This window comes from Pristiophorus japonicus, chromosome 15, assembly GCF_044704955.1.
Source record: "Pristiophorus japonicus isolate sPriJap1 chromosome 15, sPriJap1.hap1, whole genome shotgun sequence".
Classification (NCBI taxonomy): Eukaryota; Metazoa; Chordata; class Chondrichthyes; family Pristiophoridae; genus Pristiophorus; species Pristiophorus japonicus.
Genome location: NC_091991.1, coordinates 40,931,900 through 41,003,988, shown reverse-complemented (window position 1 = coordinate 41,003,988; position 72,089 = coordinate 40,931,900). Strand labels below are relative to the sequence as shown.

Genomic DNA, 72,089 nt, shown 5'->3' with positions numbered 1-72,089 from the left:
TTAATCACATAGGGGTAATTATGATATTTCAACATTTACAGTGTGTTTCTGCTCCATGCCTCGTGGAATGTTGTTGATGCAGAGAGAGAGAGAGAGAGATCTTGAGGTGCACACCAGCTTGTTTATGGAATGGTCGGCGCCTCGAGATCTCATGCTTTGTGAAAGAACAGCTGGGGCCTTACAGATTAGGAGTTGGCCATAAGCCACATGCACCCATGTTTGTTCAACAGTATGTTTGTTCAATAGTATAAAGGAACAGAACTGTCCAGTAGCTCTTTGAACTTCACCTTGGACCGTGATTCGCGAGCGGTGCCGGGACCCCCAATGCTCCTGACCAGCCGTCGTTGCGGATCTCCCAACGGGCTGAAGGCCGTGAGCTTTGTTGCATCTTATCATATTTCTCTTTTCTTCGTAAACTGTATTATATTTCTTTTCTCTCAGTAAACGGTGTTTTATCTTTATTTCATTTGTCTTGACTCTTATTTAACATTCATCCAGATCCCGAACCTGGATCTATTATTATCGATCCAAAATATTTTGGCGTCACGAAGAGGATCTGGTAAAATGTTTAAGAGAAAAGACAAGAAGCAGTCTCCTCTTGCGGGAGAGAAGTATAGAATACCAGGGTGGAGCACGAGGGATGAGGGTTTTGGCTCTCTTGCCAATGTGCTAGCCCGGTTTGGACCCCCGCAACATTGGGATACGCAGTTATTGGAACAGAACAAAGATAGAACCGTACCCCACGTGGTACTGTCTCTCCTGGAGGAAGCAGGCTTCCCACAGGAGAATAATAGTTGCCCACAAATTGGATGGGTTTTGTTGACAGCATTAAGGGTGATGTGTAAACAACTTAAGGAAAGTGAGGCAGAAAACCGACAGTTAAAAACAGCTATTAAGGATTAAGGTTTTGGAAAGTCAAAATTCGACTCTGACTGAAGCAGTCCGCACTGCACAAGAACGGATGGACAAAGTCAATGAACAATCAGAAACTTAAATATGCCGTCTGGCGACAGTACAAAATAAAAAGAAAGCCAGACGACGGAAATTACAGATAGATCTATGCATTGGTAGCTGGACCCACTTGGGATCCGGCTCGTTGGGACGGGAGACATCTGGTACTCCTCTGATTCAGAATATGAGTGGACAGATGGAGGGGGGGAGGGAACGGGAGGAAACTAAAGACCCTCCCCCACACGCTCGGGGCATGGAAGCTAGACCCCTTATGACAAATAAGACGAAACAGCAAGATGGGGAACAGCCGGGTGCGTGACTTCACCACTAGTGAATTACAAGAAATAGGGTCTCAATTTCACCAAAAACCCGGGGAATCATTGTCAGAATGGCTAACCTGGATTTGGGACCAGAGAGCATCAGGCGTAATACTTAACCCCGAAGAATTAACAAAAATGGGGACTATGATTATGGACCACCATATCACAGCAGTGCTATGGAATGTCCAGGGCACAGGTTCGCTATGGGACATGGTTACTATTGGGGTCCGGCAAAAATATTATCCCTCTGCCGTTGATTGGGAAGGGGAAGTAAAACCTTGGAATACTATGGCGAAGGGTGCGATACAGTTGCGCAACATGGCAACACAGGGAGACTAAGTCGGATAGCGATAAGTCTGCGGATGTGGAGAAACCACCTCCCGCTAGCCTATACCCCAACGTAGAAGAGCTGTGGAATGCTAGTAATCCCCTCGACTAGGGGTGTGGCCGGGATCCGGGAGCAATCCCTGTTACATAAGAACATAAGAACATAAGAATTAGGAACAGGAGTAGGCCATCTAGCCCCTCGAGCCTGCTCCGCCATTCAATAAGATCATGGCTGATCTGGTCGTGGACTCAGCTCCACTTACCCGCCCTCTCCCCGTAACCCTTAATTCCCTTATTGGTTAAAAATCTATCTATCTTTGATTTGAAAACATTCAATGAGCCAGCCTCAACTGCTTCCTTGGGCAGAGAATTCCACAGATTCACAACCCTCTGGGAGAAGAAATTCTTTCTCAACTCGGTTTTAAATTGGCTCCTCCGTATTTTGAGGCTGTGCCCCCTAGTTCTAGTCTCCCCCACCAATGGAAACAACCTCTCTGCCTCTATCTTGTCTATCCCTTTCATGATTTTAAATGTTTCTATAAGATCACCCCTCATCCTTCTGAACTCCAACGGGTAAAGACCCAGTCTACTCAATCTATCATCATAAGGTAACCCCTCATTTCTCGAATCAACCTAGTGAATCGTCTCTGTACCCCTTCCAAAGCTAGTATATCCTTCCTTAAGTAAGGTGACTAAAACTGCACGCAGTACTCCAGGTGCGGCCTTACCAATACCTTATACAGTTGCAGCAACACCTCCCTGCTTTTGTACTCCATCCCTCTCGCAGTGAAGGCCAACATTCCATTCGCCTTCCTGATTACCTGCTGCACCTGCAAACTAACCTTTTGGGATCCATCTAAAAGAGTTTCATGCACAAGGACCCCCAGGTCCCTCTGCACCACAGCATGTTGTAATTTCTCCCCATTCAAATAATATTCCCTTTTACTGTTTTTTTTCCCAAGGTGGATGACCTCACACTTTCCGACATTGTATTCCATCTGCCAAACCTTAGCCCATTCGCTGAACCTATCCAAATCTCCTTGCAGCCTCTCTGAGTCCTCTACACAACCCGCTTTCCCACTAATCTTAGTGTCATCTGCAAATTTTGTTGCACTACACTCTGTCCCCTCTTCTAGGTCATTTATGTATATTGTAAACAGTTGTGGTCCCAGCACTGATCCCTATGGCACACCACTAACCACTGATTTCCAACCGGAAAAGGACCCATTTATCCCGACTCTCTGCTTTCTGTTCGCCAGCCAATTCTCTATCGATGCTAATACATTTCCTCTGACTCCGCGTACCTCTATCTTCTGCAGTAACCTTTTGTGTGGCAACTTATCGAATGCCTTTTGGAAATCTAAATACACCACATCCATCGGTACACCTCTATCCACCATGCTCGTTATATCCTCAAAGAATTCCAGTAAGTTAGTTAAACATGATTTCCCCTTCATGAATCCATGCTGCGTCTGCTTGATTGCACTATTTCTATCTAGATGTCCCGCTATTTCTTCCTTAATGATAGCTTCAAGCATTTTCCCCACTACAGATGTTAAACTAACCGGCCTATAGTTACCTGCCTTTTGCCTGCCCCCTTTTTTAAACAGAGGCGTTACATTAGCTGCTTTCCAATCCGCTGGTACCTCCCCAGAGTCCAGAGAATTTTGGTAGATTATAATGAATGCATCTGCTATAACTTCCGCCATCTCTTTTAATACCCTGGGATGCATTTCATCAGGACCAGGGGACTTGTCTACCTTCAGTCCCATTAACCTGTCCAGCACTACCCCCCTAGTGATAGTGATTGTCTCAAGGTCCTCCCTTCCCACATTCCTGTGGCCTGCAAATTTTGGCATGGTTTTTGTGTCTTCCACTGTGAAGAGGGAAGCAAAATAATTGTTTAAGGTCTCAGCCATTTCCACATTTCCCATTATTAAATCCCCCTTTTCATCTTCTAAGGGACCAACATTTACTTTAGTCACTCTTTTCCGTGTTATATATCTGTAAAAGTTTTTACTATCTGCTTTTATGTTTTGCGCAAGTTTACCTTCGTAATCTATCTTCCCTTTCTTTATTGCTTTTTTAGTCATTTTTTTGCTGTTGCTTAAAATTTTCCCAATCTTCTAGTTTCCCACTAACCTTGGCCACCTTATACATATTGGTCTTTGATTTGATACTTTCCTTTATTTCCTTGGTTATCCAGGGCTGGTTATCCTTTCTCTTACCGCCCTTCTTTTTCACTGGAATATATTTTTGTTGCGCACTATGAAAGAGCTCCTTAAAAGTCCTCCACTGTTCCTCAATTGTGCCACCGTTTAGTCCTTGTTTCCAGTCTACTTTAGCCAACTCTGCCCTCATCCCACTGTAGACCCCTTTGTTTAAGCATCGTACGCTCGTTTCTGACACAACTTCCTCATACTCAATCTGTATTACAAATTCAACCATATTGTGATCACTCATTCCGAGAGGATCTTTCACTAGGAGATCGTTTATTTTTCCTGTCTCATTACACAGGACCAGATCTAAGATGGCTTGCTCCCTTGTAGGTTCTGTTACATACTGTTTTAAGAAACAATCCCGTATGCATTCTATGAATTCCTCCTCCAGGCTACCCCGTGCGATTTGATTTGACCAATCGATATGTAGGTTAAAATCCCCCATGACTACTGCCGTTTCTTTTTCACATGCCTCCATTATTCCCTTGATTATTGCCCGCCCCACCATGAAGTTATTATTTGGGGGCCTATAAACTACGCCAACCAGTGACTTTTTCCCCTTACTATCTCTAATCTCCACCCACAATGATTCAACATTTTGTTCATTGGAGCCAATATCATCCCTCACAACTGCCCTGATATCATCTTTTATTAACAGAGCTACTCCACCTCCTTTCCCTTCTTGCCTATCTTTCTGAATCGTCAGATACCCCTGTTTGTTTAATTCCCAGTCTTGGCCACCCTGCAACCATGTTTCTGTAATGGCCACCAAATCATACCCATTTGTAATGATTTGTGCCGTCAACTCATTTACTTTATTTCGAATGCTGCGTGCATTTAGGTAGAGTGTTTCCATCCTAGTTTTTAAACCATGATTTTTAGTTTTGACCCCTCCTGCAGCCCTTTTATATTCAGTGGCCCTTTTTGTTTCTTGCCTTTGGTTTCTCTGCCCTCCACTTTTACTCATCTCTTTTCTGTCTTTTGTTTTTGTCTCCTTTTTGTTTCCCTCTGTCTCCCTGTATTGGTTCCCATCCCCCTGCCATATTAGTTTAACTCCTCCCCAACAGCACTAGCAAACACTCCCCCTAGGACATTGGTTCCGGTCCTGCCCAAGTGCAGACCGTCCAGTTTGTACTGGTCCCACCTCCCCCAGAACCTGTTCCAATGCCCCACAAATTTGAATCCCTCCCTGCTGCACCACTGCTCAAGCCACGTATTCATCTGTGCTATCCTGCGATTCCTACTCTGACTAGCACGTGGCACTGGTAGCAATCCCGAGATTACTACTTTTGAGGTCCTACTTTTTAATTTAGCTCCTAGCTCCTTAAATTCATCTCGTAGGACCTCATCCCTTTTTTTACCTATGTCGTTGGTACCAATGTGCACCACAACAACTGGCTGTTCTCCCTCCCTTTTTAGAATGTCCTGCACTCGCTCGGAGACATCCTTGACCCTTGCACCAGGGAGGCAACATACCATCCTGGAGTCTCGGTTGCGGCCGCAGAAACACCTAACTATTCCCCTTATGATTGAATCCCCTATCACTATCGCTCTCCCACTCTTTTTCCTGCCCTCCTGTGCAACAGAGCCAGCCACGGTGCCATGAACTTGGCTGCTGCTGCTCTCCCCTGATGAGTCATCTCCCTCAACAGCACTCAAAGCAGTGTATCTGTTTTGCAGGGGGATGACCAGATGGGACCCTTGCACTACCTTCTTTGTACTACTCTTCCTGCTGGTCTTCCATTCCCTAGCTGGCTGTGGATCCTTCTCATGCGGTAAGACCAACTCACTACACGTGCCACTTATGTCATTCTCAGCATCGTGGATGCTCCAGAGTGAATCCACCCTCAGCTCCAATTCCGCTACACGGTCCGTCAGGAGATGGAGGCGGATACACTTCTTACACATGTAGTCGTCAGGGATACCGGAAGTGTCCCTGAGTTCCCACATGGTACAGGAGGAGCATAACACGTGACCAAGCTCTCCTGCCATGCCTTAACCCTTAGATACCCTTAAATTGGTAACAACAATGTTACAGTTTACTTACTGATATAAAAAAGAAAAAGAAAAGCCACTCACCAATCACCAGGCAATCACTTACCCCCTTGGCTGTGACGTCACCTTTTGATTCCTTTCTACTTCTTTTTTGCCTTCTCTCCCCGCTGTAGCTGCACAAGTCACGCCTTTATAGGCCGCTCCGACACTGCTCCCACCTCACGCCAACTGCCGCTGCCTGTGGAACACCTGCTGGGCCTTTTATAGGCCGCTCCGACGCTGCTCCCGCCTCTCGCCAACTGCCGCTTCCTGTGGAACACCTGCTGGGCCTTTTATAGGCTGCTCCGACGCTGCTCCCGCCTCTCACCAACTGCCGCTGCCTGTGGAACACCCGCTGGACCTTTTATGGGCCGCTCCGACGTTGCTCCCGCCTCTCGCCAACTGCCGCTGCCTGTGGAACACCCGCTGGGCCTTTTATAGGCCGCTCCAACGCTGCTCCCGCCTCTCGCCAACTGCGGGAACCACATCAACCCAAGCTCCCGGGGACCTGAGGCCACACATTCCGATTACGATACGTTGGTGGGGGTGCGGGGAGGGGGGGGGGAACATACAAAGAGATGTTGCTTTACTAGACACAGGGGCAGAAGTTACTATTGTCCATGGAAATCCTCGGAAACACACAGGGACCAGTATGATGGTTAATGGGTTCGGAGGGGCAGAAACGCCTGCTGTCCGAACAACTATCAGAATGGCGTTGGGAAATAGGCCTCTGCGCTGGGTAATGGTCTTAATATCGGCAGTAAAGGAACATATTATTGGGATGGACCTTTTAAAGGGAACCACACACAACACCTCATTCAGGCGATTCTCATTCGGGATACGGGCGATCACTGTGATTGCAGGGGAAGCAAAGTGGGAACCAGTGGTAATACCACGGCCATCGAGTATAGTGACTATGAAACTGTACCGAATACCTGGGGGACACAAAGAAATAGGGGAAACCATACAAGGGCTCTTGGAGGTAGGTGGGTATCATTAGGCATGTGGTGTCCCCCTACAATAGCCCTGTTTGGCCTGTGCAGAAGCCCGACAAAAGTTGGAGGATGAATGTGGACTACCGACAACTGAACAAATTTTCCCCTCCCCTGGCAACCGCTGTCCCAGGTGTAGTAACTATAACAGAGCGGCTGTCTGAAGAAGGTGCGGAGTGGTATGCGGTAATCGACCTGGCCAATGCCTTTTTCTCCATTTCAATAGCGGAAGAATCCCAGGACCAGTTTGCGTTCTGGGAAGGGAGGCAATACACGTTTAAATGCTTACCTCAAGGTTACCTACATAGCCCTACCTTATGCCACGGATTGGTGGCCCGGGACCTGACATGTGCACGTTGGCTTCTATTGTCTCACTGGCACACTACATCGATGATGTACTAATAAGGGGTCCCACCGAGGCAGTGGTGTCAGAAGCCCTAGCTACTTTAGTCCAACACATGCGAGACAGGGGCTGGAAGATAAATCCAAAGAAGGTGCAGGGCCCTAGCCAGATTGTCCAGTTTCTGGGGATCCAATGGTCTCAGGGGGAGCGCATCATACCCGAGCCTGTGAAGAATAAAATTCAAGAAATGGCTACCCCCACGAATAAAACTGAGACACCACAGTTTGTGGGGCTACTGGGTTACTGGAGGAGACACATACCTCACCTCACGATGTTATTAAAACCGCTGTATGCCGTAACACATAAAAAGGCACACTTCGAGTGGGGAAAGGAACAACAGGTGGCTTTTGATGCAGCCAAAGAAGCCGTAGCTCAAGCTTTACCCCTAGCCCCGCGAGTGCTTGGGCATACTTTTGAGCTACAGGTATCCGTTACCAATGATACTGCAGTATGGAGTTTGTGGCAGGTTCAACATGGCACTCATATACCGTTAGGGTTCTGATCTAGAAAATTGACAGATGCTGCTACTCGTTACACTCCATTTGAGAAACAATTATTAGCATGTTATTGGGCCCTAACAGAAACAGAAGGACAGAGAGGGGACGACAAAGTCAGTTTAAGACCAGACCTACCCATATTATCCTAGGTTCTCTCAGAAAATGAGACACACAAGGTCGGGCGAGCGCAGCAAAGCTCCATAGTGCACTGGAAATGGTATATCGCAGACAGAGCAAGTAAAGGAAAAGAAGGAATCACCCGACTGCATGAGCATGTGGCTGAATACCCAGAAACAGTTGAGAGTGAACTTACGCAGTCGTCTGTCAGTTTAACCAAAGAGTCACCGATCTCCTGGGGTGTGTCTTTTGAACAGTTAACACCTGAAGAACGTAGCCATGCCTGGTTCACAGATGGCTCAGCGGTCTGGCGAAATGGCTTTCGGCGATGGCGAGCCACTGCCTTCAATCCAAAAACCCAGACAATTGTGCATGATGAGGGTGTGGGAGGCTCCAGCCAGCTAGCAGAACTAGCAGCTGTAGTCCTTGCATTAGAAGAGGAACAGCAACAAGTACACATATATACTGACTCATGGGCAGTAGCCAATGGCATGGCGAGTTGAATGCGAAACTGGCATGAATATAACTGGCAAATAACTGGGAAAGACTTGTGGGGAAAGCACCTATGGGAACAAATATGGTCCAAAGCCCAGAAGATGAAAATAACTGTATATCACGTGGACGCTCACATGAAAAACACTTCAAAGACCTCTGAACATAATAACGCCGTTGATAATATAGCCCGGGTACGGGCTGTCAAAGAGGCAGAAGGGGAAGAATATGGCATAGGCAAGTAGGCCCACCACAAATCTGGGCATATGGGCATTCAGGGTACGATACAATGGGCACGAAATAGGGGGTAACATTTGACTACGGACGGTGTTAAACAGATCATAAACACCTGTGAAATTTGTCAAAAGGTGAAGCATTTTCCCCTACAACGACAACCCGGTGCCCATATTAAGAGAGGGACTCAACCAGCATAAATATGGCAAGTTGATTATGTAGGACCTTTACCTTTGCAACAATGGTTCCAATATTTGCTCACTGCTGTTGATACCTATTCTGGACTTTTGATAGCTTATCCAGTGACTAAAGCGAATCAACAAAGTACGATTAAAGGACTGGAGAATTTAATCACATACTACAGTGAGCCAGCAGAAGTACAATCCGATAATGGGTCGCACTTCACAGGTCAAACAGTGCAACAGTGGGCGGTAGACAACGGGATCGATTGGATATTTCACATACCTTACTATCCGCAAGCTGCAGGGTTAATAGAACGCATGAATGGACTACTTAAGCAACAGATTAAAATATTAACTCCCACTAACACATTGCAAGGGTGGTTAAAGGTCTTACCACAAGCAGTGCGCAATCTGAATCACCGACCATTGCGGGGGGGAACTCCCATAAGCCACATGTTAGGCACAGTTAGTGTCCCTACTATTGAAAAAGGAAATCAGACTCAGGACACAGTTTGTGAAGGAGGAAAAGTGTGGGTGCAGTACCCCCAGAAACCCTTACAAGCAGGGGAAATCTTAGCGAAAGGAGAAGGAAACACTTATTGGGTGCTCCTGACTGGTCAAGATATTCCTTTCTGTGTTGACAAGGGTAAATTGACTAAATGGGGCTGAATTAATATACTTATGCTTCCCCCCACAGGGATTCTGCCCAAAATGGCAACTTACCAACTCGTGCTGGCAAGTCTCTGTGTCTCGTTATCTGTGACTGTGCTACTTCCATCCTCAAACACGGCATGGGATGGCCGTATAAGGTGGCGGTTAGCTAACACTGATCGTACGCAAGACAATTTTACCTGTCCTTCCGGGCAAGCCTGCACTATAGGACACTGGAGCGTCACTTGTGACGCATGCGGGTACTGGGGAGGCCCAGGACAGGTGCTATTAACAGTAAGCACGGGGGCCAACATCACGTTATCAATCAAATGGCAAAAAGATATGACAATGATATGCAATGTGCACTCCAATGTGTCGTTATTGCACAACGTCACATGGTTAAGGAGTTGGGCCCGCAACATTACGTCAAGCAATGACGCTATGTCAGACGAAATTAAGTTAAATACGTCTCTATGGTATGGATGTACAAATGCCTTCGTAATCATTGGTAGGGGGACTATGGGCCACTTTTGGTCAATGCGTGTAGTTAAGCATTCTAAGAGCCCCATGGATCATTTGCAATGACTACACTCTACATGTACACCTGTGCTTACATCCCCACCCATATTAAATCTCACACTACAAGTCCGGTATGCAGACAAGCCACCTGACACTTGTAATATAACAACAATTAAAGCAAATTTGAAAACGTCAGTGAGACAAAGGCATGATATATTAGCCACAATATTAGGAGGTGTAGGAACAGCAATAGGAGCATTAAACTCTATGGATATCGAGGCCTTACAAAACAAAATACAAAAGGTGGGAAGACTCACTGGAGATGCAATTCGATTGCAAAATGCATGGGACAGAAGTCTCACAGAACAGATGTTTTCTAGTTGGCTGTCGGACGTAATGCGATGGGAACACATAAATAAAACTACTCAAGAGATAGGGTGTGTCATCACACACAATGCATGTTTGAAGAAGTAACCCGGCAACTATTAAGGGCCGAGTTAGAATGTATTGCCATGTCAGGGCATGCAGATAGTTGGAGCAAAATATTCCACTTCGGCAGCAGAAATCTAGGGGTAAAACCTGATATGCAACATACACATTGTGATGACCAGGGGTGTAACTTTACCATGAGAATAGTCAATATCACAAAAACCAACATTTGGTGCCAGTTTATAGTGCTTCCCCACCTGGCCAAAAGCTGTGGGCACCCGAGTTCAAGGGTGGATGGATTGATGCTAGCAATAGAACTCACCAAGCTCAAGATTGTCAAATATGGCCTTTCGGTATGGTGTGTCCTTTGCACATACCTGTGTTTGAACCATGCTCCCTACAGCATACAGCGGGAACATGCATTTGGACACTTGTATCATACAATGATACAATTTTACATGAAATCGGACAGAATCATGTTTGTATTACTAGTGTCTATCCCATTTATCTTGACGGCGCCCGTAAATATCCTCCTCTAAATGGTTGCTTTAAATATGTGTATACCATATATGACCTTCATTCTAAAAGGACATATCGATTGGGACGATGGAAAAATGTTGTGTGCCATCACACCGTCCTAGGCATTACTAACCTTCCTCCCACTGTCGACCTAACTCATTTAGCTCAATTTCTAAAATATAACCAAAAGGTCACTGACGAATTGAGCAAACGAGGGAGTACTCTTCATGCTCTGCAAGTTGCTATGAGTTACAGTGAAGGCGCCTTGGTCAGAGTTGCGACAACGGTCACTGACCTTATGGTACACCATTGATGGGACATCTTTTATGGGTGGTCCCCAAAAACATCCGCCGCTTTGAAGCTGTTAATACATCCTATCGTTGTTTTACTCGTTGCGTTATTATGGATATTACTGCTTGTATGTATTCTTTGGTGTAGATTGCGGGCGTTCCTTGCGCATACACAACGTGTAACTGATGCATTACACCTTCAACTCATTATATTACTTAGAATGTCTAAATATCAAGGGTGGATTGTATTGTATGGAGTTAATCACATAGGGGTAATTATGATATTTCAACATTTACAGTGTGTTTCTGCTCCATGCCTCGTGGAATGTTGTTGATGCAGAGAGAGAGAGAGAGAGAGAGAGATCTTGAGGTGCACACCAGCTTGTTTATGGGACAGTCGGCGCCTTGAGATCTCATGCTTTGTGGAAGAACAGCTGGGGCCTTACAGATTAGGAGTTGGCCATAAGCCACATGCACCCATGTTTGTTCAACAGTATGTTTGTTCAGTAGTATACAGGAACGGAACTGTCCAGTAGCTTTTTGAACTTCACCTTAAACCGTGGTTCGCGAGTGGTGCCGGGACCCCCTAGGCTCCTGACCAACCGTCGTTGTGGAGTTCCCTACGGGCTGAAGGCCGTGAGCTTTGTTGTATCTTATCATACTTCTCTTTTCTTCGTAAACTGTATAATGTTTCTTTTCTCTCAGTCAACGGTGTTTTATCTTTACTTCATTTGTCTTGTCTCTTATTTAAGATTCATCTAGATTGCAAACCTGGATCTATTATTATCGATCCAAAACAGGTATTTAACAGTGATATTACTGAGGATCAGCCCAAGTTTTAGTCAGTTTTACTGCTTTCTCTGATTAGGCTGATTGCCGGCTATGTGGGGTGGGGAGTGGGGGGGGTCGTCAGCATTGGAGCAGAGAATGACTGACCGCAACGTCAGGATTTTCCATGTTTATCTGCGCATCCGCTAAACCCTGAAGTTGCAGTCAGTTTCAGAGGGGCAATGACGGCGAACGCTGACAGTTCACTGTCATTACTCCTGTTCTCGTTCTTGCTCAATCCAACATCCCCAGCATCAAAGCACTACCCACACTTGGTCAGCTGCATTGGGCGGGCCACATCATCCGCATACCTGACACGAGACTCCCTAAGCAAGTGCTCTACTCAGAACTCCTACATGGCAAGCGTGGTGGGCAGAGGAAACGCTTCAAGGACATCCTCAAAGCCTCCTTGATAAAGTGTAACATCTCCACCGGCACCAGGGAATCCCCGGCCCAAGACCGCCCAAAGTGGAGGAAGAGCATCCAGGAAGGTGCTGGGCACCTCGAGTCTTATCGGCGAGAGCATGCAGAAAACAAGCGCAGGCAGCGGAAGGAACGTGTGGCAAACCAGGCTCCCCACCCGCCCTTTCCTTCAACCACTTTCTGCCCCACCTGTTACAGAGACTGTAATTCCCACATTGGACTGTACAGCCACCTGAGAACTCACTTTTAGAGTAGAAGCAAGTCTTCCTTGGTTTCGAGGGACTGCCTATGATGATGGTTACCCACAGCAAATTCCGGGCCAACACGTCATCAGGACTTGTACATGTGTGGAAAGGTTTGCAAATTGATACACATGCACAATAGTTCGAAACAATTTCTTTTTCGTTGACAGCAACCATTGCTGTTTCTCATACAGATGTGCAAGAAATCTACAAAGGCACAAGAGGGCACTGACGAAAAATAATTAAAATGATTAAACATTCCCTAAATATTCAGTAGTACCTGCATTGGACTGTACAGCCACCTGAGAACTCACTTTTAGAGTGAAGCAAGTCTTTCTTGATTTTGAGGGACTGCCTATGATGCAAAAGATAGAAAGAGGAAAAGTAAAAGTGGAGGGCAGAGAAACCCAAGGTAAAAAGCAAAAAGGGCCACATTACAGAAAAATTCTAAAGGGGCAAAGGGTGCTAAAAAGACAAGCCTGAAGGCTCTGTGACTCAATGCGAGGAGTATTCGCAATAAGGTGGACGAATTAACTGCGCATCATAGTTAACGGATATGATGTAATTGGCATCACGGAGACATGGCTCCAGGGTAACCAAGGCTGGGAACTCAACATCCAGGGGTATTCAACATTTAGGAAGGATAGACAGAAAAGAAAAGGAGGTGAGGTGGCATTGCTGATTAAAGAGGAAATTAATGCAATAGTAAGGAAGGACATTAGCTTGGATGATGTGGAATCGGTATGGGTGGAGCTACAGAATACCAAAGGGCAGAAAATGCTAGTGGAAGATGTGCACAGACCACAAAACAGTAGTAGTGAGGTTGGGGACAGCATCAAAGAAGAAATTAGGGATGCGTGCAATAAAGGTACAGCAGTTATCATGGGCGACTTTAATCGACATATAGATTGGGCTAACCAAACTGGTAACAATGCAATGGAGGAGGATTTCCTGGAGTGTATTAGGGATGGTTTTCTAGACCAATATGTCGAGGAGCCAACTAGAGGGCTGGCCATCCTAGACTGGGTGATGTGTAATGAGAAAGGGCTAATTAGCAATCTTGTTGGGCGAGGCCTCTTGGGGAAGAGTGACCATAATATGGTAGAATTCTTTATTAATATGGAGAGTGACACAGTTAATTCAGAGACTAGGGTCCTGAACTTAAGGAAAGGTAACTTCGATGGTATGAGACGTGAATTGGATGGAATAGACTGGCGAGTGATAGGTAAAGGGTTGACGGTGGATAGGCAATGGCAAACATTTAAAGGTCACATAGATGAACTTCAACAATTGTACATCCCTGTCTGGAGTAAAAATAAAACGGGGAAGGTGGCTCAACTGTGGCTAACAAGGGAAATTAAGGATAATGTTAAATCCAAGGAAGAGGCATATAAATTGGCCAGAAAAAGCAGCAAACCTGAGGACTGGGAGAAATTTAGAATTCAGCAGAGGAGGACAAAGGGTTTAATTAGGAGGGGGAAAATAGAGTATGAGAGAAAGCTTGCTGGGAACATAAAAACTGACTGCAAAAGCTTCTATAGATATGTGAAGAGAAAAAGATTAGTGAAGACAAATGTAGGTCCCTTGCAGTCAGATTCAGGTGAATTTATAATGGGAACAAAGAAAGGGTGGACCAGTTAAACAAATACTTTGGTTCTGTCTTCACGAAGGAAGACACAAATAATCTTCCGGAAATAGTAAGGGACCAAGGGTCTAGTGAGAAGGACGAACTGAAGGAAATCCTTATTAGGCGGGAAATTTTGTTCGGGAAATTGATGGGATTGAAGGCCGATAAATCCATGGGGCCTGATAGTCTGCATCCAAGAGTACTTAAGGAAGTAGCCCTAGAAATAGTGGATGCATTGGTGATCATTTTCCAACAGTCTATCGAATCTGGATCGGTTCCTATGGACTGGAGGGTAGCTAATGTAACACCACTTTTTAAGAAGGGAGGGAGAGAGAAGGTGGGTAATTATAGACTGGTTAGCCTGACATCAGTAGTGGGGAAAATGTTGGAATCAATTATTAAAGATGAAATAGCAGCACATTTTGAAAGCAGTGACGGGATCAGTCCAAGTCAGCATGGATTTATGAAAGGGAAATCATGCTTGACAAATCTTCTCGAATTTTTTGAGGATGTAACTAGTAGAGTGGACAAGGGAAAACCAGTGGATGTGGTGTATTTGGACTTTCAAAAGACTTTTGACAAGGTCCCACACAAGAGATTGGTGTGCAAAATTAAAGCACATGGTATTGGGGGTAATGTACTGACGTGGATAGAGAACTGGTTGGCAGACAGGAAGCAGAGAGTTGGGATAAACGGGTCCTTTTCAGAATGGCAGGCAGTGACTAGTGGAGTGCCACAGGGCTCAGTGCTGGGACCCCAGCTATTTACAATATACATTAATAATTTGGATGAGGGAATTTGGATGAGGTAATATCTCCAAATTTGCAAATGACACTAAACTGGGTGCCGGGGTGAGCTGTGAGGAGGATGCTAAAATGCTGCAGGGTGACTTGGACAGGTTAGGTGAGTGGGCAAACGAGTGGCAGATGCAGTATAATGTGGATAAATGTGAGGTTATCCACTTTGGGGGCAAAAACATGATGGCAGAATATTATCTGAATGGCGACAGATTAGGAAAAAGGAAGGTGCAACGAGACCTCGGTGTCATGGTACATCAGTCATTGAATGTTGGCAAGCAGGTACAACAGGCGATGAAGAAGGCAAATGGTATGTTGGCCTTCATAGCTAGGGGATTTGAGTATAGGAGCAGGGAGGTCTGACTGCAGTTGTACAGGGCCTTAGTGAGGCCTCACCTGGAATATTGTGTTCAGTTTTGGTCTCCTAATCTGAGGAAGGACGTTCTTGCTATTGAGGGAGTGCAGCGAAGGTTCCCCAGACTGATTCCCGGGATGGCAGGACTGACATATGAGGAGAGACTGGATCGACTGGGCTTGTATTCACTGGAGTTTAGAAGGATGAGAGGGGATCGCATAGAAACATATAAAATTCTGACGGGGCTGGACAGGTAAGATGCAGAAAGAATGTTCCCGATGTTGGGGAAGTCCAGAACCAGGGGACATAGTCTAAGGATAAGGGGTAAGCCATTTAGGACTGAGATGAGGAGAAACTTCTTCACTCAGAGAGTTGTTAACCTGTGGAATTCCCTACTGCAGAGAGTTGTTGATGGCAGTTCATTGGATATATTCAAGAGGGAGTTAGATATGGCCCTTACGGTTAAAGGGATCAAGGGGTATGCTGCACAGGAGGGCAGGAAAAAGACTGGGAGAGCAATAGTGATAGGGGATTCAATGGTAAGGGGAATAGATAGGCATTTCTGCAGCCTCAACCGAGACTCCAGGATGGTATGTTGCCTCCCTGGTGCAAGGGTCAAGGATGTCTCGGAGCGGGTGCAGGACATTCTGAAAAGGGAGGGTGAACAGCCAGTTGTCGTGATGCACATTGGTACCAACGATATAGGTAAAAAAAGGGATGAGGTCCTTCGAGACGAATTTAAGGAGCTAGGATCTAAATTAAAACTTAGGACCTCAAAAGTAATCTTGGGATTGCTACTAGTGCCACGAACTAGTCAGAGTAGGAATCGCAGGATAGCTCAGATGAATGCGTGGCTTGAGCAGTGGTGCAGCAGGGAGGATTCAAATTCCTGGGGCAATGGAACCGGTTCTGGGGGAGGTGGCACCAGGACAAACAGGACGGTCTGCACTTGGGCAGGTCCGGAACCAATGTCCGAGGGGGAGTGTTTGCTTGTGCTGTTGGAGGGGAGTTAAACTAATATGGCAGGGGGCTGGGAACCAATGCAGGGAGACAGAGGGAAACAAAATGGAGACAAAAGCAAAAGACAGAAAGGAGATGAGTAAATGTGGAGGGCAGAGAAACCCAAGGCAAAAAATAAAAAGGGCCACTGTGCAGCAAAATTCTAAAGGGTCAAAGTGTAATAAAAAGGCAAGCCGGGTGCCTCAATGCAAGGAGTATTCGGAACCCAGGAGAGGGCTCTGAGCTAGTTAGAGTGGGTGAGAGCTCAGATGAATAGGACCCTCAGAAAGAATGCAAAAGGCAGTAGGCAACAGAGCAGAGTAGCACTGGGGTAAGTGTAAACCACAAGGTGATAGGAAGGGACAATATATATGAATATAAAGGGGCTGCAGGAAGGGTCAAAACTAAAAATCATGGTTTAAAAACTAGTATTAAAACACTCTACCTAAACACACGCAGCATTCGAAATAAAGTAAATGAGTTGACGGTACAAATCATTACAAATGGGTATGATTTGGTGGCCATTACAGAAACGTGGTTGCAGGGTGGCCAAGACTGGGAATTAAACATACAGGGGTATCTGACAATTCGGAAAGATAGACAAGAAGGGAAAGGAGGTGGGGTCACTCCGTTAATAAAGGATGATATCAGGGCCGTTGTGAGAGACGATATTGGCTCGAATGAACAAAATGTTGAATCATTGTGGGTGGAGATTAGAGATAGTAAGGGGAAAAAGTCACTGGTGGGCGTAGTTTATAGGCCCCCAAATAATAAATTCACAGTGGGGCAGGCAATAATCAAGGGAATAATGGGGCATGTGAAAAAGGAACGGCATTAATCATGGGGTATTTTAACCTACATATCGATTGGTCAAATCAAATCGTATGGGGTAGCCTTGAGGAGGAATTCATAGAATGCAGACGGGATTGCTTCTTAGAACAGTATGTTACAGAACCTACAATGGAGCAAGCTATCTTAGATCTGGTCCTGTGTAATGAGACAGGAATAATAAACAATCTCCGAGCAAAAGATCCTCTCGGAATGAGTGATCACAGTATGGTTGAATTTGTAATACAGATTGAGGGTGAGGAAGTAGTGTCTCAAATGAGCGTACTATGCTTAAACAAAGGGGACTACAGTGGGATGAGGGCAGAGTTGGCTAAAGTAGACTGGAAACACAGACTAAACGGTGGCACAATTGAGGAACAGTGGAGGACTTTTAAGGAGCTCTTTCATAGTGCTCAACAAAAATATATTCCAGTGAAAAAGAAGGGCGGTAAGAGAAGGGATAACCAGCCGTGGATAACCAAGGAAATAAAGGAGAGTATCAAATTAAAAACTAATGCGTATAAGGTGGCCAAGGTTAGTGGGAAACTAGAAGATTGGGAAAATTTTAAACGACAGCAAAGAATGACTAAGAAAGCAATAAAGAAAGTAAAGATAGATTACTAAAGTAAACTTGCGCAAAACATAAAAACAGATAGTAAAAGCTTTTACCAATATATAAAACGGAAAAGAGTGACTAAAGTAAATGTTGGTCCCTTAGAAGATGAGAAGGGGGATTTAATAATGGGAAATGTGGAAATGGCTGAGACCTTAAACAATTATTTTGCTTCGGTCTTCACAGTGGAAGACACAAAAACCATGCCAAAAATTGCTGGTCACGGGAATGTGGGAAGGGAGGACCTTGAGATAATCACTATCACTAATGGGGTAGTGCTGGACAGGCTAATGGGACTCAAGGTAGACAAGTCCCCTGGTCTGGATGAAATGCATCCCAGGGTATTAAACGAGATGATGGAAGTTATAGCAGATGCATTCGTTATAATCTACCAAAATTCTCTGGACTCTGGGGAGGTACCAGCGGATTGGAAAGCAGCTAATGTAACGCCTCTGTTTAAAAAAGGGGGCAGACAAAAGGCAGGTCACTATAGGCCGGTTAATTTAACATCTGTAGTGGGGAAAATGCTTGAAGCTATCATTAAGGAAGAAATAGCGGGACATCTAGATAGGAATAGTGCAATCAAGCAGATGCAACATGGATTCATGAAGGGGAAATCATGTTTAACTAATTTACTAGAATTATTTGAGGATATAATGAGCATGGTGGAAAGAGGTGTACCGATGGATGTGGTGTATTTAGATTTCCAAAAGGCATTCGATAAGGTGCCACACAAAAGGGTACTGCAGAAGATAAAGGTACGCGGAGTCAGAGGAAATGTATTAGCATGGATAGAGAATTGGCTGGCGAACAGAAAGCAGAGAGTCGGGATAAATGGATCCTTTTCGGGTTGGAAATCCGTGGTGAGTGGTGTGCCACAGGGATCGGTGCTGGGATCACAACTGTTTACAATATACATAGATGACCTGGAAGAGGGGACAGAGTGTAGTGTAACAAAATTTGCAGATGACACAAAGATTAGTGGGAAAGCGGGTTGTGTAGAGGACACAGAGAGGCTGCAAAGAGATTTAGATAGGTTAAGCGAATGGGCTAAGGTTTGGCAGATGGAATACAATGTCGGAAAATGTGAGGTCATCCACCTTGGGAAAAAAAACAGTAAAATGGAATATTATTTGAATGGGGAGAAATTACAAGATGCTGCGGTGCAGAGGGACCTGGGGGTCCTTGTGCATGAATCCCAAAAAGTTATTTTGCAGGTACAGCAGGTAATCAGGAAGGCGAATGGAATGTTGGTCTTCATTGCGAGAGGGATGGAGTACAAAAGCAGGGAGGTCCTGCTGCAACTGTATAGGGTATTGGTGAGGCCGCTCCTGGAGTACTGCGTGCAGTTTTGGTCACCTTACTTAAGGAAGGATATACTAGCTTTGGAAGGGGTACAGAGACGATTCACTAGGCTGATTCCGGAGATGAGAGGGTTACCTTATGATGATAGATTGAGTAGATTGGGTCCTTACTCGTTGGAGTTCATAAGGATGAGGGGTGATCTTATAGAAACATTTAAAATAATGAAAGAGATGGACAAGATCGAGGCAGAGAGGTTGTTTCCGCTGGTCGGGGAGACTAGAACTAGGGGGCACAGCCTCAAAATACAGGGGAGCCAATTTAAAACCGAGTTGAGAAGGAATTTCTTCTCCCAGAGGGTTGTGAATCTGTGGAATTCTCTGCCCAAGGAAGCAGTTGAGGCTAGCTCATTGAATGTATTCAAGTGACGGATAGATAGATTTTTAACCAATAAGGGAATTAAGGGCTATGGGGAGCGGGCGGGTAAGTGGAGCTGAGTCCACGGCCAGATCAACCATGGTCTTGTTGAATGGCGGAGCAGGCTCGAGGGGCTAGATGGCCTACTCCTGTTCCTAATTCTTATGTTCTTCTGTTCTTATGGTATGGAGAGAAAGCAGGAAAGAGGTACTGAAGTGAATGATCAGCTATGATCTTAGTGAATGGTGGTGCAGGCTCGAAGGACCAAATGGCCTACTCCTGCACCTATTTTCTATGTTTCTATGATTCTATGATGAGTACTACACTCAGATTAAATTTTAAATTTTCTGTGAAATGCAGTAGTTTGGATTGCAAGGATGTAGATAACATTAATAATTTTTTATGGATGCAGTAATGGGAATTATAACAGAATGGTGGAGAAATTCAGTTACTTTGTGCCTCCCATTAGCGCCGGGATGGTCGGGGGGGTGGGGCGGGGGGGTGCAGTGTGGTAATGGGGTGCTAAGCGGTTGGCAATAGGACACGGCAAATTCAGCGACACCCGAGACCTTGAGTGCCAGTTTAGCCCTGTGCTAACATTTACCGCCTCGGCCTCTAGTGTCTTGCAGATTGTGACTTCATAAAGTGTGCAACGCCTTGTTACTGCCCCAGATGTGAAATTGGCTCCTGCCCCCTGCTGTATCGCCGGGCGTCAACACCTGCAGGAAGAGGAAGCATTGTCTGTGATGTATGTAGCACTGAAATCACTGACTCCACAGTCTGGTGTTGTAGTAACTGCTGTGACCTTGGTCCTTTATTGTGTAACTGCAGAGTGCCCTTCAGGTGTGGTGGTCAGCCTTTTATACTCTGTCTCGCAGGTCCTTTCGGGTCTCCCACCACAGTGCCCCTTGTGGCGCACCATTGTAACTATAATTTAATGTACATGGACGATACATAACATCTCACTCCCCCCCCAGTTCCAAAAGCAAATTGCCGGTAACCTCGGCCTGGTTCGTCCTGGTTGATTTGTGAGTGTGAGTCCATGACCATCCACTTCCCTCTTCCCCCCCCCCATGTAGAGATTATGCTTGCAATCCGATGCAAGCATGTGGTATTTGCAGTCCTTAAATGGGTGATACAAGTACACAAACATAATCTCCAGTAGAAAGGAGGTACACATGGACAGTACATTAGTATGCATTGAAGAGTTATATCAAAAGATTGCAGGTACACTGAACAGTTATTAAATCTCAACTCCACTGGTTGAGGTGTGGTGGCTGCATCCTGCCCCTTTTTGCCCAAGGTAATGGGCTGCGCTGAGACAGGTGCGTTGCCTCTGTTCTCAGAAAATAGTTGCCTTTTGCGGCTTGTCTGCACCCGCTGAACAATTGCATAAATCACATAAAATCATAAATCGCATTAATCCATTAGTCATGTCACAGATCCATTCACCCTTTTAACTGTGCATTGTGATATTAACTCTTTTCACCAATCATCTCAATCATTTTAATCACAGTAATCATTTTAGCATCAAAATATTAACTCTTGTCATAAATCACGTCATGATACAAATCACAGTAATCATCTTCACTCACTCTTGCCCTTACAAAAGTCTCTTTGTGGGGACCGCCAACGGTGTAAGGCCCCTTTAAGACTCCCGGGTCCATTTCCCTTTTAAGACGCCATTTTGATTTTTCCACAAGGTTTCTACCGGGCGCTGCCATTTTAGGTGCTCTGCTTGCTTCTCTCTGCAGAACTCTGCTGCCATGAACTTGCTGTGATGCTGCCTGCTCTCCCTCTCTCTCTCCCCGCAAACAGCTGGCGACCAAAACGGCCCGGAAGAGCGGTCCGGCCATGGGCCGAGTGAAGAAGTCTCATCGCTACAGACCCGGCACCGTGGCTCTGAGGAAGATCCGCCGTGCCAGAAATCCACCGAGCTGCTGCCTGCTCTCCCTCTCTCTTCTCCAACTCGGTTCTGTAGCGTGGTTCCAGCGCCTCTTTCTCACTCTCAGACTTTGCAGGGGAGAGTCGACAGCCACCGCTGCTCTGCCCAACCCCACACACGCTTCCGTCGCTGCCATCCGATCCGAAGGTGGAGGCCTGCTCTGCCTGTGAACACGGGGGACGGCGATCTGGGGAGGAATTAAGTCTTCCCAGCTCCCACGGACCTTCCCCATCCATCTCATGCCGAGTAGCGTCGGCCCATCGCCTGCAATGATCCACAAAGGTAAACCGTGCATCTCACCACTGTGAGATACCTGCACATCCGCTCTGCCAAGAACAGGTATCAGTTCCTTGGTGTAGGTGTGCAGTTTCGCCGTGACCGGGACCAGCTTGGGTCGTGCAGCCGGGTTGATCCATAGTTTATCAAAAGTTTCCTGACTCATCAGCGACTGACCCGACCCCGTGTCCACTTCCATACTCACTGGGACTCCGTTAATCTTGACTTCCATAATTACTGGGGGCGAATCGTCAGTACACGTATACAGTCCAAACGCATCATCTTCTTCTACCTGGGGCTGGGATACCTCGCTGGATAGCAGATCATCTACCGTCTCCTCAGTCACATGGTAAGTCATGTTTCTTTTGCACATACGTGAAGGTGGCCTTTCATGTGGCAGGTATTGCATGTATACTCCGCAAACCTGCACCGGTGAGCCCCATGGCTTCCTCCGCAGCACCAGCATGGTGCTACTCGATTAACCCCCCTCAGCGGACTCTGAGTTCCAGGACCCTGAGGTCCGTGCTCTCTGCCCTGAGCAGAGCCATGTTCTGCAGTTTTGTCCGTGGTGGGCACTATCCTGTGAATAGTACCTGCCGGATTTGAGACCGTGTGGATCATCTGCTTGGTGCTGCAAGTTGAGGTCATAAATGCCCGGCTGATGGTGATGGCTTGCTGCAAGCTGACTGTAGGTTCAGTAGATAGCAGCTTGTAAAGGAGATCCTCATGGCCAATCCCCTAACAAAGACGTCTCGCAACGCCTCATTAAGGTGTGTGCCAAAATCGCACGGCGCCGCGAGACTCTTGATGTCCGCAGCATATTTTGTGACATCCTGGCCCTCAGGTCTGCAGTGGTGGTAGAATTTGTGCCTGGCCGTGAGGATGCTTTCCTTCGGTTTCAGTTGGTTATGAATGAGTTCAATCAGCTCCTCATATGACTTGTCCTTGGCTCTCGCGGGTGCCAGCAAATCCCTGACGAGACGGTAAACCTCATCGCCACAACTGGACAGCAATATCGCCTTATACTTCTCTATCACTGCGTTCGTGTCCCCTGTCAGGTCGTTTGCTATAAAATAGTACTTGAGCCTTTCCGTAAAGGTATCCCAGTCATTACCCTCTGTGAAATCCTTTCGCGTGCCCAAAGTAGCCATGGTTGCGTGAAGAGCTCGTCCGCGTCCTCGTCGCCAATTTGTGATGTATGTAGCACTCAAATCACTGACTCCACACAGTCTGGTGTTGTAGTAACTGCTGTGACCTTGGTCCTTTATTGTGTAACTGCAGAGTGCCCCTCAGGTGTGGTGGTCAGCCTTTTATACTCTGTCTCGCAGGTACTTTCGGGTCTCCCACCACAGTGCCCCTTGTGGCGCACCATTGTAACTATACATTTAATGTACGTGGACAATACATAACATTGTCAACTTGGCTGGCTGCTTGTGGAGCGCCAATTAAAGGGAGTGGTTGTCAGGTAGGCCAAACTTTATTCTTTGCACCAATCTGGTGCTTGCTGAAAATTTTCCATGCTTCATTGCTGCGCGACGTCCAAGCTCACCACTCTCTGAGAGTATTTGGGGCTGTATATGACAATCAGGCAGGTCACCTGGCCACACAGAACTGAGGAGAAGTAGGTTGTGCACCATCATTGGCCCTTCCCTTTAAGTGAGGGAAGCAGCCTCTGATGCCATTAGCATTGCACTCCACATTGTTCAGCAGTCTGCTGCTACCATCCCGCTCTCAGTTAGTGCCCTAAGAGAACTGATTAGTACTTGATTTAGTGCTCCACATCCCTCTTGGAGTGCTAAAGCTGAATTTCCTAGGAGCATAAAATCATTATCGCCTTGCGCTACTTTTTTGAGATTTCAAAAGTTATCACCCCAAATGGAGCGCAACGGAATTTCTAGGCCAATGTATTTGCAGAAGAGAAAATGACCATTGTCAGAATGGTACATAGACAGTAAAAATAAAAGATATATGTATCTCATTTTTAAAGTTATTCTTTCCTGTTTCTGTTTCATTGCATAAACCAAGAGGGAGCCATAGGAAAAAAAAACTAAATTAAATTATATGTTTAATAATGGTGTTAAACTATATTAAAAAATTAGCTTCTACTTTTAGCAGTGGCAAAACCGCCTCAGGACCTGTAGGAGAAGGGCACATTGCAAAACAGTGCTACCTATGGCGGGAGAATTGAAAGGTAAATATGATGGCAATAGTTTAGCTTACTATACCACAGGCATGATAGAGGTGTGCAAAAGGATGTGTCACAAAGACATGACAGAAGTGTGATAAGAAATGCAATCACTTTTCACAGGTGCAAGACTTTTAAAACACTTAAATTGCTTTTGATTCAAATATTCCCTACCTCTTCACTGGAACGACGTGATTGGGGCCCAGGAGAGGCGTGAGTTTGGAGCCCAGAAAAGGCGTGGGCCCAGGGGCAGCATGAGCTAGCCCACACTGTGATATGTATGTGCACTAGGTCTGTGCAGCAGAGCTGGTCTCCAGTCGTCTTGGTTAATCCTTGCCACTGGACCAAGACCTAGCTCTGTCAAGCCCGTGTGGTGGCTGGTGTGTAACGGCCACTACACATTAAAAAAATTCACACACAGCATCTTCCACCCTTCAGGATGTAGTTCGGGACGTGGAATATTAATTCCTTCATTGAAACACCTGTTAACTCATCCCTTTTTGGCGTGGAAGCAGGTCATCCTCGATACGAGGGACCGCCTATGATGACCTCTGCAATTCTGATTTGCTGCTATTTAATTTTGATCGAATAAAGTTTGAAAAGGAACGTGTTGCAGGAAGTAAATGTGACACAAGAAGTGTGTGAATTTCAATTTATTAATTGCCAATGTCCCATTGTTGCTTATGGTGTGTTGGAGGATTTGCTATTTTATAATATGGGGGTGTTATGCCATGTAATGTGCAACGTACTCAGAAGATTGATTATTCCAGCTACTTTCCTCGTTTTTGATTTGTATATACCCTACCTCTTGACTACTGATTTGTTTTTGCTTTACTTTGAACCAAAGCGTAGCAACTGAGTGTGACAGGAAGTAAGTGTGATGTTTACAGGAAGTGCACGATATACACAAGACATTTAATACATCAAAGATATTGATTTTTCCAAAAGCTTAGGAAGATCTACAATAATCAAATCCTCTTCAAAATCAACCTTTTACTCTTGTAAGAATTGAAAGCTTCACTTCTTTACTTGGAAGTGAAAGATTCTTCATGCCACTGAGCAGTTAGCGGGTCACAGTTTATCATGAAACACCAATTAACAAACCTTTAGAAGAGAGGAGAACCATGTATTATTTCCAACAACCATGACTCAGTAGGCCAGTGATACAATGATGCATTTAATAAGATTCATGTGTATTTGTAAGTAAATAAAATATTTTCCTAATACTTATTCATGAAGATGATGGCTCTTTAACATTTGAAATATTTAGCAGACCATGTGCAACAGACTACCATGGCATTACGAGGTGCTGGGAGCTATATTTAATTTCGGTAGAGTTCAGGCTCCTATGAGTATATGTTGTGTATGTGATTTAATTGCATGAGTGTCAGTTACAAAAGAAAGAGGACACTTATTGAAAATTAACTTGAGCATTGTCAGAAATTAGGGCTGGTACCAAAGGTATAATCACATCCAAAAGTTTAGGAGACCATCAGGGATAATTCTGTAATTGGGAGCAGGGGGAGGAGAGAGACATCACCTATTGGCCCCACTGGTTATGACTATACAATGTGCTGCCACAGTTCTTTCATTACAAGAACATTGAAATAAAATTCCAGGTCACATCAAACTCAACATTTATATTTAGAGATCTTTTAAATCAAATGTTTAAGACCACTTGAAATTTATAGATTTTCTTTGTTTAATTTTTTGATTTAATTTTAAACCATAAAGGATTCAGATTGTGGAAAATGTCAGACTGCAACATAAACCTCCCAATGTCCACTCTAATAATGCTATCATATAACTCAGAAGCATTACTAGGAGAGCTACTATTTAAAAATGATAATTTACTAGAGAATTGTGCTGTGAGTTTTCTACCCTTATTGTCTACTTCACGGGCCATTGACTAATGATACAATTGGCTTCGTATTCTGAAACATGACTATGTCATAACATGGCATGTGTTTACTTCTGCCATTACATGTGGCAGGCATTTATATAGTTTAAGTAGTTAAATATTTGTAGAATGTAAATATGTCATTTTTATTAAGGTAAACCATTGATTTAGCTTAGTTGCTTAACAATATAAAAACAATGGGGAAAACAGTGACATCTACAATGAAAATAGGATTGAAGATACATCATTATTTATTTCATGCAAGCCCCAGTTACAACAGTTCAGGATCATCCTGTCACATTGAGAGAAAGAAAAGAAAGACTGAGCTTGCATTTATATGACATCAAAATGCCCCAAAGTGCTTCACAGCCAATAAAGTACTTTTGAAGTACAGTTACTGTTGTAATGTAGGCAAACGCAAGATTATGCTACAAACACGGCATAGAAGGGTCCCAGACACTTTAATCTGAGATTTGCTTACCCATGCCAAACCATGTTTTTGTTGATTACCTATTCTCTTGGTGTGTTACTAAAGTCTCAGAGAACCAATACAGCTATAAATGGAAAATGTATATAACAGGTCTATTGGTATAAGAACATAAGAACATAAGAAATAGGAGCAGGAGTAGGCCAATTGGCCTCTGAAGCCCGCTTCGCCATTTAATAAGATCATGGCTGATTTGATCTTGGGCTCAGCTCCACTTCCCTGCCCGCTCCCCATAACCCTTCACTCCCTTATTGCTCAAAAATCTGTCTATCTCCACCGTAAATATATTCAATGACCCAGCCTCCACAGCTCTCTGGGGCAGAGAATTTCACAGATTTATGACCCTCTGAGAGAAAAAATTCCTCCTCACCTCAGTTCTAAACCAGTATCTGTAAATTTAAAAAAACAATGTAACATTTCAGGTGTAGATTCTTCATTTGAACTGGAAACTGGAAGATAACAGAGCTTTAATGGAACTGAACAAAGAGATGAAAGGAAGAGAGATAATTGGTAAAATGCCCAAATCAGATTTTTTGAAATGCTGGAAAGGAGTGAAAATTGTAATAATCATCTCAGTGAGATAATTAAAACAAAAAATTAAAAGCAGAAAAAACAGAAGAACAGTTGAACTAGAAAATAATGGAAACACTGCCCATTGAACTTCCAGTTTTCTGTCAGTTGAAAGCTGTTCACCTATGTTCTCTCTTTGCAGATTTTGGTAGACCTGCTGAGTATTTGCAGCACTTTCTGTTTTTATTTCAGATTTCCAGCATTTGCAATTACTTTTGTTGGTGTAGAAGTGAACAATGTTACGGAGGTGGAAGTAGACAGCCTTTGTGATAGAGAGGATATGGATTTCAACGCTCAGTTTGGGTCCAATAAGATGCTGAGGTGATGAACTGTGTGGTTCGGCCTGAGACACTGGCCGGGTAGCCAGTGCTATTTCTTGGTTGGGCCTCCTTGAAGCAGACATGAACACAGTTTTAAAGGAACAGTTGCAATCCAGTTTTCCACATATGAGATTTTTTAAATTTGTTCTGAGTATGTGAGCCCCTCTGGCAAGACCGCATTTATTGCCCATCCCTAGTTGTACTGAGAAGCTGGTGATTGGCCTAGTAAGCCACTCAATTGTATCAAACCGCTTTAAAGAAAAAGGGCAGTTAAGAGTCAAGAGTGTAGGATTGGAGTCATATATAGGCCAGACCGGGAAAGGATGACAGATTTCCTTCACTAAAGGGACCTAATGAACCAGTTGACAATCTGACGGCTTCATGGTCATTTTTACTGATACCAGCTTTTTATTTCCAAATTTTTCAAACTGAATTCAGATTCTCAAAATGCCATGGTGGGATTTGAACTCTTTCACTGGATTATTAGTCCAGGCCTCTGGAATTACTAGTAGCATAACCAGTACACCACCATATACCTTGATATATGGCTGAATTTGATAAAGTTTCACTCTCCAAGGGAATTCTGACTGCAAATATCTCAAATTCATGTCTCCAGTTGAGTTCCCTGCTCGCGTGATGAAGCGACTGAATTGCCTAAAGGAGCAGTGTTTGATCCAGTCTAGATTCTCTTTCTGTAGTGGCTGGGTTTGTTGCCACTGATATACTGTTTCAGTACATACTGTATTACAGTGAAAACCTATAAAATAAATATCTAGTTGAAATATAAAACTATGCACAAATATCTGATGCTAATGAGCAAAATGCAGTTGCTTAAAATATACAGCACTCAAAAAAAAAAATCATTGGCGCAGAAAATCAGTTTATTTATAAGGGGCAATGAAGTGTGTCACAAAGTAGTATGACATGCATTAGTGCCCATGATTTCCCACATCACGAGTTCCTGATCGTGGCCATGCCATGAGGCAGATGCACCAACGAGATACTCAACACTTGCCCACAGGGAGGGAAAGAAAATTAGATGACAGACAACCCAGGGCTACTCTTGCAAACCTCCCAGAGGCTGGATCAAGTGTGCTGTTGACAGAACTGTGGCAGCAGAATGCCTGCCAGCCTTGTTGGGTGGTAGCTAATGGTTCATGGCTCAGGAGGACATGAAATAAATATAGCAAAAACAAAAGACATTTTCTGGTTTCAGAGACAAGGTCACCAAAGACACACGATATACTGTTGAAGTTAAAATGCCTAAAAGAGCTAAAAAAAAGTTTAATAGATCATATACTGGAAGGGATGCCACACAGAAAGTCAGTGCACTGCTCCAAAACACACTATAAATTAAATTGAATTGTAACTAATAAAATACTGTAAAACCCCGTATCATCATTAAGTCATTTTTGTGTTTATTTGGAGAAACAAAATATCTCTGTCAGTGTGTCAATAAATGGCCATGCTGAGAAAATTTAATTCATCAACTCAACTCAAAGAACTTATGTTCTTATGTTCAATCCTTGGCTAATGTACGTTTTGGTTTATCTTCACCTGTTCAGCTGCAGTGACCACTCTACATATCTTCAGATTCAATTTAGTCAAAAATAAATAAACGGGAGGGAGGGAGAAACAAGTTAGTTCCTATCAGGCTGGAACAGCTATTTAGTGAAATAAATAATACCCCTGAATACCGACTGACAGTGACTGCGTTTTTATTGACAATCCTTTGTCTTGGATTTTTAAAATGCATTCATGAAGTGGGAAATATAACTGTCTTCTAAAAAATTAAATTTTTTAATTGTTGTGTGTTATACATTTCATTTATGGATTTAATCTTCCCCAAATATTATTTTTACCCATTTTCATGTAGGACAACATTAGTGCAAGTGAAATATGTGGCTAGATTTGACAACTAGACAACTAGAATAAAGAGAAAATAACATTCTCCAAATCTTTTTTTCTATTTCATTATCATATTAATTTCATTGGCAGTGCTCCAGAATGCAAGTAAAAGTACTCGGAAATATATACCTAATTATTGAAGCATTAGTAGCTCTGTTATTGTTCTTGCAGATCATCTGCGAAAAGGGATCACCTGTCTGTAATGGACATTCATTCTACTATTGCTTCAATTATGTCAAAGGAGAATGACAGGCACAAATTGAAGTTGCAGCACTTAAAATGGAAATAAGATAAAAATGATATATATGCATTGTAAAAACATAAAATAGTGTTTAAATTGACACATTCCAAAGTAATATCTTTTATTAAGGGACATAAGGAGTAATTTTCCACTTTTGCGATCCTGGCAAAGAGCAGTGCATGTTAGCAACAAATAAAAGAATATTGGCAGTGGAGGTTAGTGTGCCCGTTACACAGGCTGCCCGATTTTATGCCCATTAATTTTAATGGATGGAAATTCGAGGAGGTTGTGTAATGAATACACTCTGCTGGTATGCACTACTCCACTAAGAAAGGGAAATTACCCTTATATTCTATTATGGTTTTGGTCCTTCTCCCAATACTTTTGTTTTGTGCTCACAATAAAGAGACCATTTAATTAAGCAGAGCCAAGTCTCCTATAAACCTAAAACCTTGTCCTTATATCAGCCATAAGTGACACAGGATTTACAGCAACTCACTAATTACAGTATATAATAGCTGGAATCATGTGAGATTTCCAACATGGTCTCCTGTCTCCTTTTGAAAGGTAGTAAATACCATATAGTTAGAACAAAAAGTTCAAAGTAAAATTTATAGGTAAAACAATAGACAGAATACACTGTGGGCGAAATTTTCCTGGGCCTGTGCACAGGCATTGTAGATTACCTGGGTGCAGTGAATATCTGAGCACATGCTTTTAAAGGCTTGGTTTGGCTTCCAATTAAGGAAAAAAGAAAGAACTTTCATTTATATAGTGCGTTTCACAACCTCAGTATGCCCCAAGAATTTTACAGGCAATTAAGTACTTTTGAAGTGTAGTCACTGTTGTAATGTAGGAAACATGACAGCAAATTTTTACACAGCAAGGTCCCACAAAAAGCAATGAAATAAATGACTAGATAATCTGTGGCAGGTGTTTGTTGAGGGATAAATGTTGGCTAGCACACCAGGAGAATTCCCCAGCTCTTCTTTGAATAGTGCCATGGTATCTTTTACATCTACTTGGGGCCCTCGGTTTAAGATGGCACCTCCGACAGTGCAACACTCTCTCAGTACTGCACTGGAATATCAGCCTAGATTTTGTGCTCAGGCCTCTGGAGTGTGACTTGAACCTTCAGACTCAGAGGTGAGAGTGCTATCACTGAGCCACGTCATGTGATTTAATACCTTTAAGTATGTAGGAATGAAATGAATTTTTAACAGTAAACAAACGTGCAAGTTCCAAAAGACATTCAGTACTCTAAAGGATTAATCTTGTTAAAGGTATTGGCCCCGATTTTGCGCTATCGATGATGGCATATGTACAATCGTAAGCCTTCAGAAAGGCCCCATAAGTTCTGGGTTTCCACATTCGCTTTGCATGCACGAAAATCCGGAACTTGCGATCTGTCAATGTTCGCCTTGACAGATCATCCACACCGACTCAAAAATCACTTTCGCTGGTGCAAAGTTGGACTATTTGCCCAACTACTGCCCAGCAAATGCCCATGAAATCCTTACACCTGGTAAAAGTAGATGTAGGGCCTGCTTTCACCAGTGTAAGGGTTAATATAAATCTTAAATTAAAAATCTAAAAATAAAATATCATGCACAAACATTTAAAATTAGTTTATGTAAATTTTGGTCCAGATTAAAATGTTCAAAATTATTTTTCAAGAAATTATATTTTTATTGTATATGCTTTATTGAAGGGACTTTTAATTAAATTTGAAAATGGGAACATTTATTTTTATTCCAGTTGTATAAGTTATTTATAATTTACAACTCCAACTTCAATAGTTAGAATGGACATTAGCTTGGATGATGTGGAATCTATATGGGTAGAGCTGCAGAACACCAAAGGGCAAAAAACATTATTGGGAGTTGTGTACAGACCTCCAAACAGTAGTAGTGATGTTGGGGAGGGCATCAAACAGGAAATTAGGGGTGCATGCAATAAGGGTGCAGCAGTTATAATGGGTGACTTTAATATGTACATAGATTGGGCTAACCAAACTGGAAGCAATACGGTGGAGGAGGATTTCCTGGAGTGCATAAGGGATGGTTTTCTAGACCAATATGTTGAGGAACCAACTAGGGGGGAGGCCATCTTAGACTGGGTGTTGTGTAATGAGAGAGGATTAATTAGCAATCCCGTTGTGCGAGGCCCCTTGGGGAAGAGTGACCATAATATGGTAGAATTCTGCATTAGGATGGAGAATGAAACAGTTAATTCAAGGTCCAGAACTTAAAGAAGGGTAACATTGAAGGTATGAGGCGTGAATTGGCTAGGATTGATTGGCGAATGATACTTAAGGGGTTGACTGTGGATGGGCAATGGCAGACATTTAGAGACTGCATGGATGAACTACAACAATTGTACATTCCTGTCTGTCGTAAAAATAAAAAAGGGAAGGTGGCTCAACCGTGGCTATCAAGGGAAATCAGGGATAGTATTAAAGCCAAGGAAGTGGCATACAAATTGGCCAGAAATAGCAGTGAACCCGGAGACTGGGAGAAATTTAGAACTCAGCAGAGGAGGACAAAGGGTTTGATTAGGACAGGGAAAATGAAGTACAAGAAGAAGCTTGCAGGGAACATTAAGACGGATTGCAAAAGTTTCTATAGATATGTAAAGAGAAAAAGGTTAGTAAAAACAAACGTAGGTCCCCTGCAGTCAGAATCAGGGGAAGTCATAACGGGGAACAAAGAAATGGCGAACCAATTAAACAAGTACTTTGGTTCGGTATTCACTAAGGAGGACATTAACAACCTTCCGGATATAAGAGGGGTCAGAAGGTCTAGTAAGGAGGAGGAACTGAGGGAAATCCTTATTAGTCAGGAAATTGTGTTGGAGAAATTAATGGGATTGAAGGCCGATAAATCCCCAGGGCCTGATGGACTGCATCCCAGAGTACTTAAGGAGGTGGCCTTGGAAATAGCGGATGCATTGACAGTCATTTTCCAACATTCCATTGACTCTGGATCAGTTCCTATCGAGTGGAGGGTAGCCAATGTAACCCCACTTTTTAAAAAAGAGGGAGAGAGAAAACAGGGAATAATAGACCGGTCAGCCTGACATCGGTAGTGGGTAAGATGATAGAATCAATTATTAAGGATGTCATAGCAGCGCATTTGGAAAGAGGTGACATGATAGGTCCAAGTCAGCATGGATTTGTGAAGGGGAAATCATGCTTGACAAATCTTCGAGAATTTTTTGAGGATGTTTCCAGTAAAGTGGACAAGGGAGAACCAGTTGATGTGGTATATTTGGACTTTCAGAAGGCTTTCGACAAGGTCCCACACAAGAGATTAATGTGCAAAGTTAAAGCACATGGGATTGGGGGTAGTGTGCTGACATGAATTGAGAACTGGTTGTCAGACAGGAAGCAAAGAGTAGGAGTAAAGGGTACTTTTCAGAATGGCAGGTGGTGACTAGTGGGGTACCACAAGGTTCTGTGCTTGGCCCCCAGCTGTTTACACTGTACATTAATGATTTAGGTGAGGGGATTAAATGTAGTATCTCCAAATTTGCGGATGACACTAAGTTAGGTGGCAGTGTGAGCTGTGAGGAGGATGCTATGAGGCTGCAGAGCGACTTGGATAGGTTAGGTGAGTGGGCAAATGCATGGCAGATGAAGTATAATGTGGATAAATGTGAGGTTATCCACTTTGGTGGTAAAAACAGAGAGACAGACTATTATCTGAATGGTGACAGATTAGGAAAAGGGGAGGTGCAACGAGACCTGGGTGTCATGGTACATCAGTCATTGAAGGTTGGCATGCAGGTACAGCAGGCGGTTAAGAAAGCAAATGGCATGTTGGCCTTCATAGCGAGGGGATTTGAGTACAGGGGCAGGGAGGTGTTGCTACAGTTGTACAGGGCATTGGTGAGGCCACACCTGGAGTATTGTGTACAGTTTCGGTCTCCTAACTTAAGGAAGGACATTCTTGCTATTGAGGGAGTGCAGCGAAGGTTCACCAGACTGATTCCCAGGATGGCGGGACTGACCTATCAAGAAAGACTGGATCAACTGGGCTTGTATTTACTGGAGTTCAGAAGAATGAAAGGGGACCTCATAGAAACATTTAAAATTCTGATGGGTTTAGACAGGTTAGATGCAGGAAGAATGTTCCCAATGTTGGGGAAGTCCAGAACCAGGGGGTCACAGTCTAAGGATAAGGGGTAAGCCATTTAAGACCGAGATGAGGAGGAACTTCTTCACCCAGAGAGTGGTGAACCTGTGGAATTCTCTACCACAGAAAGTTGTTGAGGCCAATTCACTAAATATATTCAAAAAGGAGTTAGATGTAGTCCTTATTACTACGGGGATCAAGGGGTATGGTGAGAAAGCAGGAATGGGGTACTGAAGTTGCATGTTCAGCCATGAACTCATTGAATGGCGGTGCAGGCTAGAAGGGCCGAATGGCCTACTCCTGCACCTATTTTCTATGTTTCTATGTTTCTATTTAATTATTTGGGGATTCCTCATATGCTTATGAGGATTCTGTTCGTAAATGGAATCTCCATAAGCATATTAGGCATTCCCCTTTCTGATTGGAGGACCAGGCCCACGTGATCCCAGGGACGCATCCGAACCACCTGTGTCCCTGGGATCCCCAGGCCTTTACGCAGGTGTATGCCTGCAGGCCCAGGATCTGAAGGTTTTAAAGCCCAGGAGCCTAAATGTAAGTGCGGATTTTTTTATCTGGTCGGATGCATACTCCAGAGGTACGCCTCCAACTGCAAATTCCAGCCCACTGGTTCTTTTTAAAGACTTACTAAGCTGCTGAACAGTGTATTTTTAGCAATGCTGGTTATAATATAATTATAACATTCCAAGCTGGTGAAGTTACTTGCTGGTGAGATCATATTTTCCTGTTCATGATAACATTATATTCATATTTTGAAAATAAAACTTTCGCCTACTGCAAATGCAAAGATATTTTACATTATGAAAACGAATAAATCAAAAAGAGGAATAGAACTACCATAATAAAACAGCAAAAGAACACACAAACACATAAGGATTCAATTCACAGGAAAAGTCTAGGATATCGTTAACCCAGTACTTATCACAGTGAGAAGAGCTATATTAACATTGTAGTAATAATGATTGCTCATTATTAGATGGTGTCAGGGTTACTATACCAGTTGCACAAGCTGGCAATCAATTAATATGACTTTAACCGATAAAAAGAATAGTTCTACGCTGTAGTAAAGGATCCGTTGCAGCATGTCATTTGAGAGATTGTAAACTGTCCTTTTATGGCAATGAATAGTTGTATGAAAATGGCAGAAATACTGGGGCCAAGTTTCGGCCTGAGTTGCTCCTGATTTTTTGGAGCAACTGATTTAGAATGGAGTATCTTAGAAATTTGAATTCTCGGCATTTAGTTTGCTCCAGTTCTAGTCAGTTAGAACAGTTTCACTTTGAAACAGAATTTTTTTTTCAAAAGGGGGCGTGTCCGGCCACTTACGCCTGTTTTCAAAGTTTCGTCAGTGAAAACTTACTCCAAACTAACTTAGAATGGAGTAAGTGAAGATTTTTGTACATTCGAAAAAACCTTGTCTACACTTTAGAAAATCAGGCGTAGGTTACAAATTAGGCGTAGGGAATGGGGGGGGGGGCGCGGGGGTTAAAGGGAAGTTTACAAACATTAAACACTTCAGTTTTACAAATAAAGAGCTATCATCAATAATAAATGATAAATACATCAATAAATCAACCAATAAAGCCTTCCCACTTTCTGGCTGCAATTGTTGGTGGACATTCATATAATAGGATCAGACCGTGGAGGATTTTGAATATGAGAACAAGAATTTTTGAGTTAGGGGATGGGGAGTCAATGGTAGGTGAGAGAGGATGTGATTGACGAGCAAGAATTAGTGTAGGACAAAATACAAGTGATTGCATTTTAAGCAAGTTGGAGTTTACACAGGTTTGGAGATGGGAGGCCAGCAAGGATGACATGGGGAAAAAAATCAAGTCTATAGGTGACAAAGGTTTGAGATAAGACTTTTGTCAGTGGCAGTGAGGCAGGTTTGTAGGCAGGCAATGTGTGGAGGTGCAAGTAAGTGGGCTTGTTGATAGATAGGATGTGGAGTTTGACATTCAGCTCTGGGTCAAATGGGGCCCCAACATTTTGCATAACCTGATTAAATCTGTGGCTGGTAGTTGTTGGCCAGGAAGCAAGAGATGAAGACAATGGCTTCCCCATGTTCAGCTGGAAGAAATTCTGACTCATCCATGACTCAATGCTAGTCACACAGTCTGACAGGTTAGAGGTGAGGTTGATGGAAATGGTATAGAAGTATATATATATATACATACATATATGATAAGTTGACCCTGTGTTTAATTTACATCATTGATGAAGACATCAAATAGAATGAATTACAATGGACATCTTTACCTTACTGCTCTTTTGAGAGGAATAGGTGCCACCTCTTGTGGGAGTGCCTTCACCATATGGACTGCGGCAATTCAAGAAGAAAGCCCACCACCACTTTCTCAAGGGCAATGAGGGATGAACAATAAATGCTGGCCTTGCCATCGAAGCCCATATCCAGAAAATGAATATAAAAAGAAACCTCAATACAGATCTTAGAGCTACAAAACACTGTTGAAAGCCTTGGAGATGTGAATGGTCATCTTCTAAAGTCTAAAGTGAATATTACACTTAGAAAATGTAATTTATCAAATAGTGCGCCTAAACATAATTACAAGCCATTCTTGCCAGAAACATTCAGAATGTGCCGTCTTTCTGAGTATTGTACAACTCCTTTGGATGTGAATGGGTTAAGTAAAGCAGAGCAATGAATACTCAAAAGAGAGTTTCAGTCAAGGTCTTTTCATTGATAACATCTACAAAGGAAAATGACATCGTTTGATTTTAATTGTCACATGGATTTTATTTATAAGGCTGATTATGTCTCCAATATGAGAGAGCAATGGATTTATTATATTAATGTCATTTCTGTTAACAGAATATATTATCGCTACAGAGTGACCTGTTTTGAAAGTTGTTGAAAATTCAGATGTATTAATCTTTGACATATACACAATTGTGTAAAAAAAATATTTTTCCATTTCTGAGATCCAACAAAATAATCCCGTTTTGCTAAATTTCTTTGACATAATGTGATCTCAGATAAACAGACATTTTAATGGCTACCTTAATAACACAGGAACAATTAAAACATTTACCTTAAAAATGCATTTTATGGTTGCTACGAAACATTTCATAAAAGGTGGCCCATTGCATGATAAAATAATTTGTGCAGCCCCATTTTGTTTAATTTTAAATGCATTTCAGAATCTGAACGTGGAAAATTTTAGTCCATTCACAATGTTGTACAGTGGGGTCATTAATATCTCATGACATGTTGAGGCATTTTTTCCTCACCCTCCACTCTGACCAGGGCACAAGTCAGATTGGGAGTGTACTTAATTTTAGAAAATGCAATTTATGTTAGCAAATGACAGTCAGCTGGTTTGGATTGTGAAATGCTTGTTAACCCATTTGAATGCACATTAATTGTGAGGTATGTTGGTGTCAGCCTTGACTCAGGAGTTCTACAAGTTTGAGTTAAAGTAAGACATGGAATCGTAGAACGATACAGCACAGAAGGAGGCCACACAGCCTATTGTGCCTGTGCTGGACATGGTGTTGTGATTCCTGATTTCAGCAAAGTAAGGATGAAAGGAGGAAGAAGTGACACATTTAAAGCTTTGGATGAACAATAAAATAAATATTCATACAGAGAAAAAAAGACCACTATAGCATCAATAAAATAACTATGATAAAAATTATGATGGGAGAGAGCTTGGAGATTAGAGATAAGACAAAGATTGCCCAGCAAGAACTATGTTTTTCTTGTATTCTATACAGGGATGTGAATGCTTTTAGAAAAAGCTTCCCATATATGGAAACATTATTGAAGTTTTGGACAGTCTTGGATTTTATAGAGTGAAGGGCTGTTGAAGGGGAAAAGAGAAACTTGGGGAGTATGTATGTGACTGAAAGAGGAAATGCATTTATACTTGTATAAAAATATACTCTATAACTTCTTCATGAGAAATTTTGAGAGTGTATAAACACACTTTCTTAATTATAATACATTTAAAAAAACAAATGAAGTCTGTGTATTGGCATCTGAATCTTGGCAATTCATCAGTGACGGGAGAAATACATCATTGGTCAGGTTCAATTGTCCCAGCAAACTGTTATAAAAGGATCACTGGGCCACTTTCAATATACAAATAATATTCTGTATACTAACCACAGAATTACTGAGTAAACTAGAATATAGATCAGCTTATTGTAGTGCTCTGGGAATAGTATGGTATTATTATGCGGCTTCACGGTTGTCATTGTCAGTTATTATACCCTTTCATGAACATCATTGCAGCACTATTTCCAAATGTTATTAACCTTCTCCTCTCAGCATGTGGTCTCCGTGGCAGTGCAGTTGTAATGGAATGAGTTATTGATTTAATTTTTTTCAATTCAGAATCATAGTTAGTGTACATTATGTAAAACAACAGAGACAGTGGTAGGAGTTAACGGCTGTAATTCAATCTTGGGGTACATCTGATGTTTGTGGGCTGCACAAAGTGAACTCTCATCATTTGTAATATCATCACATTCCCTAAATTGAATTTCAGCCTGATAACTCTCGCCACAATATCAGTTCATCTGCATAATTAACATATGCTTTCTCATGTTCTCTTGTTCACTGTATAACCCATTTTAAAGACTGGATGTACAAGTCTTTGTGGTAATAAATATCGTTGCAATTAACAGCAGTTATACTGGCAAACTGTTTTCAGGATTGTTTTCAAATTTGAATAAAATGATACCAGTGCAATGCCATGCCACCTCAATGCATTTTTATTGCTGTGGATATTAGTTCTGGATCACGTGATATGGCGCCCCGACCTGCGAGGAAACACCAGCCACAGGTCGGGGGTATAAGAGAAGCATGCCACTTCAAGATACAGTGCGAGCTGTTCCAAGAGGGCGACGGCTTCGAGGAGGGTGACTGGATGACATCACCAAAACCTAGGTCGCCGATTGGTGCATGGGCAGGAATTTCACTGGAACCCACGTACAGCAGAAATGCGGCGAATGATCGAGGTGGAGGTGCGGGGAATGACCGGTGCAGAGGAGCAGAGAGAGATCAGGGCCCAGGAGAGGTGAGAGTACGAGGCCCAGAAGAGGCATGGGCCAGCTCACACTGTGATATGTATGTGCACCAAGCCCGTGCAACAGAGTTGGTCTCCAGTTGTCTTGGCTAATCCTTGCCACTGGACCAAGACCTAGCTCTGTCAAGCCCGTGTGGTGGCTGGTGTGCAACGGTCACCACACGTTAACAAAATCCAAGTGCAGGCATCTTCCACCTTAAATATGTAGTTCAGGATCTGGAATATCAGGCCCTTCATCGAAACACCTGTGAACTCATCCTTTTTTGTTGTGGAAGCAAGTCATCCTCGATACGAGGGACTGCCGAAGAAGAAGACGGATCTATAATAATGAAAACTGATTTTTTTTTTATGGGCAGATTTCAAAGTAATTTGAAATTTGAAGTGGTCAAAATTGAGCCAGTATGGATCTCTTCCAATGCTTGCTGAATTTGTCCAGACTAAATCAATGTTACCTCTTGTTATTGTACAGATGTGCAGCAACACAAGTGACAGATAACACCTGGTATTGATTGCACGCTGAAGAAAAAACAAATTCAAAGTTCCATCTCAGGTCTCCCTGATGTGCTCAACTATAAGTTTGCTGCTGTCTATTTCTAGGCAGCCCTTCCCAGTTCAGTCTTATGACAAAGCCATTAGGAAATAGATTCCAAATTGATTTGGGACTAGTTGGCACCTTTAAACAAGAGCAATATTAATTGAGAAAAAGGATTATGGGTTGTAGAGGTATTAATGGCACAGCTTGATTTTGTTCAGGGGAGGCAGGGAAAGAAACATGAAGGCTAATAATGCAATCATGGATGTGAAGTGCCGAGACCACTGCCCCAAAGGTTCCCACAAATGAGCCGACCTCACAAAATAATGATAGGTCAGCTTATGTGGCTTCCTGCACTTTGTTCATACCTGCTGGGAGATCATCAAATTTGCAAGGGTGGGATTTCTTACACCAGCAATTCCTAAAGGGCTGCTACTACTTTGAATGCATAATTTCCTTTTTTGGGCTGGGGGAGGGGGTTTGCAGAGGACGATGGTTTCATATCAGTCTTTCGAGGCAAAACTGCACAGAAGCAGACAATTTTGTCGGCCCTAGTAGAAGTCCAGGGCTACCCAGGAAAAAGCCTCTCACTTTCCCTGTGGCTCTCCCTTGCATTGCCATTTCCAATGGGCACTGAGTGACTGATGACCAGCAGAATTATGGGAATAGACCCATCAGCATTACATTGCAAATGGGGCCTTGGAGAGCCTTCCAAGCAATTGATGCTCAGTATGTCGGGCACAGAGAGAGCCTCAGTCACTGTGGTCACATTATTGGCCTCATAGCGTAAAGGAGCCATGATCAAATAATTATACTTAGACTCTGGATGGCACAGGCTTATCTCACTTCAGACTTGCTTATGTTCTGAACCTTTTATGAATCTAACAAGAGCAGTTAACAGTGACATGACAGAGGAACATGACCTCTTGGTAACTAAAAACTAATAATCTTCATGACACTAGATTCATGTCACACTGGGCCAAAACTAGACTCTGCATTAAAAACTCAGACTGAAAAAAGCCTTTTAGAAATGGTGAATAGACTCATAGTTTTAGGAATTGTCCATTCTTAATGTTTTGGGAATACCTCTAGTAAGTATTATTATTCATAATTAAAAATTATATCACACTCTAATTATAAGAGAATTGCCGTGTTAGGATTAAAAAATGAAAAAAGCAATTTTCACAATCAGGGAGTATGATTTTTTGATTGGCAGTCATCTGGAATGCTATTACAGCTGGTGTCAACTTAATTTACCATGATATCATGACCAGGTAATCTGTTTAAATGATGTTGGTTGAGGGATAAATATTGGCCAGGGAGATCCCTTCTGCTCTTCTTTGAAATAGTGCCATGGGATCTTTTACATCCAACTTTAATGTCTCATTTGACAGATGGCACCTCCAATAGTGCAGCACTCCCTCAGTAATGCACTGAAGTGTCAGCCTAGATTTTGTGCTCAAGTCTTTGGAGTGGGACTTGAACCTACAACTTTTTGACTCAGAAGCGAGAGTGCTACCCACTGAGTCATGGCTAACATCCTCAGTGGAGACCAGACTGGATAACTGCTGGACGTGTGGCTACCACCATTGACTAAATGCATCTCCTTGGGGCACGGGTGTAATGATTATAGACTGGAGCCCTATTCCCAGTAGGACAGAGCTCCAACCACGCTTGAAGTAGATAAAATATGTTTTCGATTTAACAGATGGACAGAATTAGCAGCCACTGCTCTCTGTGCTCTCCCTGTGGGAGTTGTGGAAAACTTGCACTGCTTGGTGTATATTTGCATATTTAAACTTTGAACGTTGCCACTGAGGGGAAAAATTGATTTTTGAGTGGTATTTCCACTGGCAAACTGCCCAAGACTACGGCAAAACTAGTTGCTGCTAACAACTGGAATGAGTGAGTAATCAGTTAAACTGGCAGGCTCGTTTTAGAAAGCAGATGTTTCTCAAATATAGAGTGCCAATTTCATTATGAAGTTCATGTGCATAAAATAAAGCTTCCATATTTTTGATGGAATCCATTAACAATTGCCAAGCATTGACAGTCAGGATGACAGAAACAAATATGTTTTTCATTTAATAAATAAAATGATAAAGATTTAACTATCAGCTAAAACCACAATCTGAAGAAAAATATATTGGGGAGAATTTTCACGTGGTGAGTTCCACTGTTGTTATGTCAATGACAAAAGATAGCACTCACTGGATTTCCTAGGTCAGTTTATTTGCCTATCCATTGGAGTAGTCATTGGCATAAATCCCATGTAAAACGGGTGTAAGCTGCTGCAGTGCATGGAAACTGGAGTGCAGCCTTTACAAGAACAGTTCAGTCTGTGCACTTAAGCTTCAGACTGTAGGAAAACCAGGTAAGGAAGGAACAGTGCATGGTTCACTCTCTTGAGTCGCAGATAACTTTGCAACACGTCTCATCAATATTTCCAACACACTTTGTGTTATATATGCATGCTTGTTAGTTGTGTGAAGTCTGTAACACTGTTATGTAACACGGAATGTACCCTTACACTGTACATACCTTACCTGTACACAAGAGGGTGCTGCTGCTGGAGACCTGAGCGTTATCTGCATGCTGCAGGTAGCCCAGTATAAAAGGGAGCTCACAGCTTGGTGTCCTCACTCGAGGAGCTGCAAATAAAGGACTACAGACTACACAGTTTAAGTATCTTACCCTGCCTCGTGGAGTCATTATTAAAGGTGCCTACATACACCACAACTGCCGACGAGGATACGAGGTCACGAACTACATGCTCAGCATGTCTAATCTCAGCAACTTTCAGCAATTTACAGAGGGGGAAGATTGTGATGCTTTTGTAGAAAGATTGGAACATTTCTTTATAGCCAACGACCTGGACGGGGACACACAGGCTACATGACCGAACAAGCGCAGGGCCATCCTGCTTAGCAGTTGTGGGCCCACTATCCATTGTCTCGTCAGGGACTTACTAGCCCCAGCGAAGATAACCACCAAAAGCTATGAGGAACTTGTAACACTCATACAGGAGCAACTAAAACCGAAAGAAAGCATCCTCACAGCCAGGCACAGGTTCTACACTTACCGGCGACCCGAAGGCCAAGAAATTACTAAGTATGCTGCTCACTCAAGAAGACTAGCTGCACTGTGTGATTTTGGAGACCACCTTAATGAAGCACTAAGGGACATATTCTTCACTGGAATCGGCCACGAGGGCCTTCTGCACAAGTTGCTCTCTGCCGACATCACGGTCACCCTGCAGAAAGCAATTCAAGTGAGCCAGACCAACATGGTTTTGGCCGGCGACTCCAGGTGACTACTGACCCAGGACTCTAAACCGGCGAGTGCAGTGCACCGCATGGACACTTCGAAAGGCAGGAATGCTGCCCTGAGTCCGCCAATGGGGCAAATCGGATGGCCCCGTGCTGGCGCTGTGGAGGAAACCACAGGGCCCACCAGTGCCGCTACAAAGACTATGCATGCAAAGGCTGCAAAGAGAAAGGGCACCTCCAAAGAATGTGCAGAAAAAGGTGTACTCACCGCGTCTCTGATGAGTTGGTTGATCACTGGGGCTCCGACACAGATGAAGGTGAAGCTGCTCAAACCCTGGAAGAAGAGTATTGAGTTTATACCTGCTCCACCAAAAGTTCTCCGTGGACGATGGAAGTAGACATCGACGGGGTCCCAGTTTCCATGGAGATTGACACATGGGCGAGCCAGTCTGTGATGAGCCAAACGACCTTTGAAAAAATGTTGATGAATCCCACCACTCGACCAAAACTGTCTCCTGTCCAGGCGCAGCTGCTCACCTACAACAAAGGTAAAATCCAAATCGTTGGCAGCGTGGACGTCTAGGTCTCCCAGGGTGGTGTGTTGAACAAATTCCTCCTGTGGATCATTGTTAGCGATGGTCCCACGCTGCTGGGAAGGAATTGGATGAACCCAGTCCAAATCAGTCAAAGTGGCAATGGCCTCTGGGCTCCAGCAATTGACATCGAACATGGATCCATCGCTGCATCTAGAGATCCCACCGTCCAGCTCGACTGCGCGGTGACAACTCCACAACACCACGGTGAAATCTCCAGGACCGAAAAGCCAAACTCCACTTTCCGGGCTGGGGCAGGACTCCAAGAGGTGAACATTGTTGAAAGAAGTGGATTCCCAACATCCAGGGCCGAACCTGTGGAAGAAAAGACCACCACAGCCTACTTGAAGGAGAGCCAGAAGATGGTGGCTGCACCACGAGGAGCAGAACCTGTAATCAAAATGGCCACGGCCATACCACACGAGGGGCAGCGTTGGAGGAGTGACATGTGGCACCGAGCGGCCAATCGGATTGGGAGGCTCTCTTAAAGGAGACCGGTAAGCAAAGAAATTTAAAGGTACAGTTTCAACTAAATGAGGGCAAGGACTTTAAAGCAAAAGATGCAACAAAAGGGTGCAAGAATGAAAATGTATGCAATGTGAACAATAAATTGTGATGCTGGTGTAACTAATGTGACTAGTGAGATAAATGCTTGTGTAGGTAAGGTTAAGAACAAGCTTGTTATGTTTGATAATTATGACAGAGAATTTGAAATGCCTAATGTAACCATGTTTGGTGAGACCATGACACCTAAAAGTGATGCAAATGCTGTAATGTATAACGCAGGCTCGACTATGTGTGATCAGAGCCAAGGTGTCATGTATACTGGTAGGACTGGTAAAGGACATTGGGTCCTACTGGGACCATGCTGATGCTAGAGGAATCCCCCTGTGGGAGACCCCCAGGTCCAGCAGGCTACCTGACCATGTAGCCTGGACCTTTGGAACAAATGTGATGCCCCTGGAAGGTCACACACACCCAGTGGGAGCAGACCCACTACAGGGACAGTGGTCAATGGGCAGCACAGCCACCACCACTGGCAACCTGCCCCAGACCAGCCCTACACCCCCTGGCCACCAGGGCCAACACCAGGAGCGAGAGACCAATACCCTCCAGCTTCCCTGGCAAACCCTGGGTTGACCTGACTCTCATCCCAATTGGTGGACAAGGAGCCCACCCAGCCCTGTGACCCTGCCCACCACCACACAATTACCCACATCACAGAGTATGCACCCTACCCACGGCTGCTGTGGCTACCCACCCCTTAGGGATCCCACAACAGTGACACCCACATGGTCTGTGTGTGAGGGAGAGGAAACACATGAGACCAGCCTCAAGCACAGGGGTCACACCTGGCACCCACACAACCCTCACCACAACCTCCCATAGCCCACTACTGATCACCTCCCCAGGTCATGACAATAAGGATATTAAAATGCTTAGGGGGGAGTGTTGTGTTGTTATATATGCATGCTTGTTTGTTGTGTGAAGTCTGTAACACTGTTATGTAACACTGAATGTACCCTTACACTGTACATACCTTACCTATACACCAGAGGGTGCTGCTGCTGGAGACCTAAGGGTTACCTGCACATTGCAGGTAACCTAGTATAAAAGGGAGCTCACAGCATGGTGTCCTTACTCGAGGAGCTGTAAATAAAGGGCTACAGTCTACCCAGTTTAAGTATCATACCCTGCCTCGTGGATTCATTACTAAAGGTGCCTACATACATCACACTTTGCAAGAATTATTTCTATAGCACGGACAACTGCACAAAGAAAGCAACATGGTACCTAAACTATCACACTGGCATCCCTGTGAGGCTCGACATAGACGGAAGTTTTTATCCTTTTCTCTATCTCCTTAATCCCAAGGGGATAAAACTCACCAATTCTTTGCTTCTACCCTCCTTTCCCACAGCTCCACCACTGTAATGAAAGACAGAGGAGAAGGACGGTGATGATGAGAAGGTTGAGAAGCAGTAGGGAAGAAATTTCTTCCTGATCGATTATGCCAATGATAATGAAAGGGATGATGAGGACAAGGCTACCCAGGCATTCGTGCAGCATGATCCTGCTCTGTGTTCCTCTGCCCTAAACTGTCTACCAGACTGATTCCCGGGATGGCGGGACTGACCTATCAAGAAAAACTGGATCAACTGAGCTTGTATTCACTGGAGTTCAGAAGAATGAGAGGGGACCTCATAGAAACGTTTAAAATTCTGACGGGTTTAGACAGGTTAGATGCAGGAAGAATGTTCCCAATGTTGGGGAAGTCCAGAACCAGGCGTCACAGTCTAAGGATAAGGGGTAAGCCATTTAGGACCGAGATGAGGAGAAACTTCTTCACCCAGAGAGTGGTGAACCTGTGGAATTCTCTACCACAGAAAGTAGTTGAGGCCAATTCACTAAATATATTCAAAAAGGAGTTAGATGAAGTCCTTACTGCTAAGGGGATCAAGGGGTATGGCGAGAAAGCAGGAATGGGGTACTGAAGTTGCATGTTCAGCCATGAACTCATTGAATGGCGGTGCAGGCTAGAAGGGCCGAATGGCCTACACCTGCACCTATTTTCTATGTTTCTATGTCTATGTTTCTCTAAACTTCTCCAACTCACCAGCTGCAGCATTTGTTTCCTCACTCCCAGGCACCAGCTCAGATACTTTCACCAAGGATAATTAGAAAGTGGAAGTGAGGATGTGGTACAAGGCGATTCACAGAGCACGAGAGAACGGGAGGAGTGGGGAGAGGGCGAGTTATGCACTGGTATCAAAGATAGACCATGTTACAAAGAGGAGAAGAAAGAAGGATATAAGATGTGCTTTGACGCAGCTTGCAGTAAACGCTGTAGCAGTCTCTTTTGCTCCATCCTATGTTGCTTTTCCTCCTCTTTCCTAGTTGGGGCTGAGGAGAAGGGTGCCAATGGCTTTGGAGCTGTGAAACCCAGAACTCATGGCTGCTCGGCTGAAAAGAAAACTCTTTAAGGAACATCACACATACATGAAAGCACTGAGGTCAATTAATAAAGATGTGCGGCAACTGATAGATGTAACTCTTGAGTCTAGAGCTGTGCTTCGTGGCACATGAAAATGAAGCATTGTCTCGGTTGCAGGAACCAATGGAGCGAGTGGCAACTTCATTGGAATCTGCGGCAGATCCGAGCTTAGAAGCAGCTGGTGGCTCCACCTCCATAGAAACACATATTGTAGCTCTGGAGCATTGAGATAGATAGGGAGCATGGTACTCGGCGTTTTCAGGATCTGATAGCTACTAATAGACTAGCAATCCTACTGTTCAATGGGGGCACAGATCCAGGGCCTATTTGAATGGCAAAAGCTGGAGTTCACCTGCCTGATACTGCCATCTCATTCCGGACAGCAACATGCAAGTGAAACTTGGGAGATGGCACCAGGTTGCCCAGGAATTACAGCCAGCCCCAGCTCCCTGTCAAGGAGCCTTTTGTAGAGCATGAGGAACTACCACCATTGGAATACTGGCTCTCAGATGACACCTTGAAGAAGCACGCACATAGGTAACAAAGCCATGTGTAGGCATGCAGAGCAATCAAAGAGTAGGTTGATTGGCCTAGAAATTGGATAGCACCCATTCGGAGGACTGCAGGCAGCATGCAAACTTCATGCTGCCTGCTAATTTACATCAATGTAGCATTCAGCACAGCGCTGAACACGCTGCTGAGTGGTTGAATGCTCAGCAGGGGGTCCACGTTCATGCGATGTTAGCTCCAATTAAAGCTAGCCTGCATTCTTAAAGGCAGTCTGCCACTTTTAAAGGGAAGTGGCATTATGTCTACAGCAGCTGCTGGAACTGAGACAAGTGTGAGAAAGGAGAAGACTGATTAATGGCTCAAACAACCAGACAAAGGGCTCCAAGGTCCTCGGAGGCAGCACTGGAGACCTTGTTCCAGAAGGTCAACTACAGGAGAGAGGTCCTCTTTCCATAATGGGTCAGGAGCCTCTTCAGACAACAGTCCAGATTAAAATGGAATCAGATAGCCATTGTGGAAATGCCAACAGCATAGACCTGAGGACCTGGACTCAATGCAGGAAGAAGTTTAATGACTTCACACGAGTGGTCAAGTTGAATCAATTCTTCTTCAAATGCCATATCCCACTGTCTGCACCATTAGCCACAAACAATGCTCAATGCACCATACCCTCATCACTGACCTACTAACAATCTCTACCAAACACAACTCATACCTCACATTCACATTCATGCGGCAGCATGACTCTTGTTATGCGCATACTGGCTATGTATGGTTGAGTTGCAGAGTGGAGTCATGAGCCAGGTGGTCAAGGGATAGCCCTTGTCACCCAGTAGCCACCCTCTGATTTGTCTTGGTATTTCAAAGACGGACGGAACAGCAGACTGGCGCATAATAAAAGCATCGCAATTTCTGCCAGGATACTGGACATTCATCATCAAGCCCTGCTGACGATGGTCGCAAACCATCTGCACATTCAGCGAGTGGTAACCTTTGCGATTGCGGTACATCTCAGCATTTATATATGGAGTCTGCAAAACCACCTCTGCACCGTCGGGAAGTCCACTATCCTGGCAAAGCCATGTGTGGCAGTTGATGGCGCCCTGCACCATGGGGAGGTCTGCTATCCTGTCAAAGCCACATGCACGCTCTGACTGCTTCTCTCTAGTCAGAGAGAAAGAAATGAAGTCCCCTCTCCTGACATAAAGAGCTTCTGTCACCTCTTTTATGCAGCAGTGGATGGCAAACTGTGAGATGTTACAGATGTCACCTGTTCCAGCCTGGAATGATCCCGACGCAAAGAAATCGGTGCCCTTGCCCTGGTGTGAGGCTGCAGGTCTGGTTGCAAGAGGTGGCAGAGTTTTGTGAGCACCTACTTCATAAAGCACAGATGTCTCAGACACTGCTCCTGGCTCAGGTTGAGGTAAGAGAATTGTCTTGGAAGACCCTAGATGGGTATGGCCTCCTGCTTAGAATCCTTCTCCCCCTCCTCCTCCTTTCCTGGTGAGCAACTTGTTCTTGTCTTTGCTGCCTCTGCTGCATCTCCTTGTCATGTTGCAGAACAAGGGGGATGTAAACTAGAGCACCAATGACTGGGAGTAAGTCGTCTTGAAGTCAGAAGCATCACACACTAGAAATAAAAAGCAAGTTACCTGAAAGTTGTTGATCATCCCTTTAAGTAGCACTGGTGGGGATCCTTGTTGTTGCTGAACGCATGTCCAGCTGTGCAAGATTAACACATCATGATGAAAATGGCAGCGTGGTGACAAATCTGCATTGCACGCTGATTTTCATCACACTGTGCCTACTTACCATACTTCCAGCACATGCTCCTAACTGTGGCCCTACTGCCCTCACCAAAATAGCATCAGGCACATCCGCTCAGATGCCATTTTTGTGATGTATTATCACATGGTTTGTCACATGGTTTGATATGAGCACTCTGACCGAATAAAGCAAGCACAAGGACTAGCAACTCATCGTGTCGCTGTTCTTCATTTGTTTTACCCACCTATATTACATTTTTGTGACAAGGATGGGAACCCAAAGCCATTTTTAGGGGTCATGGAAGCACACAGTGTTCAACCTTCAAGGGGATACGTTTAAGGTGAATTTGTGACAAATAAACTGAATTTTTGTGATGTTTTCCCATTAATGTTCATGCAGAATCATTTGTGCTTCGTCTTCGCGTGACATTGACAGCAACAGTGACATTGATTCACACAGGTACAGAGGTAGCGTGCTGAGTCACTGTTCGACGGGATCGGAACAATCATGGCCGCATCTATGGGATTCATCGGAACCCTCGGCATGTATGACCGAGCTCACGAACCATTCGGTTCTTACACTGAGTGGATGAAGATGTTTTTTTAGGGCCAATAACATTATTGAGACTGAAGGTGCAGATGAGAATGTTCAAGCTCAAAATATAGTAATTCGTGAAAGGAAGAAAGCAATTTTTCTAACGGAAATCTGGCCAGGTGTCTATGGAACATTGACAAACCTACTTGCGCCAGGGAAAGCGAAGGATGCGTCATTTGAAGAGATTGTTGAGAAACTTGAGGACCATTTTGACCCAAAGCTGTTAGAAATAGCAGAGAGCTATAAGTCTGGTACCAGAAACCAAAAACAAAGTGAAACTATCGGTAAGTACATTGTAGCTCTTAAGAACCTGTCATTGTATTGTAACTTCGGTACATTTTTAGATCATGTGTTGCGACTGTGTGTGGACTGGTGGAGCGCACACAGTCCAAGTTACTGAACACTCCGAACCTAACGTTTGACTTAGCATGCAAAATTGCCCTATCTATGGAGAAAGTGTCTAAGACTGCTAGGGAGCTCCGTCCAACTCAAGTGATTAGTGCAGCTGAGGTCTACAGTCACAAAACCACCGCCAAATCTAAAGCTGTGAGACTGAGTCAAAAGCATGTCGGTGAGAGCAGTTCAGTGAATTGTTTTCGCTGCAATGGAAATCACTCATCACAGCCCTGCTAATATAAAAATGTGAAGTGTTTTCACTGGTAGAAATAAGGCCATATTTCAACAGCTTGCAGAGCTAGATCTAAAGCAGGAAGTAAGAACCATTCTAGTGGTAATGCAAAGCAGCGACAACAAAAGGGAAGAGTTCACAATATTGAAATGAACATACCTGATGTTGAAGAACTAGACATCTACAGTATCTGTGCCGCTAGCGGCAATGCTGCAGTTGTGAGAAAGATTTCCATATAAAACATTTGATCAACGAGCAATATATTGATATGTGTATCGACACGTCGGCGGACTGCTCTATCATGAGTAAGGGCACATATGAGAGTAAGTTTAATCAAATACCATTTACGAAGAGTACCGTAGAGTTAAAAACCTTCTCCAGAGAAATCCTAGAGACATGTGGTCAAATGGAATGTACAGTTCAACACAATGGCCAGTCAATAAAGCTGCCCATAATTGTAGTGAGCTACAACAACAGGCCAACTCTCATGGGCAAAGACTGATTGAGAAAGATAAAACTAGACTGAAAAAACGTCTTCAGTGTAAGTGCTTCAAAGAAGTGACTCGACACAATGCTGAGCAAGTACAAATGCAGGTTCACAGGCAGTTATGAGGGCATCACTGGGTGTGACACGCATATCTGCATCAAGTCCAACGCGAAGCCTGTCTATTGTAAGGCAAGGCAGTCTCCTATGCGTTGAAAAGTCAGGTGGAGGAAGAGCTAGTGAAACTCAGAGAGAACAGAGTGCCAGTAAAAACTGACAAAAGTGAATGGGTTAACCTGATTGTGGTAGTGTCTGAAGCAGACAAAACTGTACACTTGTGCGGTAACTACAAAGTTACTATCAACCAAGCAGTTGACGATGAGCAGTACCCGTTACCGACATCGCAAGATTTGTATGCAGCATTCTCTGGGTCAAAGGTTCTCTCCAAGTTTGACCAGACACATACTTACACTCAGCTGAATGTTGACAGAGAGTCAACTGTATCTCACCATCAACACACACAAGGGACTGTACTCATACACCAAGCTGCCGTAAGGTGTAATGTCCTCCCCCAAAATCTTCCAGGCTACGGTGGATAAGCTGCTGCAAGGATTTCCAAATTGCTTATCCAATTAAGATGTTGTGCTGGTGTTAACAAGCAGCAAGGAAGAAAATCTAGAAATGTTGGATATGGTACTTCAAAGGTTGAATGCCCACAATGTCAAATTGAAAAGGAGCAAATATGCTTTTGTGCAGCCCGAGGTTGTGTACCTTGGTCTGAAAGTTGATGCAAATAGCTTGCAACCAGTGAAGGAAAAGGTTGATGCTGTCATCAATACTCCAAAGCCACAGAACATGTCTGAGTTAAGATTTTTCCTTGGAATGGTCCAGTACTACACATATTTCTTACCTGAGTTAGCGACCATGTTAGCTCCATTGCACGAGCTCCTCAAGAAGGATGTCCAATGGAAGTGGATGAAAGCACAACAGGAAGCTTACAACGCTTGTAAGAGAAGTCTCTCTAGTGATGCTCAAATTGTGCACTACGACACACAGCATGAGATTAAGTTAGTGTGTGATGCTTCCAGCTACGGTGTGGGAGCTGTCTTAAACCATGTAATGGATGACGGCCAAGAGAAACCAATCACATTCGCATCACAAACCCTCAAAAAGAGTGAAAGAAGCTGTGCGCAAATTGAAAAGGAAACACTCGCCATAGTGTTTGGAATCAAGAATTTCCAACAGTTCCTGATTGGCAGAAAGTTTACCTTGATTACCAATCACAAACCGCACCTAGCAATATTGGGGCCCAAATCTGCCATCCCTGCAATGGCCTTATCAAGAATGCAACGTTGGGCAGTGTTGCTGTCACAATATATCTACATGTTTGAATATTGCACTTCAAAGCAGAACACAATCACAGATGCCTTGTCCAGGTTGCCACATGAGGACTCATGTGTTGGGAGAGAAAGTGCTCTTTTCATGCTCGGTGCAGTTGACAAAGACTTTCCCATGAATGCAACTGCGAGTGCAGATGAGACTCAAAAGGACTTAGTTCTGAAAAGAGTATATGAACACACCCTGAATGACTGGACTGATCAGTGTATGGACACAGAATTGAAACCATTCCATAATTGCCATATTGAATTGTCTTATGAGCAAGGTTGTATCAGGTGGGGAAACAGAGTGGTTGTACCTATTTATTTGAGAGATATAATTCAGGCCGATCTTCATACTGAACATCTAGGGGTCGTCAGTATAAAATCAATTGCAAGAAGCTATGTTTACTGGCGTGGATTGGACAGTGACTTGATCATGAACACACACATGAGTTTGACTCAGTTCAGACTTCAGTAACTGAAGTACCAGGTCCAAACAAGTCTGAGATAGAAACAGGGTCATCTTTGAGTTTGGAACCAAAACAAAACAGCCTGAAAATTGGTTCAACACCAAAACCTTCTGTAAGGACATCAGGAAGGCTCCGCAAACCTGTTATTAAACTGGATTTGCAGTTCATTTGTAGGATTTGTCGTTAATTTTTTTGTAAACCTGGAGTTTTTGTTATGAGGAACATGTAATGTTGGAAAAGGTGGGACCATGGTTTTGTTGTATTTGAGAGGGGAATACATACTGTTTTTTTAAAGGGAAAAGCAGTGTAATGTATTGTCACATGGTTTGTCACATGTTTTGGTATGAGCATACTCAGTTCGCTCTGGCATAATAAAGCGCAGCACATGGACTCTCTGGCCTTCATTTGTTCTACCCACATATATTGAAATTTTAGGCCCAATTTGCCACCCGTAGCACCCAAACAACGGGCACTACACAATTGAATTTCTAGGCCATTGTGTCCACCTTAAAATTCATTGTAATGAAATTGAATCTGTACTACGTAGCATTTCGGTATTCGTGAAGGATAGAGCCATACAGAGAAGGGTGCTCTTCCTTGGTGCTGACATCACTCAGATGATTGGGCTAGAAATTTGGGTTTTAGCGATTTCGGCCGTTCTTGGGCGATAATCATAACGGTATTTTTGTTTTAGCGCCGAGATAGCAGTATCGCTGGACATCGCAAATTGCACCGAATGGTGACCAGCGATAGCGATAGGACTAAATCCAGTCTTGCAAGAGTGAATTTGTGCGCCGAAGCCAAAATTTGTGATGAAAAAAAGAAAACGAACCTTCTGCGCATGCGCAAAATTTTTTTTTTCCAATTTCTTTCTTCTTTCCATGATTCTGGTCAGCTATCAGGGTATGCCTGCGCATGCACAGTACAATCAGGGCTGGATCAGCTATTTTTCACAGAGTAAGCAGCCACGATGGAAGGGGACTTCAGCAGATAGAGAACCCAAAAGTTCAGTTATGAGGCAAACGAGGCCCTCATTGTAGCTGTGCAAAGCAGATGGGGGAATTTTATAGGAGGGGTGCCGATAAACACCACCCAGCTGTGCGAAGGCATCTGTAGACCAGCGTGCCTGAGGAGGTTTCCTCAGTCGATAATATCAAAAGGGACCATCAGCAGTGTCGGAAAAAGTTCAATGACCATTGCAGGGTCGTCAGAGTAAGTAAGATTTTTATTCATGCATTCGTTCATTGCTAAAGTAAATGTTGGTCCCTTAGAGGACAAGACCGGGGAATTAGTAATAGGGAACATGGAGATGGCAGAAACTCTGAACAAATATTTTGTATCAGTCTTTACAGTAGAGGACACTACCAATATTCCAACAGTGGATAGTCAAAAGGCTTTAGGGGGGGGAGGAACTTAACACAATCACAATCAATAAGGAAGTGGTACTCAGTAAGATAATGGGACTAAAGGCAGATAAATCCCTTGGACCTGATGGCTTGCATCCTAGGGTCTTAAGAGAAATAGTGGCAGGGATTGTGGATGCATTGGTTGTAATTTACCTAAATTCCCTGGATTCTGGGGAGGTGCCAGCAGATTGGAAAACTGCAAATGTAATGCCCCTATTTAAAAAAGGAGGCAGACAAGAAGCAGGAAACTATAGACCAATTAGCCTAACATCTGTGGTTGGGAAAATGTTGGATTCCATTATTAAAGAAGCAATAGCAGGACATTTGGAAAAGCAAAATTCGGTCAGGCAGAGTCAGCATGGATTTATGAAGGGAAAGTCATGTTTGACAAATTTGCTGGAATTCTTTGAGGATGTAACGAACAGGGTGCATAAAGGGGAACCAGTGAATGTGGTGTATTTGGATTTCCAGAAGGCATTTGACAAGGTGCGACATAAAAGGTTACGGCACAAGATAAAAGTTCACGGGTGGGGGTAATATATTAGCATGGATAGAGGATTGGCTAACTAACAGAGAACAGAGAATTGGGACAAATGGTTCATTCTCTGGTTGGCAACCAGTAACTAGTGAGGTGCCGCAGGGATCAGTGCTGGGACCCCAACTATTTACAATCTATATTAACAACTTGGAAGAAGAGACTGAGTGTAATGTAGACAAGTTTGCTGATGATACAAAGATGAGAGGAAAAGCAATGTGTGAGGAGAACACAAAAAATCTGCAAAAGGACATAGACAGGCTAAGTGAGTGGGCAAAAATTTGGCAGATGGAGTATAATTTGGAAAGTGTGAGGTCATGCACTTTGGCAGAAAAAAATCAAAGAGCAAGTTATTATTTGAATAGAGAAAGATTGCAAAGTGCCACAGTACAACGGGACCTGGGGTACTTGTGCATGAAATGCTAAAGGATGGTATGCAGGTACAGCAAGTGATCAGGAAGACCAATGTTATCTCGGCCTTTGTTGCAAAGGGAATGGAGTATAAAAGCAGGGGAGTCTTGCTACAGCTATAGAAGGTATTGGTAAGGCCACATCTGGAATACTGCGTGCAGTTTTGGTTTCCATATTTACGAAAGGATATACTTGCTTTGGAGGCAGTTCAGAGAAGGTTCACTAGGTTGATTCCGGTGATGAGGGGTTGACTTATGAGGAAAGGTTGAGTAGGTTGGGCCTCTACTCATTGGAATTCAGAAGAATGAGAGGTAATCTTATCGGAACATATAAGATTATGAGGGGGCTTGGCAAGGTGGATGCAGAGAGGAAGTTTCCACTGATAGGGGAGACTAGAACTAGAGGGCATGATCTTAGAATAAGAGGCTACCCATTTAAAACAGAGATGAGGATAAATTTCTTCTCTCAGAGGGTTATAAATCTGTGGAATTCACTGCCTCAGAAAGGTGTGGAAGCTGGGACATTGAATAAATTTAAAACGGAAATAGACAGTTTCTTAAACGATAAGGGGATAAGGGGTTATGGGGAGTGGGCAGGGAAGTGGAGCTGAGTCCATGATCAGATCAGTCATGAATGGCAGAGCAGGCTCGAGGGGCCATATGACTTACTCCTGTTCCTATTTCTTATGTTCTTATGTTCTTAAATTGTAAATCTGACACATGTTGGTATAGGTAGGCTTCGTGTTGCACCTTATTTGCCATGAATGATCGTTACACATTAGTAAGACTGTTTTTTGGCATCTTAAAAGATGTTTCTACACTTCGATGTCTTCCTCATGAACCATGTGCAACTACCGGGGCCATTAAACAGAGGACTGTATTAAATGCACACAGTATGGTATAATGCGTTGGTAGCTATCTGTGTGTGCCACAAGAGCAGAAGAGCCATCTGGTAACCATTCCAATTGTTATCTTTGCAGGAAAAGTTGTTGCACAACCGCCAGGAGCAGCTGCGTACAGGCGGTGGTCCCTCCAGACACTGCCGTTAACGGACCTGGAGGAGCGCTTGGCAGCTATGATCGGTGCCTCAGTGGAGTCAACTACCTGAGGGTAAGTCCTGCAAAATCCCCGGGCTGGGTTGGGGCAATGTGATGTAGTGTCTGTGGACTAGGATTGGGGCAATGTGATGCAATGTCTGTGGGCTAGGGTTGGGGCAATGTGATATAGGGGTCAGGATTCGGCCTGAGTTGCTCCTATTTTTTTGGAGCAACTGGTTTAGAATGGAGTACCTTAGAAATTGCCCCAGTTCTAGTCAGTTAGAACAGATTCGTTTTGGAACAGAATTTTTTTTCAAAAGGGGCGTGTCCGGCCACTTACGCCTGTTTTAAAAGTTTAGGCAGTGAAAATTTACTCCAAACTAACTTAGAATGGAGTAAGTGTAGATTTTTGTACGCTCAGAAAAACCTTGCCTACACTTTACAAATCAGGCGTAGGTTACAAATCAGGCATAGGGAACGAGGGGCGTGGCGAGGGTGGGGCGGGAAGGGAAGTAATTAAATTCTACAAGCATTTAACAGTCTTACTTATACAAATAAAGAGCCACCCTAACTAAAAAATTATAAACAAAGCAAAGACAAAATGTTGAATATTCCTACCTGTGTGAAGCAGCAAGCAGCCTTTGAGCTGCGGTGCTTCAGGCAGGCCGTCCTTCCATGTAGGAGATGGGGGCGGTGTCAGTGGCTCGACGGCAGCCGAAGACACAGCAAGCAAGCAGCCTTCGAGCTGCGAGGAAAGCTGAGGCCATTCGGCAACGGGCTAGGATGGGCGGCAGTGGCTGATGGCGGCCGAAGACACAGCAAGCAGCCTTCGAGCTGCGAGGCAGGCTAAGGTCATTCGGCCACGGGATAGGGGCAGTGGCAGTGGCTGACGGCAGCTGAAGAAACAGCAGGCAGCCTTCGAGCTGCGGTGCTTCAGGCAGGCCTTCCTCCCATGTAGGAGACAGGGGCGGTGTCAGTGGCTCGATGGCAGCTGAAGAAACAGCAGGCAGCCTTCAAGCTGCGGTGCTTCAGGCAGGCCTTCCATGTAGGAGACAGGGGCGGTGTCAGTGGCTCGACGGCAGCCGAAGACACAGCAAGCAGCCTTCGAGCTGCGAGGGAAGTTGAGGCCATTCGGCCAGGGAGAGGCAGCCAGATAGCCAGTTTGAAACTTAAATTTGCAGAATGGGTGCTGCATTGCCAACACCACGTATTATGCAATGGATCTCCATCAATTCACTGCATAGGAGAGAATTGATTCAAGCTCACCGCACCAGGAACATCAAAGTCCGTAGGCTGATGGGCAGAAGACCCTACCCACGTCGGCAATATCGAGTCAGGCGCTCGTACCTGGACATGAGCGAGGCTGATTGTGTGAAAAGGCTGCGTTTCAGCAGAGAAGTTGTCACTGAGATCTGTGATATGCTGAGAGCAGATTTGCAGCCCAGAAGCAGAACGCCAACTGCCTTGTCTGTTGAAGTGAAGGTAACAGCTGCACTTGCCTTCTATGCCTCGGGATCATTTCAGGCTACAACTGGAGATGTGTGTGCCATCTCTCAATGTGCAATACATGCCTGCGTTTACCAGGTTACGGCTGCACTGTATGCGCGGAGGAATCACTTCATCAATTTCCCAATGACCGCACAAGCGATCCATGAGAGGGCTGTGGGCTTCTTCAGGATTGTCGGCTTCCCAAAGGTACAGGGCTGCATTAATTGTACCCACAGAGCCTTGCGAGCACCTGTGGAGGATTCCGAGCAGTACAGGGATAGAAAAGGTTTCCACTCCATCAATGTGCAGCTCGTGTGTGACGACAAGCAGCGCATCATGTCAGTCGATGCGAGATACCCTGGCAGCACCCATGATGCATTCATCCTACGTGACAGCATTATATCTGACATGTTTGAGCAGCAGCCAGAAGGGCAGAGCTGGCTACTGCGAGACAAAGGGTACGGCCTGACCACCTGGCTTATGACGCCCCTACACGTGACACGGACAGAAGCTGACCGCCAATACAACATGGCGCACATTGCGACGCGCAGCATCATTGAGAGGACTATTGGCATATTGAAACAGCGTTTCCAATGCCTGGACCATTCCGGAGGCCACTTGCAATACTCTCCTCAGATTGTCGGTCACTTCACTGTTGTGTGCTGCATGCTCCATAACTTAGCCATCATGTGGCAGCAAGAGCTGGTAGTGGAACCAGAAGACCCACATGAGGGTCCACTGCATGATGATAGTATTACGGAAGAGCAGGATGTGGATGATGACAACGATCAGGAAAGCATGCAAGTGCCTGATGCCGGAGCACGAGGTCAGAGGAGGGCCGTCCATCGTGCTCCTTTACCGATTGCTCGAGCCCTGTGCCAGCAGCTCATCCGTGAACGCTTCAACTACTGATGCCTGAGGGCTCTGCGACCACTGTTGTGCATGGACATGTTTATTCTTTGCAGTTGTTCCTACGTTGTGTTGTGTTAATGGAAGATGAATCAGTTTTAATGAAAAAATATTTTATTGAAAAGTTAACGTCACTGTAATAAAATATTTGTTGTATCAAACTTTACTTTTTAAAATTACTCTTGAAGATCACTTAAAAACTTTAAGATCACTTATAAACTTGTAAATTTACAAAAGTTAGAAAACAATTTCAAATTGAAAAATCTTACACTCTCAAGATCCCAAACTTCAGGGTCACTTTTTTGGTGCAAAATTAAATAAGATACAAAATGAGAGAGCATTTACACTATAAGATCATTTAAAAACCCTAAGATCACTTATAAGTTGTAAAGTTACAAAACTTACAAAACAATTTCAATTTGAAAAACGCTACTACAGCTACATCAAGAACAAGAACAAAAGCAGCAAAGAAAGGCTGCAACCATGTCTCATCCACATCTCAGTGAATGTTCACTTCCTCATGGGGGTGTCATTTGATTGGCCGGGCTGTGTGCCCTTATTGCAACAGCTACCTCCTGACGACCTGTGCCGTCGATTGCACTCCCTCGGATATTCCCTCCCTAAGTTCCCGTGTCATTATGCTATTTCTCCCATCAGGACTGTCACTTCTTCACCCACTGCACTGACGCTACCGATGAGTGATCGGGTAAGCTCATTGGTCTCCATAACCAATGCCATAACCTGAGTCGCATCTGTTGCACGCTGCATCTCAGGAGAGCGTGTCTCCAATCTCCTTCTCCTCTGCCTGGGTCTGCCTCGTGGCACCACTACACTAGGAGGCGCAGGCAGGGATGGTGGGACGCTCGGTGTTCCAGACGACAGCACTCGAGTGCGAGCCGTGGGCTGGGATGGTGGGTGAATGGGTGTAAACTGCTCCATTATATCACCAGTACCTCTGGGACCCGCACTGTCGGAGTCAAAACCATGGAAGGTGGAACCAGAAGCTATGCGAGTGGGAGGCGCAGGCTCGGACAGTGGTGCACTGGCTGTAAACTGCTGCATTACACCAGCAGCACCACTGGGACCCGCAACATCGGAATCAAAACCATGGAAGGTGGAACCAGAACCTATGCATGGGGTTGAAACTCTGATGCCCCTTAATGGGGGCTCATAAACATTAATTTGGAAGCTCTCCCCTGCGGACATTTCAGTCATCGCTGCCATCATCCAGTCTGGATCATCCACATCTGGTTGTACTGGTTCTTGTTCTGTATCTTCAGGATCCTCAGGGTTGGCAGCATCATCATCATCATCATCATCATCATCATGTTCTGCAAAATACATCAGAACAGTCAAATGTTTAACAGCAAGGGAGGGGGCAGGATGGGTGACATGAGTACTCTCACACATAGCAGGCTAGGCAGCAGGTTGATTTGAAGGGCCACGATGCATTTTCAGGACTTACCCTCTTCCTTGCGTGCGGGCCCAGCTTGTGCTGTACTGATTGCTTTTCTCCATGTACGACTCATCATGGCAGCTACCCTCTGTTCCAAGGGTGTCAGTGGATGCAGATTGGGCGTGCCTCCTCCTGTTCGAGTTGCTTCCCTTTTGTTGTGGGACAATTTCTTCTGCAAAGAGTAAAATATAACTTTTTACAGAGTGCGTCTTTCTGCAGGGTGGGACATACAGATAGTCACATTACAAATACGATTACATTATAATTGAAAATATTACTTACACTAACTACTTGACCAAGGTCGTGCCATTTCTTTTTACACTGACTTCCAGATCTCCTGGTATGCACCACTGCGCAGTAATCTTCTGCAACTTGGTTCCAGCGTTTCTTCATTTCTTTTGGTGGCACTTTTATGCGACCTCTGTTGCTGGTATCTAGCTCCTGCCATCTCTGCTCAATGATGTTAACTAATATCTCCACTGCCTCATGCAAGAAATTCTTTGTTCTTGGCGGACGTTGTTCCATTGCTGTATTGAATTGACACTCTTATTTTTCAAAACACACAGTCCTTAATTTGCATGCACCAATGCAGCACCTGTTCTGGAAGTTGAGCAGCGAAAAGCAGCACTCACTGATTTCAGCAGGTGATTTATTCAACAGTGCGGCTAAAAGCACTCCTTCAGACACAAACAAATCACCAAAATTCAATCCCAAGCCTTTCCAGAGGTCCACGAGACAAATCATCACTTTTCTTTAAGTTCCTTTAAAAATGGCCGAGTGCCAATGTTTCTGGGCTACTGCGCGTGCGCGCGCACTCCAACGGGCAGGTCTGCCGGCACGACGTTGCCTCATTTAACTTAGCCCCGCCCCCCTCCACTTGCAGAATCGGCACGACTCTGTGGCTCCGCCCCCCGCTGCTGTCTGCGCGCCGCGCCGAGCTCCCACGGACCAGCAAGGAGCCGGAGAATTAAGAGGTATTTTTCTGTCGCGCTTTTAGGCATGAAAAACAGGCTTCCAAGTCGGGGCTGCGCCATTCTAGACGTGGCCCGAAACTTGACCCTATAGTGTCTGTGGGCTAGGGTTGGGGCAATGTGATGCAATGTCTGTGGGCTAGGGTTGAGGCAAAGTTGCAGTGTCTTTGGACTAAGGTTGGGGCAATGTGATACAATGTCTGTGGGCTAGGGTTGGGGCAATGTAATGCAATGTCTGTGGGCTATCTATAATGCAGTAGTGGCGGTCCTTCAAATGAGCCAGTGTTATGCGACCTTCCCCCTGTCCCCCTGTCCCCTCCCCTGCTGCTAACCACTCTTCTGTTGTTTTCTATTTTTAGATGAGGAGGCACCACATCTGCCAATGGAAGCCTCCACCTCAGCCCATCATGTGGAGTGCAGGAGGGGCACCACAAAGACATCAAGGACAAGGAACCTCCACAGGAGGAGGAAACTCATGAAGCTATTCCGGGGGCAGTGGTCACGGGGGGGGGGGGGGGTGCAATGCAATCAGCCCCTCTTTTAGTTGCAGCCAGTAGCCCTGACCAGGAAGACACATTCTTGGGCTTTGACCAATCCGAGGCCCTGGGTCCAAGTGGTGTGCACCCACGCACTCCCAGGGTTGAATCCCATATGCCGTCCCTCTGGAGGGTGAGTCGGCAAAGGCAGTCTGCTGACAGACAGCAGACAGGCAGACACACATCTAGACATGGTGGGACTGTCCAGGGAGAGCATCCAGCTCAGCCAACATCTCCTGGAGGTCTTGAAGGCTTTTTCCGCAAGCATTATGGCACTATCCGCTGACACGAGGGCGGGCATGTCGCAGATTGTCGCTGCAAGCCACGAGAACACCGAGGCTGTCAATGGCATTGTGCAATTGATGGTTTCAAACTTTGGCAGTGTCACAGCATGCAAACCGACAGCACCTGTGGGTGGTGAGGCCGAGCAAGAGCCTTGCCACTCAGAAGCCAGGCCTTCCATAACCCGACCTTCTCCAGGGGATCCACACATGGAGTGTCCATTGTCTATCCCCCATATACAGCAGGACTCTGGCCACACTGCTGCACGACGTCTTGGTAACACCTTGGATACAGTCATGATGCAAGGGACGGGGGGTTAGGATGAGCGGGGGAGGGAGAGGAGGGGCTGCAGGTAAAAGGTGTTCAGTGAAGGGGTTGTTCTTTCGTTGTTCTTTCATTGTTTTGTTGTTACTGTTTTGTTGTTGTTGCTATTTTATAAAAGTTTAAAAAGTTTCCCAATTCTGTTAAGTTATAAAAGTTCCCAATAATGTTTAAGAATTTTTTATTCCAGTTTCCAAATTACATTTACAATGTTTAATAAATCTTATTCAAGTTACTGCATGATTAATAAATTCTTTTGTTCAACTTAACCATACCTGTGTAGTGTCTCATTTGCAGAATAAAAGGGGGAATAATCAATATGGTGGGATAGAGTGGGCAGGCATCGGTGAAACGTGCCGTTCACTGTTCAAGAAAAGTGATGAATTATGAATTGCTGACGTAAGGCTTTTGCGGTGCCGAAAGCTCCACAATGCCTCCACTATGATGGTGGTGGGGGTGGTGGTAAGGGTTCATTTCCAGGCTCCTCGCCCTCCTTCTTAATCTCCTCCTCCTCCTTGTGGTTCTCCTCCTCCTCTCCACCCGATCCCCCACCTTCTCCCCTCTCTCCTGAGGTGGTCCTGCAGTCCCCAGTGGCAAATCCTGTCCCCTCATGATGGCTATGTTGTGTAGCATGCAGTACACCACAATGAACTCGGAGACCTGCTGAGGGGAGTATTGCAGGCATTCTCCAGAGTGATCCAGGCATCGGAAGCTGCTTGATCACTAAAATTATCTTTTCAACGATGTTGCATGTGGCTATATGGCTGTCATTATAGCGATGCTCGGCTTGTGTCAGAGGGTTCCGGAGGGGGATCATGAGCCAGGTGGCAAGGCCGTAACCTTTGTCCCCCAACATCCACCTCTGTGGCTAACACTCAAACAGGTATGAGACAGTGCTCTCACGCAAGATGAAAGCATCATGGATGCTCCCTGGACATTGGGCACTTACTGCCATGAAGCGCTGAGTATGGTCACAGACAATCTGTACATTCAGGGAGTGGTAAACCTCTGGATCCTCTAAAGGTGCTCGCAAGGTGATGTACGTATAGGCAATGGCAGCCTGAACCTTGGGGAAGCCAGCTATTCATGCAAAATCTATAGCCCTCTCATTCTGTGCCTCCTTGGTCATTGGGAACTTTATAAAGTCCATCTTGCATGCATACAGTGCAGAAGTCACCTGGCGAATGCAGTAATGTGTAGTGTACTGCAAGATGGAGCATGTGTTCCCTGCTGATGCCTGAAAGGAGCCGGAGGTATAGAAGGCAAGTGCCGCAGTCACCTTCACCTCGATGGGCAGTACAGTCCTGTTCCCGCTGGTAGGCTGTAGGTCTGCCTTTATCAGCCGGCATATCTTTGAGAACACCTCTTTTCGGAAACGAAGCCTTCGATCGCACTGTGCCTCAGATAGCTGCAGGTATGAGCGATGTTCTCTGTAAACTCGTGGGTGGTAAGGCCTCCTCCCCATACGTCTGCAAGCTCTTTGATTACGCTCAAAATGCTCTTGAATATGTCATCTTCAGCTCGAAGCTGCATAGAAAAAGCAGCCAGGAATAATGGCAGCGATATTATAGCCCCCATTCTTGTAACTGTCCTTAAATATCCTTAAAAACTAACTATGAACTCACATGAAGCTCACTGTGTAAAATGCAGCCTTCCCTCCAATCCCTTTATGCACTGAGCTTCTGCTCCATTTTTCAAGATGGCGCCATTCGCGCTGAGTGCTCTCTGGATCCGACCAGGTAAGACTTGATTTTTTCAGGCGTGTTTTTGGGCGGGCGATAAAAATGACGATATCGGCGAATTTTCCGTTCCCGGTGAAAACGCAGCATTGCACGCCAATTGACATCAGTAAAACGGCTAAAAAAATGGCGGGCGATAAGTTTTAGCACCGGTGCAAAACTGCTGCCGAATTTTACGTCTGGGTGCTAAATTTTGTCTGATTCGTTTAGCACCAAAAAAAATTACTTCGCCATGGTGATAAACGGGTGCAAACCTGCCGAATTTCTAGCCCGATGATTATTGGGCAAGGTCATGTTGGGACAAAGAGAGCTGATGTATCATGTTATAGGATGGCCTGTGGATTCAGGGAATGTCCCATTTTTTTGGATATGGAATTGGATAGGAGGTAAGTTACTGGTGACAAAGGTAGCCTGTTCTACTGAAGAGAAGATTTCAGTTGATTAGATTTGCTGTGATGCCTCTTGCAGTAAATGTTGTCTGAGTTTCCTTTGCTCCATTTTGTGCTGATTTTCCTTTCCTCCATTGTAATAGCATAGAGTGGGATGCCCATAGGGAATGCTACACTTGTTCTAAGAAGCCCTGATTGTGGCTGGAGGATGGGAGTGGTGGGGCCTGAAAACTGGCAGTAGTTTGACCCTGTCAGAAGCAATTCCAGGTGTCTGCAGGTGGAATTGCAAAGAAAATTGCCAAAAGAAATCCCAGCTGCAGAAATCACTATTCAAACTCCTGATATCTACCTGACAGTTGCTGCATCTCAGAATGCTCAGTCTAAGTTACCCAGAATGAACTAGCAGTTTAAAATGCAGAAACATCAATAACTTGAATTTATATCGCACCTTTAACATAGTAAAACATCCCAAGGCGCTTCACGGAAGTGTTATCGAACAAAATTTGACAACGAGCCACATAAGAAGATATTAAGCAGAGGTAGGTCTTAAGGAATGTCTTAAAGGAGAAGAGAGAGGTTAAGAGGCGGAGAAGTTTAAGGAGGGAATCCCAAAGCTTAGGGCCTAAGCAGCTGAAGGTACGGCCGCCAATGGTGGAGCAACGAAAATCCGGGAAGCACAACCTCGGATCTGGAGTGCCACTCGCCCTCATTTTGATATAGGTAAATTACGTCAATCCTGACACAGTGGGCAGACTGCGGGAAGATTCAAAAAGCACAAGGCAACTTGGGGTAATGGCTTCTGCCCAATTTTCCTGAATTAAAAAAATTCCTACACATTTATGTACAACTAGTGCGCTGAATTTTCAGAGAACTTCATGCCCTGCTTTAAATCAGCTGTTAGAGTTGATGTGGTATGTTCAACGGTTATGTACAGATGAAGGCAGAGCTGAAGAAGACAAACAGAAATTCTCACTGAGAATAAAGAGCATCTTTCTAGTATTTGATATGCATGTACAGAGCAGATATGATGGCTGATGAAGGGTCTGAGACACAAGCGATCGTGTGGACTTTGGAGGACAAAGGTATTATTGTGATGTAATGTGAGATTGAGATCTGACAGACTCCAGAGTGAATCCAGGGTACGCTTCCCGTTTTGGAATAAATGCAAAGTGATATCGGTAGTGTAGTAATGCAGGTGCAGAGTCTAAAATCCGGAACCCTCGGGACCAAGACCGGTCTGGATTCTGGGCTTTTCCGGACTTTCGATCATCTTTCTGACATCACGAATCCGGAAACACCCGAGCCCAGCTTTGGGTATTTCTGGATTTCGGAACGTCAGAAAGGAAGAGGGGAGGTACCTGCCGAGGAGCTGTTTTCGGGCCAGCCGGAGCCTGTCGAGGAGGAGATTGTTGGGAGGGGCCTCGCCGAGGAGGTTGTCAGTTGGGCCGGCCCTGCCAAGGATATTGTCGGGCGGGCCCTGCTGAGGAGGTGTCAAGCGGGCCCCGCTGAGGAGGCCCCGAGGTAAGGGCAGCGACGGTGAGGCGAGCAGGGCGACCCTACCACTGATCAACCAGGAGTCCGGATTCTGGAACATTCCGGATTCCGGAACTCCGGATTCTCGATGCTGCACCTGTAATAACATTCATGCACAGACAGGAGAGTTATGCAGGGTTCACTAAGTGAACTGGATGCCTCGGGAAATTGAGAGCCACGGGGGTGGGGGGAAGGGGGGTGTGCGGAGGGGTGAAATTGGAAATTGGATTGGGCCCAAAAACGGATGCGGAGAGCATGAAGCGGGATCTGCCCACCCCCCTTCAAAGTGGCGCAGGCTTCACGCAAAATTCGTGCTGCCTGTTTGATTACATGATTGGTGCGCTGAGTTCAATGTTAAACCTGCTGCTGGTTGGCTTAGCGTTCAAGAAGGTGGCCAATATCAGGTGCAGTCTATTGGCCAATAAAACTTTGCCTAGGTTCTCAGCACTTCTTAAAGGGGAGGTGCTTTGTTGCAAAAGCATCTCATTGTCACTCTGCATGTAGCCATGGCTCAACAGGGAGGAGAAAGGGCAAGGAAATTCTCCAATGCAGCACTGGAGGCCTTGATCTTAGGGGTGCACAGAAGACCCCTTACACGCATTGGGGGCAGGGGGCCTTCCAGATAGAACGCTAGAAGGCAGTGGGAGGAGATAGCAGAGCCATCAGTGCCACGTGTGTTGTCCCCAGGTCCTGGGTCCAATGTTGCAAGAAGTTTAATGACCTCATACGAGTGCCCAAGGTGAGTGAATGCATCTTCAAATGCCATATCCCACCCACTGTACTACCAACCTCACACACTGCTTAATGCACCACACCCCGAACACTTACCTACCAACAATCACAAGCAAGTACGACTCATACCTCACAATCGTAGCTTCACCTCACCCTCACACACACCACTGCTGCAAGCCCCACACCCACATCTCACACCTTGACATACTGCCAGCTATTCAACCATGACTGGCACATCACCCAAACATTGCACCGCACTCACAGAAACACTTCCCTTTCTCTTGCAGATCAAGGTGGCGCATAACTGACATGAGCAGCAGCAGACAGGCGGAGGGGAAGCATGTCTTCAAAACCTCACTGCGCTGGAGGAGACAGTGCTGGAGATATGTGGAGGGGCCGTGATTGAGCCTGTGGCGAGCAGCAAGGTGATGGTATGCACTTACCTAATCTTTCTTTTCACATCGCACTTCCCCCTCATCGCACAAGCTCTTCTCACTTACAAGGTGCTGATGGTGTAAGCATGCATGTCTAGCATTCCCCCCTCCCCTCACCACGACTTGACCCTTTTGCCTTTCCCCTTTCAGATACCCAAGAACTGCCAGAAGCCCAGCCTGATCCCGACCTCGTCGAGGAGGAGAGTGATGGAGAAAGAGAGGCACCGTCACTCGATCTGACACTCCCAAGCACCAGCTCAGGAAACGGCACTGCGAGTACTTTAGAGGGTAGTCTGGAGGCGGGATCTGCACATGGTGAATCACAGGTACGTGGGTTGCAGCCAGGCCAGGGGGAAAGGATAGCTTGGGTGCCAGCTCCGCAGAGGGCAAGTTCGCAACAAGCTCTGCTGCACAGGATTTAGATGGTGACATTGATGGGGCAGCCTTCAGAAGAAGATGGGCATGCACACAGACATGCTTGGTACAATGGCAGGCCTTCCAGAGAGCGTCTTTCAGAGTCAAGGAGCATGGAGCAGTCCGGCTTCAACATTGCACGCGGCTTTGTGCGAAGCTTGAAGCCTATGATGTCCAGGATGGAAGTGATGGGCAATTCCATTAGAACACTTGTGAAGCCAAGCATGATTCTGGGTGTGATGGGCGATGCCGCAGCTTCCATTGCAGCGCCTGCGGAAATGACCCAACGTCGGAGTGTTGCACTGGAAATTCAACCTGCTATCATGCAGGCTCAGCTTGCTACCGCGCAAGCTCAGAGTGATGCCAGCATGGCTGGGTTTACAAGTGTGGAAAGGTGCTTGCAGGGTGTCACAGCAATCCAGCAATCTGTGCTCCAACAGTTGGCTACATATGCTAAGACGCTGCTCCGAGGGTATGTTAGTGGCAGTGGCAGTGGCAGTTGTCCTCTCTCAGGATGACAGCAATCGTACTCCCACCCCTGCCACTCGGACAGTGCGCTTGCCGCTGTCAGTCAACTAGCCAGCCCTGCTAGAAACTAAGGATGCCTAAAAATGTATAAAACTGATATGAATGTATAACACATGGTGGCAAGGGCTGTGCCCTCATGATGGCCAAGTTGCAGAGAATGCAGCAGACCAGCACTAAATGGAACACCAAATTCGGCGTATACTGGAGGGCTCGTCCCGAGCGGTCAAGACAGCGGAACCGTTGCTTTAGCACCCCGATGCTCTGCTCGATGAGCTTCCTTGTGGCAGCATGGTTGTCATTATATGATTGCTGGCCACGAGTGGTGGGGTTGCCGAGGTGAGTCATCAGCCAGGTGTAGAGCGGATAGCCCCTGTCACCAAGCAGCCACCCTCAAGTTCGATGTGATGGGTGGTAGACTGCTGGCACAACGGCTTGGTGCAGGATGAAGACATCATGACTGCTGCCAGGATATAGGGCATTTACCATCATGATGTTCTGGGTATGTTCGCACGACAGCTGTACGTTATGGGCCCAACTTGCATCAATTTTTTTGGAGTAAGTTGTTTTTCCTGGCGTAAGTTAAAAAATGCCATTTTTCCCCCAAAATTTGCTCCAGAGTAAGTCAGTTAGGTACGATTTTTTTTAGGTCAGTTTTTTTTCCAAAAGGGGGCGTTCTCAGACAATTATGCCAGTTTTGGCCATTTATGCCACTTTGGCCAGTAAAAACTTACTCCAAATCGACTTAGGTCAGCGTATGTGGCCAGCTCTGAAAAACCTTGCGGGCAATGAAGAAAAAGCAGCGCACATTCGGCAGACATTAGGGCAGGGATAGGGGAGGGAAGGGAACTGGAGAGGTCCTCAACAACCAAGCACCAAACATTGCAAGGAAAAGCTCAAACAATTAAAATACTAATAAAACTGAAGTAAATCCTACCTTAATCTTTGAAGTCAGCCCGGGAAGGTAGCGGGCCGGCCTGCGCGTGAGGCCATTCGGCCTGGGATGGAGGGGGGAAAACGCGCACCGGGAGTCCAGAGCGACCAGAGAAATGCGAGTTGCTGGCCGCGATGTCACGGTGGGGAGGCGGGGTGGGGTAGCCAGAGAGAAAGAGAGAGATGCTGATATACAAAACACTCTTTCTCCCCCCCCCCCCCCAAAACACTCTTTCTCCCCCCCACCCCCAAAAACGCTCCTCCTCCCCCCCACCCCGCCCCCAATCAAAACTCTCAAGCAGAACCAACAAATAAAAAATAAAACTGAAGTCCTACCTCAGCCGGGAACTCAACGGGCCGGCCGGCTGGTGCGGGAGGCCACTCGACCGGGGATAGGGGCTGCGAGCATCGGGTCCTGCTCACAGCCCGCAGGACACGCTGGGAGGGCAGGAGCATGCGCACAGACTTCACTGCGCAGGTGCCGGCACTGTTTTCGGTGCTGGCCTGTTGCTCCGACCCCCACTTCAGAATGCATGCCACGCTGGGCCTCTGGGGACTAGGAAGGGCGGCCAGGATGAGGCGACTTTTTTCCGGCGCCGTCTATAGCGCAAAGTCGGCGCACGTAAGGTAAGTGGCCAAAAAAAAGGGGTTGGGCAAAGTTGGGCCCGAAGTGAGTGGTAGCCTTTGTAATTGTGATACATCTCATGATTTATGTGCGGCGCCCACAAAGCCACATGTGTGCAGTCGATGGTGCCCTGCACCACGGGGCATGACTGGGAGCAAGTGGTCTGAGCACAACTCTTGAAAGCAGAAGCAAGGGCTTCTCCACTTGCAGCACCACTACTTGGACCTCACCAACTTTAAATAACGGTAGAAAGCTCCAAACAGTTGCACAAACTTACACACAGCCAGTCGAAATCAAAAAGCAAGTCACCTGCGAGTTGTTGATGATCCCTTTAAATACCACTAGTGTGGGTCCCTTGTGCGTGTTCATGTTTTGGAGAGGCGGTAGAGCGGCAACGTCCAAAATAGTGGATGTTTGAGAGACGTAAAAACACCACTCCTAAAAAAAAGTTAACCATTTTTCTACCCACCATAAAAATACAATTTTCCAGTTGGCACATTTTAATGAGAATCTGCACACTTCAGAATCCTTCTTTTCAACTGAAAAAGTGTTTAAATACAATGCGCTGCAGGAGGGGAGAATGGATGGTACACAGGCAACACTTTTATTAAACTTTATTCTCAGTTTATACGAGCCACCACCTGTCTGATTATTGCGTACTATTCCCTAGAAAATTCTTTCCACTCAAAGAACTACAGATTATTTTAAAAGTGAACCAAAGCTGACCTGAGTCTACATGAACTCAAGTCACACACATTTCATGAATAATTACACTGAACCCTTGTTTATTTGCTTGTACTGAAATATGATAGTTTTTATTCTGCTGCCCCGTTTTCTCCTTGATACATAACTAATTGCTGGCAGATGTGGCAATATCTATGGCCAAGACATATTTGTTTGCACAGTCTGATTTTTCAGACTAAACTGGTATCAGGCACTTGCAGCTGGATTTTATCAAGGCTTTGAACACCATAGACATTCCACCTGGCAAAACAAGATGGGTCTATATGACCTGCATGTAAATGCTTTGAAAAATTGAAGTAGTTTGTTTTAAACTTCAGTAATAAAGAATCATTGGTGAAAATATAGTGCTGTAATTCATCATCTACCCCAAAATATATAGTTCATTTGTTTATGTTTAAGTGGGCTTATAAACCTCATATGTTACTAATAATACTGGCTTTTAATAAAATGTCAATGTGAAAAGATGCTTCAAGGAACTTTTCCATTGCCTCCCGCTGCAATAACATTCCTGGTCCAGTTGAGCCCCACAACATTGTATGAGATTTTTTTCATATAATGTTTGAGACGTTCCTTGAGTTGATTCACATAGATGACATACTTTATCATTGAATATGGCACAAATCTGAATATGTTGTCAGGGAGAAGTGGATGATGGTAAATAATATGGTTACTGTGTGACTAATGATAGCTCAGTAAGGAAAGATGAGAGAAAATTGTAGCCACTGTTATTTTATTTGCCTCAGTCAGTATAGTTGAAAATGGTTATTATGTGATTCCCCCACCACCACCAAAGAGGTCATGAACATCTTCCACAAAATTATGTAGTATTTTTTTAATTTATGTATACAGCTTTGTTACCGATTTTAAAATTAAATTTTTCAGAAATTATTACTTGCTTGTTGTTCTAGACTTACACAATGTTAGCTGAACTAGGGAATCAGATTGGACAATCCCTAAGTGGGGAATGGTTTAAGGGTTGCTGTAAAAAGGTTGGGAAATTTGATGCAGATGATGTAATGGTGACTTTTCAACTCAATATATGAATTACATATCTAGTAATCAAAAGAGATCGTGGTTAAAACACAATATGCTACAAAGTATATGTGCAAAGGAAAAACAGACAAAGAAATGTCCAAGCTATTATATATTTTTCTTTCAGATGAAAATGTCAGAAATGTGATTTTCTGTAATCCTAAGTCAAAGGGAAAAAGTGCGGTTGGGAAATTACTCAGCTCCGATGTGTCCCATGGTGTTTCATGTTTAACAGAGTCATTCAACAATAATTGGTAGTTGAGAGCTCCTTCATGAAGATCAGCAGCTTGCATTCCAACTAAGTACAAGTGAAGTAGACGAGCTCCACATATGTCACACAATCATTATAGAACACACCCGCTGGTCACAATTGATTGCTGCAAGGTTGATCTGTTTAGAGATTGCGAGGGAGCTATTTAAAATAATCAATTCCTGCTGAGATTTTCTGTTGGTTAGCAGAGATTACATCGAAACTAGGCAGGGACTGATTTAAAAAGAAAGCAAAAGACGGCTTCTGATCAGCCTGGAAACAGACCAACTTTGCATCACAGATTTTGAAGTCCACAGGTCTGCTTCAAACCTGGGGGCGGATTCTAACCAAAAATGGGTTCCAGGCGGTCACGGGTGGAATGAATGCGAACTGCATCCATCGTCATAAATTTTAGGCCCAGGATATTTAAGTTTTTGGGCCTTATTTACATTTGCTTGTTGGGATTCCCACCCCACCGCACAGGATCAGGCAGCCCGCCCACTTTCTGGGCGTAATTTCCAGCAGGCCTCCAGAACTCTATTTAAATCAGGAATGCATCGCTGTGGCTCAGTGGGTAGCACACTCACCACTGAGTCAAAAGGTTGTGGGTTCAAATCCCACTACAGGAACTTGAGCACTTAAATCTAGGCTGACACTCCAGTGGAGTGCTGCACTGTCAGAAGTGCCATTTTTCAGATGAGACGTTAAACCGAAACCCTGTCTGCTCTCTCAAGTGGACGTAAAAGATCCCATGGCACTATTTTGACTAAGAGCAGGGGAGTTATCCCCGGTGTTTTCGCCAATATTTATACCTCAATCAACATAACAAAGACAGATTATCTGGTCATTATCACATTGCTGTTGGTGGGAGCTTGTTGTAAGCAAATTGGCTGCTGTGTTTCCTATATTACAACAGTGACTACACTTCAAAAGTAGTTAATTGGTTGTAAAGTGCTTTGAGATATCCGGTGGTTGTGAATGCCGCTATATAAATCCAAGTCTTTCTTTAAAGAGAGACTGCATTCACTTTATTGACATGGCTGTTTCCTACACTGCAAACTGGGAGACTAGTCGAAAACAAGCCATGAGATACTCTGATGTCTGCTTGGAGATTCTGCTTCAAGAGCTAGGGGAAAAGAGGACGTTCTCTGTCCCTCAAGTGGGAGCAGGTTGTCAAGACTGATATACATCAGGCCTGGAGATAGGTTGCAGAGATAGTCAGCTCCAGGAGCATCACCCCCAGGACTTGGATCCAATGCAGGAAACACTTCAGTGACCTGAAAAGAGCAGCAAGGGTGAGTACAACTCTTATATTCGCCATCTCTCTCAATCACGCCTGGCAACAGTCCTTCCCTATCTGCTCCCTCCCAAACTCTCTGAATAATTCCGTCCCCTGAATCGCATCACATGGGCACATTATACCACCTCTCATTCGAAATACACACTCACCTCTTGCTTGCTGTCTTCACAACAGCCACTAACAGCACTTTCTTCTCACATGGTAGGCAATACATAAT

At 44.8% G+C, this 72,089-nt stretch overlaps 1 long non-coding RNA gene across 2 annotated transcripts; it reads left to right on the top strand.

Moving 5' to 3' along the window:
* The first annotated feature begins 21,330 nt into the window (after window positions 1-21,330).
* Window positions 21,331-60,559, top strand: LOC139281458 (uncharacterized). Of its 2 annotated transcripts, XR_011596881.1 has the most exons (4): window positions 21,331-22,177; window positions 23,941-24,019; window positions 55,203-55,332; window positions 60,443-60,559. It is a non-coding gene; the product is annotated as an uncharacterized lncRNA (long non-coding RNA). The 2 variants fall into 2 exon arrangements; XR_011596882.1 differs by lacking the exon at window positions 23,941-24,019.
* The last annotated feature ends 11,530 nt before the right edge of the window (window positions 60,560-72,089 follow it).